The following is a 71,170-nucleotide window of genomic DNA, read 5'->3' as shown; positions in this document are numbered from 1 at the left end:
CGTAGGGCGCCACAGCAGGATGGACTGGCCACCAAGGTCCTCCGAGGTGGGCTCCTCCCCCCACAGTCAGGTGGGGGTCTGACGGCCACCTCAGGTCATGTGCCTGTTTGCTGGATGAGTCAGGGCACTGTGACTGGTCACCCACTGAGACTGCGCCATAGAAGTGGGGTGTGGCTGATGGAAGCAAGAGAGGGGGCTCGGTGGGCAAAATAACAGATGTCCACAAAGGAAACGCCTTCACCTCCTGTTCCAGGTGCCTGGGATGCCCTTTGATCTCTGGCTTAGTCTCAACTTTCAGGTTTTATCTCAAATTTCATTTCCTCAGAAGGGCCTCCGTCTGTGACCGGACCTGAAGGGGGTCTTCTTCGAAGCACCTCTTTCCAGCACCCGTTCCTCAGATCCACTTATTATCTCCTTGGCTTTGGTCTTCACCACTCTCCAGGGCAGCCGCCCCACAAGAATGCAATATCCTGTGAACTCAGTCCCTCTGGTTCTTCTATGTAACCCGAACCCAGGACTGCGGCACAGTGCTCGAGGGATCTTGGCTCCCTAGGGGAATGGTGAGTGCCCAGAGTTGCATCCCTGTTGAGTGGGGACAACGGGGCTTCCTACCCAGGTAGGTGTGACCCCCATGGCCACGCCTCCTCTCTACCAAAGGCACAGACCATGAGCAAGCCACAGAAACTGGCAGACAAAATTCTGTCCCTCAAGGACATGCACATGAATAATCTATAAGCAAGTAATGTGGCTCAGTGTAGCCGAAAGGGTTAAATCAAAACTGGCAGGAGAAGCCAGTTAAACTTTTTTTCCCTTTTTTTTGTAGGAGGCCTGAGTTTGCAGCCTGCACAGCTATGCTTGGGGCTGGCGTAGCTGTGGGAAGAAACCGGAGAGGCTTGCCGACAAAAGACTGAAATCCTGGTATCTCTTTTGTTCTCACCCAAGTCTGTGGCCACTGACACCCCTTTTTTACACCACGGGTGGATGATAAGCCCCCTTCTCAGGAATCGAAATGCTCTTATACATTTTAATGTGACCTTAGCGAGTGCTTTTCAGAAATCACAGGCCCATCTGAGTACACTTGAGGTTGAATTGAGCTAATGGTATTCACCTCATCTTTAGATGTAAAATTGGAAGATAAAAAGACCTTGATGTGGAAAGAGGGGAGTAGGGGGTGGATGAGTTGTTGTGGGGGGCGGTGGGAGGAGGGGGAAGGAGATTAGAGATACTGCTTAAAAGTCTCGTGATTGCCCCAATAACGAAATGTCTCCTCTCTCTCAATCCCCCCCACCTTGGGCTCAGAGATGTCCGTATGCCTTTATTTTTAATGATAGAATCTTTTTATTCTTGGTCCAGGGAAATTTGAATGTTGCTGAATATGTGGTCAGGAGATACACTGACCTTTAGCCAATCTTATTTAAAAAAAAATCTGATGGAATAATTATTGCAATATTCCAGCCCTGTAAGATGAAAGAGAAAGGGGGAGAGAGGGAGGGGGAGACGGAGAAAGCGTTTTTCCTTGGTAATCAGAGGTGGGCCACCTTTATTGGGATGCTGTGTCTCCTTTTAAATGACTTGCAATCGTCTTTCTGAATTTCGAGGAGCTGGTTGGAGACCGGCACCCTTCTGATCTCATCTTAAGATCACAGTGAAAAGTCTTCTAAAACGGCAGGAAACTCAGTCCCTTTCTGTAGCTCTTGGGCTAACATGTGGCTTTCACCCAGGTGCCCAATGCATTCATGGCCTCAGGTTTGAAGAGAGGTGAGGGGAGATGGGGGGGCACAGGGTGTGGCCAGGACAGAAGCTGGGAAGGAACCCTTGCAACACAAATAAAACGCACGTCCCCCCGAGACAGGTTCATTTCCAGTTTTGACGTGCCTGCCATCTGTCAAAGACCCTGTGGATGCTCCCCGGCACCCGGGCTCGCCGCCTCCAGGATGGAGGGGCCCATCGGGCAATCCATCACCGAGCACACCTGGTCTGCCCACAGGAGACAGCAGGTAGGGAGGGGCTGGCTGAGCTGGGGGAGGGGGGTGCGGATGGCAGGGAGTGGGGCCCCAGGCTAACTCGAGAGGATCCCAGACAGGACCTCAGGCCTCCGGCACATCCATCTAAGGGGCATACATAATTTATCAACGCGGAAAGGGTGACAGATTGGGATGGTCTGGCCTTTTGACTTGGCAGCTTCTGTCTGTATTTATAGAATCGGGCGCTTGGGCCTCCAGGCCACAGCATTCTGACTTTCAAATTGGGCATGCTGACTCAGGTACAGGTGGTGAATGGGATTGTTATTGCGATTTAAAACATTTTTTTAAGATATGAGGATCCTGTTTGCGCCCACTCATACACACAGTAAGTTGCTCTGGGGGAAGAGTTCTTTTCAAGAGTATTGGCCGTTTGTGTGTCTTCATAAAGCTTGTCCTTGTAGAAGGGGAATTCTGTGGTTGGGCTCCAGTTCCCTGTTTGGAACGGCGGCGGCAGCCCGGGCCACCAGGTCGAGAGAGGCACAATCCTTACAGAGGGCTGACGATGATGAGACTCCTTAGAGCCCAAACTTCCTGACTTCAGAACCCACTCACCTGGCCTCGCCGCTGCTGCACGAGCTGAGGTGCATGTAGGAAACTCTATAGTTCTGATTTTCCTGTAGCCTGGACTTCCTTCATGCGTACATGAGGAAATGCCAGGTTGAGATGCTTTTGCCTGAAACACTTGGGGATTGAATGGGGCTGTGGAATGAACGGATCAATGAACGCGTGCTTGGATGAAGGACTGAGTGGAGTCTGGGTGGGGTCAGGGTCTTGCTGGGGAGTGGGCATCGCAAGAAATCTGGGACATGAAAGAATGACTTTCTGAACGAGTGAACGGGCAGGCGACTGAGTTTCAGATGCGGGGAAGTGAGCTGGGCAGGTGTTCAGTATCTGCGTGCTGGACGAGTGTCCCCAGGTCATGGTGAAGCCTGGGGGACAGAATGTTGAATGTGTGGATGTGCCCTTCCCCATAAGAAGCCTTCCTACTGGGGAGGGGGCGGGGTCTCAGAGGCCCAGTTGCTAGAGGGGTCCTGCGTGGCGGACCACGCCCAAAGCTGGGACTGCCTGACTTCAAATTGTCGCGATTGCCCCTCTGCCCCAGGTTGCTCCCCTGTCCCCTCTAAAGCCACTGTCCCCAGGGCTTGGCCCTGATGGAAGGAAAGGCTGGCTCCCTGCCTGGAAAGCACACCTGTAGAGCTTACCTGCCTGGCTTGGTGCTGGGAATCTCTGAGATAAATGAGAGCTCCCGCCCCTGCCCTCCAGGGCCTGTGAGCCTTCTTTCCACTTCGTGGAAAGCCCAAGGGGAGCTGGCACTGTCCCCCAACCTTGTCCTGACCAGTTCCCAGACCTGCGATCTTGGACGTGCCAAGGCTGGGGAGGGGCCCTTGGTCCACACCTTGGGCCGGGGCCACCTTGTCTGAAGAGTTTTTCCTGTGTGGATGCTCCTCTGGCCAGGGGCTTCAGAGACACTGGCCTGGCCCTGCCTGGCCTGGCCTGGCCCCCTTGTGAGGTGGGTGGGGTGCAGGGTGGGGCCGCGCTCTGCTGTGTCATCAGCAGGGGCCGGCTTCTCCCACTGCAGGAATGTGCTGATAGTTCTGATTGTAGCGTCCCCCAGACCTTCCTGGGCAGGTCGCCGTGTACGTATGTTCCCAGACTCTGAGAGAAGGACTGACCCTCAGTGCACCATGGCCACTTCTCTGTCCACTTACTCTGGGTGCCTTTGGGGCAGAAGAGGACAGCAGGGGCCACAGGGTGAATGAGCTTGGGCTTCCGAATCAGCCCACCCTGCTGAACCGTGTGACCTTGGGCAATGGACTACCCCTCTCTGAGCTTTGCTCCTCCCCCAACGAGGGCACCAACACCAAAGCCGAAGAGTCCTCGGGGGAGCGGAGATCCTCATGCGGATGGCTGGGCGTGGGGTATATATGTGTGGCTATTGGTTTTTAACTAATTAAGTAATTAATTGGCTAGTTTTATTTTAATTACAGTTTACAGTCAATGTTCTGCCTCAGTGTCAGCTGCACAACCTAGTGGTTAGACATCATCTACCGTACGGGGTGCTTCCCCCGATGTCTCTGGTACCCACCGGGCACCACACACAGTTATGACAACGGCATCGACCATATTCCCTGGGCTGCACTTCACATCCTGTGACTGTTCTGTGACCACCGACTTGCACTTCTTCACCCCTTCACCTTTTCCGCCCCGTCTCCCAACCTCCCTGTGGCTATTAATTGCAAGATTTCATGTTTAATAATAAAAAAGAAGAAAGGAAGAGGAGAAGAGGAGCAGGAGAAGGAGGAGAAAGAGAAGAAAATAATAATGATTAATCCTTCTTGAGTTCTTAACGATGCGCTAGCCCTAAGGTCTAAGCCCTTTAAAACTACCTTGTAAAATCCTGAAGTTCCTATTGTTGCCCCCACTTTCCAGTTAAAGAAATGGGCTTGTGGAGGTGATTTGCTTGGGGTCATGCAGCTGGTAAATAGTGGTGCTGGATTCCTGAGGGCTCCCCTAAGTCTGTCTCACCAGATGGTGACGTGTCCACCATGGCAAGGACGCCTTGCCTGGGACTCTACGTGAGTGCCGCTGGACCCACGGATGGAGCCAGAGGCGGGTGCGGCACCTCAGCTTGAGGAAGCGCCTCCACCTGATTACTGCTGGAAGCCTTACCAACTCATGTGGGTGGGTGGGTGGGTGCCCATCTCCAGAGCCCGCAGCCAAGAGGTCTCGACGTGACTCAGGCAGATTTGACTGTCAAATGCACGCACGCTGGGAAAACCGCCTCACACGCAGGCCCCAGGGAAAGAGGGCTCTCTCTGTATTTTGCTGTAAATATTGGGAGCGGAAATCGCCGTTGAAGATACAGAGTTGGACTAGGAGCAAAGCCCGCCCCAGCCATGTTACCGGGAAAGGGTTGGAAGGGGGTGGGGTGGTACCGAACGGATCTGGGGGGTGTGGTGAAGCGCTGCCAACCTTGGCCTTCAGCGAATGGAGAAACAGGAGGCTCTACCAGCCCCACGGGATGGAAATGACCGTCCTGGGGAAAGTCTGTCAGGTAGCAAATGTTCGTCCACCGTGGGAATAAGTACCACTGCATTGCGCACCAGGTGACAATAAATGGTGCTCAGTTATTCCCCGAGGAGCTGAAACGTCTTCCTGTATTCCTGAAACAGCTGTCTACGTGGATACTGTACATGGTGCCCATTTTACAGGTGTCAAAACTGAGGCTCTGAGAACTTTAGTGGCCAAGACTGCACATATCTATAGAAAGAATTCAGAAAGATTCATGTGAGATTTAACCATCTTTAGGGATAGGAAGGCCACATTCCCCCAAATATGTCCCTAGAACTTGAGTTTCATAAGGCACCTTAGGTAAGACGTCCCCTGGGCCAAATGATACTGAGAAACACTTTGCAGGAGGCAGCTTCTTCTGGGACTCGCAAGGCTCCCCCTGGGCACTGCTGGCAGCCGTGACAATGTCTGAGAAAGCTCCTGGGTGGATATCCAACATGTCCCTGTACCCTCTCCTTTATGCAAGGGAAGTGGCTTTGGCTGAGAAGGAGCTGGCTTTTGGGGGCTGGGGGTACGAGGGAAGTCTTTCTGACAGTGTGACCCTCCACTCTGGCACATCCTGCACTAGGCAGAGGAGACAGCCCTCCCTGTGGGTGGGACAGTTGCTCTGCATCCACAGGAGAAGAGGGACAGCAAGAGAGGAGCCAGCCTGCCTGCTGGTCCACCTTCCCTTTCTCACTCTGATTTCAGAGCTGAGCCTTCAGGGGTCTCCAAATCCCCAAAACTTCACCACGGCCCATCTCACTCCAAGCGGCCTTGGCTGCCCTTCTCGGCAGAGCGGCCTGGGGCCTGACCGCCGCAGCTCCGCCGGCCCCTCCCATCTGCACCCCACCCTGGAGGCAGGATCGCCCAGATTACCAAATGGACAGAGCAAGCTCCCACCCCGTCTGGGAGCCCTGCCAGCCAGGGCCTCAGCAAGGCTCACGCTTGGTCCCCATTAGTAAACTGTGGCTTTGTCAGGCACAAGAGGTGTCAGACACCCCTCCTCTTAGGGGTGACAGTGAGAGAGAAGCAGCCTGTGTTGAGCGCCTACTATGCGCCAGGCACACACACAAGCATTGACTCACTCTAGCCAAGGATTTTAGTCACTTTCCAAAGGGGAGCAGGCTGGGGTTGCAATGAGGGCTCACTGTCGGCCGAGCCCATGCCCTTTCTTCCACCCTGGCCCTCCCTGCCGTCAACCCCCCACTTCACCTGCAGGCAAGGCTACAGCTGCCGGGAAGGGCCCAGGGGCCAACGTTCTTCCAGGTGGCCACAGGGACCCATTAGCTCCTTGAAAGGAAAGAAATGGTTCCACTGACCTCCACATTCAGCGCACGTCCCTGGAGCAGGAAGGTGTTCTAGAGGCTTCTGTGTTTCTCAGTCACATCCAGACTGTCCCCGCAGCTGGTCACTTCCAGTCTCCTATAGACCAAGAAATCAATAAGCTTCCAGAGGCCCAGACTGTTTCCCCCTCTGTCACCACTGGGGAAATAATTATCACTGAAGACTATTTCTCACCAGTTCTTAAGAGTTCACAGGGGCTAATTATTATTATGGCAAAGTATCCATAACATGATAGTTATCATTTGAGACATTCTTAAGAATACAATTCAGTATTAATACAGTCACACTGTTGCCTAATGCTCACCACTGTACCCCAAACTTCGTCATCCCCCAGAGAAACCCCATCGGTTCCCATGACCAGTAACTCCACCTCTCCCCCACCTCCAGGTCTAAGTCTTATTTGGAAAATGGTTTCCTCCCTTTCTGTTTATTTTTAAATGAACACCACAGCACCCATCCAACCTGACTGAGCTCAGGAAGCTGCATAGATTATTCTGGTCTCTGGAACCTAATTAGGGAAAAGGGAAAACTACCGAACAAGGATTCCAAGCGAAAGGAACCTGCTTGGATGGCAGTTACCCATCCTCCCGGGGTGGGGCCAGCCCCAGGTGATGGAAACCTGGACGGAGGTTTGTTTTTGAAACGTCTGGGCCGGGCTTGGCCTCCCGGCTGTCCTGGCCAAGGCCGGGGCTGCCTGTCTCCCTTCACCACGCAGGCCGTGAACTATTTTCTTTCGCTCTCTCTTCCAGTTGCCTTGTAGGCCCCATAGGCAGGCAGCACTCCCTCCTCTGAGTTGGGTGCAGATGTGGTGTTGGGGGGCAGCTCTGTGGGGTAGGTGGTTGTGTTTCTTTTGATCCAAGGTTGCAGTTTGGCCAAAAATAAAGAAGAAAAAAGGACAGTAAACACCCGATCTCTGGACTCAGATATCAACAAAGGGGGAACGAAAGGACTTGGGGTGTTAGAGTCAGCCTTGTATTTAAACTTACAACTTTCTGTGGTGCCACCTTGGACAGGAGCTTCAGGCCTTCCTCACTTTTCAAGTTAGTGGAAGAAAACTTTATCTCATTTGACACATCTTCCTTCATTCTGCAACAGGCACATGATGTCACGGCCTTTTGTGCTCTCTGTACATCCAAAAATTCCCATTCATCCTGCAAACCCCCACTCACATCACCCCTCCTCTAGGAAGCGGACTCCGAGGAACCCAGAAATTAACCACTCTCGTCTTCGCTCTGTTTCAATACCTCACACAGTTTTCGGTGTCACTCACAACCCTCTTCTGTACTTTGTAGTTTTACTCCTCTGATAGGCTGAGCACCACAAGGGCGGGGACTCTGCTGACTTCTTCTTGTGTCCAGGGCATGAAACGTGCTTGACATATGTGAGGCCCTCTTTTCAGTCTGGCGACCCCAAAGTCTACATCCTCTCTGCTGGGGTGCATGGGAAATGCTTGGGAGCATTACTGGGCAGGGACCACAGAGCAGAGAGTGAACCTCCCCTCCTTTGCATGCACTGAACACTCCAAAAGAGGCACTTCGAGTCACACTCTCTGGGGGACCTTGTGAGGAAGGCCCAGGGTCTTTCTGTAAGCAGAAGGGACGTTGCTGTTGTTGGGGCCTGTCCTCTCCCAGAATTTGGGGACGCTGCCAAGGATCACATGAACAGGCCAGGGCAGTTCAACCCCGGAGGCCGGCTCCCGAGGTCCGGTCCTGCCACTTTCTTCCTCCTGCGTAGTACCTGGCTTGGCCCAACCTCTTGGATCTGTTTGTAAAAAAAATAATTATTTGCTTAAAACATGTGAAGTACTCCTATAATTTAAATTTTAAACGATGGATCTGCAACCTCTAATCACTTTGAAACTCAAGTGCTTTTCACCAAATGTGAAGTGTTGTAGTGTTGGAAATGATTATGTGTGGTTGAGAGTGGAAGGGATGAGAGAGAGAGAGAGAGAGAGAGAGAGAGAGAGAGAGAGAGAAGGAGAGAGAGGAGGAGAGGAGGGCAGATGGAGAAAGGGTCAGAGTGAAAGCGAGGGAACAGCTTGGAATCAGACTGGAGAGACATTCCTGTGGGCCGAGCTGCTGTCAGGGTGAAGTTCAGCCCTTTGGAAGATTTATGCTGAGAGATGATAATGATCTCATAGCCCCGTGTGATTCAAATGCGTATATGTTTTTTTCGCATTGACACAGATTTTAAATACCGCCTTACTAGATTTTCAGGTTGCAAAATCGGAGCCCTGGGCCCACGCCTGCTCTGCCTCTGGGGCCACCCAGCACTGGACACGGAGCAGGTTGGACAGATGGACAGGAGGGGAGCTGATGGCCGAAGGTTCAGAATGTGAGCTTGGTCTGCAGGGCTCGGGAGCTGAGGTTGTGCTGAGGTGCGGCTCCAGCACTGCGGATGGGGCAGGGTGTGTGCGCTCACGGGTGTGTGTGCTGGGGAGCTGCAAACACCTGGCTGCAGCTGGCGAGGCTGGGCGTGGCTGGGAAACAGGAGAACCCTTCCATGGCTGCAGGGCACCGTGGAACGTGGAAGCTCCCAGCTTCAGGGACCCCAAGCTGGGGACAGGGTCAGGCCGCTGGGGTGGGTGGGCTGTCCCCAGCTGCAACGCAGTCTCCTGGGTCCTTTTCTTCTTTCCCCGTGCAGAGTCGTGTCCAGAGAGCAAGAGAGACAACTCACAGGCCTGACTTCCAATTCCACCTCTGCTACTCCCCTGCAAGTTCACAGCGGCGAGGACTTCGGTGACGTGTGGAGTGGTTTCTTCCCACTGACTGTAACGCAGCGGCAGTTGCAGTTGCCGTAGCTTTTGCACTGAGGTCACAACAAACATTTCAGAAACCAGTCCTTTCCCTGGTTCGTGGGAGTGCCGGGGCCTCAGAGTCTAACTTCACTCCTACTTTCCCATTGTAGTTTTCGTGCATTTTATCTGTCTCTCCCCTGTCCCACGTGCTGTTATTATTGTTTTTATACAGTTACTATTTATTGCCATTTACCCACACATTTAACTTTGTCTTTTTTTTTCTTTCATTTTTCGACATTTCCAAGCTTCTTTCCGAAGGGTACCTTTCAGTACTTCCTTTCGGTGGGTCTGCCGTGCGAATTTTCTCAGCCTGAAAACAGTTCTGCCAATCTGAAAATGTCTTTATCTTACGTTTATTGTTGAAGGATACTTTTGTGCAGGAGTCCTGGGTTGGCAAATTTTGTTTCCAAAATTTCGTAGACGGCCTTCTATTGTTGTCTGGTTTTGTTGTTTCTGTTGAGAGTCAGATGTCAGTATTATTGTCCTTTTGAAGATAATTCTTCCTTTTTCTTTCTCTCTTTGATTTTAAGATTCTCTCTTTGTCTTTGGTTTTCAGTAGCTTTAGTGTAATGTGCCCAGGGACGGTTTCCTTTGTGTTTGTTCTGCTCTGAGGCTCATCGAGCTACTCGAATCCTTCTACACATCACTGATTACTTTTGAAAAATTCTCAGCCATTATCTCTTTAAATACTGCTTTTGCCTTGCTCTCCCTCCAGTTCTTCTGTGACTTCCATTTCCTATATAGTAGCCCTTTTTGCAGGATTTCATGTCTCTTACGCTTTTCCCCTGTCCTCACGTCTCTCCATGCGTCAGTCTAGATATTTCCTTCTGACACGTACTTCAGTTCAGTGATGGTGTCTCCAACTGCATCTTTTGTTATTAAGTCTATTCACTGAATTTTTAATTCTAATTTTTCTATTTTTCAGTCTAGAATTTACATTCGATTTTTCTTTATAGTTTTTGGTTCCCTGATGTAATTCCCAAACTTTTATTTTACTTCCTTGGGCAAAATAAGCTATTTTTTAAAAGCCCGAGTCTCCTGTGTCCGGGATCTGGAGTTCCGGTGGCAACGTTTTTGTAGCATGTTGTGTCTCTTTGTTTTCGGCCGTATTATTCGGTTGCCTGGTATGCCTGGTTTCCTAACTGAGTACTGGGCACATCGCAGAGATAAACTGAGGACTAGGTCTGGTGTTTGAGTTTGGCACAGGCTACGGGAATTGCCAGATCTCCTTAATCCAATTAAAAGTGGAGAAGTTTTCAACAGGGCTTAAATCCCTGTGACAGAAAACATATTTCTGCTTTGCCCTTGCTCCTAGGACAAATTTGATTGGTCTTTTTAACTGACTCTAAAAAAGATACATGTTCTTTTTAGAGTCAGTTAAAAACAAAAGCCAATCAATTTCTCCACAAAATAAAAGAAAGAAGAAAAGAGACCTGTAGGAAACCATGGATATAAACCACTTTTGGTGTTGGTAGTTTACTGAGTCCCCCTTAATAACAGTCCTTGGACTTTAACTTTTGTTCCTCTAGTTCTATAAACTTGTCAAAATTTCAGCCTCTCAGCCTCCTCTTCCAGGACCAGTGGCCCCTTCAGAAAGAAACTTGTCCACGTGCGGAGCTTGTCTCGTAGGGTTTCCTTCCTCTCCTGGATCCTGGCTCTGTCATTCTCCACTCCTTTGATAACCTTCCAATGCCTTCAGGCATTTCGTTTTTAATTTAGAAGTTTATCGAGATTTCCTAGGTTTTAGGTAAGCAAGTTGGTCCTAGTCTCCATTGCCAGAAATGTGGCAATCCGGGACAACCACCTTCGATTAGTCAGTATCTAAGAAAATTAAAGATATCTGCATTCCATGACCCAGAAATTCGACACCTAAGAGCATTTATCTTAGAGAGAAATGTTTGCAAATGCAAACAGTTTTTACGGTAGCAATGCCAACCAACAGGAGAATGGGTAAATCGCTTGTGGCATAGTCTTACAACAAATATCACAGAGGTGGAAACTGGGAACTAAAGTTACACGCACCAGGATGAGCGCACCTCACGGACGCCATTGGAGATGTGCAGGAAAGTGCGTGTGCGTGTACACCTGTAAACCTACGTTTGCACACCCCGTGCTGTGCTTCCAGACTCTTGGATTTATATCTCCCCATCTGTTCTAGAATATTCTCGGCTGTTATCGCTCCAACTATTGCTTTTTGCATTCTCGTCTGGAACTCAGATTAGACATATTTTGGAGCTTCGCATCCCATTCTCCACATATCTTCCATTTTCCTTTATATTTTCTGTGTCCTTGTCTCTTGCGATTGCACTTTGGTCATGTAATCAGACTCTTCTTAGGTTCACAAGTTTTATTTTTAGTTGTGGATCATTAATCATCCATTGTCTTTTTAAAAAAATTAATACAAACTTTCCCTTTTGGAAGTTCCATTTGGTTATTTTTTAAACCTGCTTGGCCATTTCTGAGAATCTTTTGTTGATAGTCTATCTTTGTGCTTCCAGCCTTTCTTTCTTGATACACTTGGTACATTGATACCATGTGTTGGATTACTCAATGTTGGCCCCTTTGGGTGTTTAAATCTATTACTTTTGCACAGCCACTCATGGACACTGGCTTTCTCTGTTTGTGTGACTTTTCATTGTGAAGTCCTCACTTGTCTTATAACCTGTGGGACTTGTGTGGCCGTAAATTGGGGATGCCTGTGGCTCTAAATTGGGGTTTAGAAATCTCTACTCCAGAGATTTCTACCTGGTGTTGCCCTGAGTCAGGGCCAAAAGACCTGGAGACACTTCCACTACCCCCAAGCATCCCAGATCTGCACGGGGGTACCAGACTCAGCTGGTCTGCCTTGCTCCTGCCTGTAAATTCAGAATTCTGACTGTGGTGATGTTGTTGCACTGCCAGCTTATCCTACCTTCGGACCGAGCTCACATTCTGGGGAAAATAAGTGAGGAATTTGGAGACTCCCACATGCCCTGCCAGCTCAACAACGTGGTCAAGTACATGTTACCCAGGATAGCCTGGTTTGGACTCGGCGGGGTGTCGTGGGGAAGCTCGTCCGCCATACTCCCGGGGGGAAGTCATTGTCTCATTCTGGTTGTACGTTCTTCCTTCTTTAGCTCCCGCAAATACTGCACAATAAATGCAATCATACTACCTACCTTGAAGGATTATTATGAGGCTTCGGAAGCCTAGAAAGCCTCTAGCACTTAGCAGATGTTAAATAAATGATAGCTGATAATAATGATGATGGTGATTAAGTATTTGCTGAACTTAATTGAACGCAAATTGACTGTTGTAGATGCACAGACACTGAACATCCATTACCTCGCTTACACTTGTAGCACCGCGAGGCAGGTACTATCAGCCTCATTTTACGGACTGGGAAACCGAGGCTCCGAGACTGTAACCAGCAGCATCCTTTATTAAATTACCTGGAATATACAGTAGTACCTAATGCATCTCTCTGGGGTGGGTCCCGGAGGCCGGGGGCAGGAGGCTTGAGAAACGTGGGCGCAGGGCATATGAGCATGTGCTCTGCTGCTTTCCGTGGTGGGTTTGAAGCTGGCTCGACCCAGCATGAGAGATCCAACCTCTTCGAAGTTCACCTCCCCCTGCCATACAAGAGGCCATAAGAACGTCTACCTTTTAGGGCTGCTGGAGGAATTTATGGGATCGTGCCTAGAGAGCTGCTTTTGTTCAGTGTTGGTGGGTCACCAGAAGTGGACTCAATCCCCAGGTGGAGGCCTAGTTGGTAACACTTGAACTTCAGGTGACCGGGGCTCTAAGGCTGGCAGACACCCGCTGCATCAGCGGTCCCGATACTTCAGTCCCTGAGTACGAACTCTGGTATCATCTCCTCCAAGGAGCCTTCCTGAGGCCTGGACTCTGAGCTCCTGTCCCCCGCTATGTCTCCCTCCACCGAAACATTCTCACACGGTGCTGAAGCGGTCTGTCCGTGCCCACACCTGCCCTGGACCTTGCTCGTCCTTGTGTCTTTAGAACCCAGCACACCACCCACTTTGCAGAGTTGTGATCAGAATATTGAAGCAATTTTGTAAGCTGCCCTTTTGGCTTCCCGCCGCACAATAAGCACTTGTCCGCAGTATGACATTTTTGGTGTTATCATCTTTGATGGCTGCACCACCACCGTTTAAAGCCCTCCCTCGTTGAGAGCCTTCTTTTTTGCTGCTATAAGCGATGGCCCCTGGTTTGTGTAGTGAGCCTCTGCAGATTAACAAGGACACTTGCGAACTCCAGTAGGAAACCGCATCGATAAATCTAAGAAGATGGGCTGCGATTGGCAAGCAGGCAGATACACGGTCAACCTCACTAGACAGAACTCGCAAAATAAAGCGACGGCTGACGTCTTACCCAGTAGGTTAGCAAAATGGGAAGTAACAGCACTCACCCCGAGCACAGACAATGACAGCGGAGCAGGCGCCCTTGTTCCGGCATTGTCTGTGGCCGTGGGGACTGGCCCAATCTGGCCATGGGTTTAAACATCACTGACCCCACATCTCGGAGTGCTAGTTTATAAAGAGACTTCTTAAACAAATTGGAAGAAATCATGAGTCGGTTAAAGGTTACTCTTTGGGCTACAAAGTCATCTCCCGTGTAGAGGAGGTGGCTTCTGTGTGACTCCAGCATAACATGGGGGGCGGGGAAGGGGTCCAGACTGAGGAGGAGGGAGGGTGATGAGCAGCCTCCAGGATGACGTGATTCTTGATCTTAGCCTTGAAGGGCCAGTGGTTGCTCACCCTGCGGATGGGAGAGTGGAAGGGGGAGAGGTGGGAACTCCCAGCAGAGGACACAGCTCGGTGCTGGCTGTGTGTGTGTGTGCGTGTGTGTGGGCAGATGGGTGAGTGAGTAGGGAGCAGCTACTTGTGTATGTCAAAACTAGTGGCCAGAGGGATCTGTGGGGGTTACAGATCACAAAGGACCTTTTGTGGCATGCAGAGTGTCCCCTGAAGGTGATGGGGTCACACGGAATTAGAGAGTGACGTGGCTGTGTTATAGAGCAGACCCAGGGTGGGGGTGAACAATATCCTATTACCGAATGGACCCACCCTTGTGCTCCGGGGGTCCCCCACCCCATACTAGGTTCACCTTGCCCGCCGCCATGGAAATATGTCTCTCAATGCCAGAGACTGGTGAAAAGGAAAGGGATTATTTATACAGACTTAAGAGTAATAACTTAATGTCTTGACTGAGATTCCAAAGTCCTTTAGAATACCCACAAACGCACAGTCCTTCCTTCCCCCTCTGCCCAGTCCGGGGCACCATATCTCAGAAAAAGAAATAGAAGTCCATGGTTCTTCTCTGCCCAAGCTGCGTGGTCCCAAAAAGATGCCAAAGCCACGTGGTCCCAAAAAGACCCTGCATGGCTGCTGCGTCTGGGTTTAAATCCCAGCGCCAATCTTCCCCTGCCACACCATTTCTGACTCCGCCCACAATTGGCCACAGCTGCCAGCATTCCCGTATTCTTCCAGCTTTACTGGGCTGCCATAGTAAGTCCTGGCAGGTGTGGCCCTGTGGTGTGGAGCCAATCATCTCCAAGCTCTTACGCAGGCTCTGTAACCAGGGGGAGTTGCCTCCCAGTTACATCATGGGGTGAAGTCACTCCCATGCCCCTGGCTCAGAGCATGGCCACAGCTGTTTAACATGTCTATGAGACCAGTTAAAGGTTATAGACATGTTAAACGACCATTCTAGAGGTTATCTGCGAAACCGTTGCTATGCAGAACAACTCTCAATGGCCCTGCTCCATGCGTCCCATCCCCCAGCTCAGACTTGTGGGGCTGAGCACATCCTATATATATATATGTATTTTCTAGTATTTCCTGGACACCCTGAGTTCTAGACCCCATTACAAATCCCTATATGGGACCCCCCGCTTGGCGGCACCCTGTTACAGTTGGAGTTGGGTTTTAGGAAATTCTCGCCGGCTGCTGGGTGGAGGACAGAGGCAGGGAGGCTGGGTAGGAGGATGCTGCAGGAGTCTAGGGGAGAAATGCCCACGCTGGGCGTTAGGGACTGAACACCTGTGTCTCCTCCACATCTGTAGATTGAAGCCCCAAGTGAACGTACTGGAGGCGAGGCCTGTGAAGCAGTGAGAAAGGTTAAGTAAGGTCATAAGGGTGGGGCCCCAATTCAATAGGGCTGTGCCCTTAGGAGAAGAGGAAGCCACAGCAGAGCTCTCTCTCCTGCTGTGGGAGAGCACAGTGAGAAAAGGGTCTTCTACAGGAAGAGCCCTCAGCAGGAACCTAAGGTCTTGCATCTTGACCTTGAATTCCCAGCTTCCAGAATGATGAGAAATGGATGTCTGTTGGTTAGACCACCCAGCCTGTGTTTTGCTAGAGCCTCCAGAGCTGAGTCCCCGGTCCTCCGTGAAGGCGGACCGGATGGAGTGGAGGAGGCAGATTCTAAAATTGTAGGTGCTCACCTCCACTTTTCCAAAGAAGCTGCCTCCAGGCACCTTCCCTGGAGCAGGTGCCACTTGCTGTGCCCATCCCGGGACCCAGGGGTGCCCCCATGTGCTCACTGTGTTGCAAACCCTGCTGACTGTGTGTGGGCTAACTGCACAGTGCAGGTATCTGCTCGTGGACGGAGGTCCAAGCGCTGTTTTTCGCAGGGTGGTTATGCTGGAGAAGTGAGTGGCTGGGATATTTACAAGATTTTTGTCCCTTGGTCGATTTCTTTTCTTAGAAGACAGCCGCTGTGTGGGGTAAAACACAAGAGAGACCATATCTCTGGGGCTTACGCAACATGGCGATGGGAAGGCTTTGGTGTTCGAGAGAGGAACATGCAGAATATTCAGTTTGGGTGAAAAAGAGCATACAACTGTTCTGTCCCTGAGATGCATATGTTCCCCCGGATGATTGGCAGAGCTCAGGGCGGCTCCAGCCCGTTCCCAGCCAAGAGCGTCTTTCAGTTCCAGCGCTGGCGTGTGCTCCGCAAAGTCCCAACAGGTTGGGCCGCACGTGTCCCAGGGTGTGCGGCTGAGGGCCCGGGTTCTGCTGAGTTGGGTGTGAATCCTGGAGCACCCCCAGTTGTGACCTTGGCCTTGGCTTCCTCATCTGTAGAATGGGGATAGTCACGTCTCTGGAGGGCTGCTGTGCAGGGTCTGTGAGGAGCGACAGGGACGCCAGGCGTATAGATTAGGGCCCACCCTAACGGAGTTGCTCTAACCTGATGACTTTGGTGAAGACCCCATTTCCAACTATGACCCCACTCTGCAGTACTAAGGGCCAGGACTCCAATATAAGAATTTTGAGGGACATAATTCAACCCAGACATTGGGATCCCGAGGACCAGGGGGAGGGCAGGATCCATGGGCCACACACAGGAGTCAGACCGAAGCAGCTCAGACGCCAAGAAATAGTCTCCGACTCTACTGGAAGGACCCGGAAGGCTTTGTAGGTGGCTGCAGTCAGTGAGGGTGGAGGGCCGAGGGGTCTGCGGGACACTCCAGGTTGGGGCCATGGGGGCTGCGCCCTGGGAGACCGCGTGCTGAGCTCACAGAGCTGCCGGATGGGGACAGGCAGTTTGGGCTGCTGTCTGAAGGTACCAGCTGCCTACAGGGCCAGACTCAGGGCAGGGACAAGGTTACATTGAGGCTTTAACAAATTCTACCCCCTCCCCACCTGTCATTGGTCTTTCACTCCCCTGACAAATATTCATTGATTGCTTCTTTCCTTGGCTTCTGGAGTCCCTCAGTCGTGGACACTATCACGGTCACACAGCTGAGTGACCTGGGCCCAGGTATTTCTCCTCTTCGAGGCGTGCTTTCCCAGCTGCAGAACGGGGACTAGCAATGCCTCTCTCCAGGGTGCTGGGAGAGCGAGATGCCAGAATGGACCAACACAGTCCGGGCCTGTCGTGTAGTAAGGCGGCGTACATACTAGCTGTGCTGATGGAGGACCACGGGGAGGAGGAGAGAGACAAGAAGAGGAGGAAGCACAGATAAGGAAGACTGAGGTTGTCCCGACCCAGGGGGTGACAGCCCATCCCTTTTCCTCATGAGCCCTGGGAGAGGGGCAGGGAGCATGTCAGGGGAGGCCACCGCACTGATGGGAGAATGGCCAGGGCCTGGCTGAGGCCCGGAGGAGCTGGGGCCCTTCTGGAGCTGGCGTGGCACCGTGGGTGTTTACATCTTTCTCTCCTAGCAGGCTGTCCCCTACCTGGGGCTGGCAGCCAGGGCTGCTCCCCTGGCTCTGCATCTGACTCTCCGGGGTGTGCATGCAGGTAGTTCCTGTAGGTAAACTGTCACTGGAAGACTGAGCCGTCCCTTTTGCTGCACTTGGTCGGATGGAACAGGCCTGGCTGCTCTCTGAGACGCAGGCCCCCCTGGGTGCGGGCACCAGCTCTGCCGCTGACATTTCGGAGCTGTGAGGCTTCCTGTGGCCGCCTGTGCACACTCACTTGGCACCTCCTGATGGCCCTGTGGTTAATTGCCTGGGGTCACTCTGCAGGAGGAGTGTTGAGAAGGGCGTCTGGCTCTGCATTGCACTCCTCTGGGACATGGGGCCTCGAGACCCAAACCCGGTGGTCCAGCTGTTGTCTCCAGTTTTCTGTGCACTCTGGCTGGACAGTGGTTACATCTGTCTGTCTCCAGGTGGTTTTGGGGGGAAATGAAGTGATTCTACCACCAGTGTGTGCTGTCAGTGTGTAACAGCCAGCCCCGCTGGATGCGGGGAACTCCTGAACTTGAACATTGGCCCAGTTTCCTGGAGTTCAGGTTCCTAACCCTGAGGATGGCCTTCATGGACTTGGGTAAGTCTTTTCAGCCTCTGCTTTTCCATCCTTGGACATTGAGGCTTGGCCTTTGGGACAGGCGTGGACGGTGAGCTCCAGCTCTCCTGGGCCTCAGCTGGTCTGGGGGCAGCAACAAGTGTCCCAGGGAGTCATTGTCCCACTGTGGAAGGTGAGGGACAGAGCCTTGGAGATGGGCCAGGTCCCTGAGCCTTTCTTGCCCCATCCTGGGAGAGGAGAAAGTGATACCAGGCAGCGGGCAGGTGGCCAGTGAAAGCAGATTTTGTTGTGAGTCCCCATGCTCTGCATGGCTTTTGGGTGGGGACGATGGAAGTTGGAACGCACAGGGGTTGGGGGGGCATATTCTTGGGGTCCCAAGGCTGCCAGGCCCTGGCAGAGGTGAGAGGTGGGTGGGTGCTTAGGGAGGAGGGGGAACCTATCTGGGGAAGGGGAAAGAGCACAGGCCTTGGAGGCAGAGAATCTGGGGTGCTGTTGATTGTGGGCGAGTCACCTTGCTGCTCAGAGATTCAGTTTGCTCGTCTGTATAGTAGGCGTGATCACACCCCACTCACAGAGGTGAGACGAGATAGGCAAGGTGAAGAGCATGGCACAGGGCCTGGCATAGCGTGGAGTTGGACAGGCATTTGCTCCCTCTTCCTCAGGCTCCTCTTTGCAAACAGCCAGGGAAGGAGGCTGCTTGTGAAACTGCAGCTGCTCCTCCAGCCCCGGGGAGAGGCACTGCCAGTGGCCTCCCAGGACCAGCCTGTCTCCGCCCTGGATGCCTCCCAGAGCTGGAAGGAGGTGCTGTGCATGTGGGCCGCTGCCCGCACCCTCCCAGGCCTCTGCAGACGCTGGCTCACTGGGGCCAGGACAAAGCCCCATTGTGAAGGGCGCTCACACACGTCTGAAGTGTGTGAACCTGCCGTTCCAGCCCACGGAGGGCGGGCGTCGTTCTGCCCCGCCGTTGTTCCCACAGAGCCAGGGAGGTCACCGGGGTGAGGCTGCCCAGGGTGCCTTCTGTGGGTGTGGACCATGAACTTGCTTTGCTGAGAGGCGACCGGCTGTTCTGTGTCTCTTCCGTGGCCTGGTCGCAGCTGTGGGCTTGGGGTGTCTGGAGGGCAGGGGCCCAGGTTCCGCTCAGCATCGGGTGGGAAGCCAGGCCCCAGGGGTTCTTTGAAAAAGGAGGAGGTGCCTAAATGGAGGATGCTGCCTGGTTGGCAGCAGAGGGGAAGACCACCCTCGCTGCTGCAGTCAGTAAACACTTGCTGAGAGCCCCCAAGGGCCGGTCTCTGGGGCTGTGCACGCGCGGGGACAAAGCTGTGCTCTCATGTTGCTCACCTTTCAGAGCGGACTCCTAGAAGGGCCCACGTGGTCTTTTCTGGCTTCCAACTCTGTGAAATGGTTCACGTACCCATCCAACACTTACTGAGCCCATGGAGACATCCATCCATCCAACAGACATTTATCGGACAGCATCTCCCATGTGCCACACTCTTTATTAACCAAATCGGGGCATCTCAGCTTTGATTGCCCAGGAAAAAAACCCAGGGGCAAGGGCTCATGCGATGAGTGCCTTATTAAGGAAGCACCCCCAACAAGAAACCAGCAAGAGGCAGGGGTAAGGGTGAGAAGAAGAGGCAGGGGAAGCAGCTGAGAGACGTTTGCATCAGGCAAAAGCCCAGTCTCGGCCTGATCCCACAGGGGAGCTTTGGAGCATAAATTGTACCTTTGAGTTTGTCTGACTGGAGGCCAAGGAGCTGGGCCAGGTGCTGGCTGAGGAATTCCCCATGGGGGCATAAACTCCTGGCACTTTGGTTCTCTGAATGCAGGTCGGACAGCTCAGGTAGCCCAGACCCGTCCTTTAAAGGGAATCACAGGTGTAGCCCATAAGGGACAAGAGTGATGGAACAAGGGAAGGTGCAGGGACATGTGAAGAGGATCCCAGGAACTCGGGACAATCCTGTGAGAGATGGACAGGTCAACAGCTCAGGACAATGGGAAGTAAAAAGCCCTGGCTCTGTGACCACGAACACACAGGAAGGAGCTGGGGCAGCGCTGTGAGGTGGCCACAGGGGGTTCTGGGTCAGACAGTCCTGACAGACCCTTCCCTCTCAGAACCCAGGGAAGAGAGATCAGGGAGGGCTTCTTGGAAGAGGTGACACCTATGGGTATAGGAGGACCAGTACACACACACACACACACACACACACACACCTAGAAGTTCATGCAAGGGTTGGGATTTGAACCTAAGCCTGCTGCTTCTAAGACCTGTGTTTGTTTTTTTCTAGACTAATATTTTTCCATCTAAAGTCACGGCTTCATAGGATCAGAAGATCTCTGGAAGCTGAAGAGGCAGAGGCCCAGAGAAGGGCCTTGGTTTGCCACTGTCACACAGCAGAGGCTGGCACCTGAGCAGGGTTCAGAGTCCTGGCCTCAGAGCCCAGCCCAGACTTGCCAAGGTTCAGTCCCTGCCATCTGTTGCGTAAGGGGATTTGGGTTCTGTGAGTCCGCAGCACGGGGCAGGCCGTGTCCTCAGGGAAGGGCCTTGTGGTCATCACTCGGAAGACAAGAATGTAAGGACACCTAGGCAGTGATGAGACAGCACCTCGTCTGTCTCCTGCAGGGAAGCCGTGGGGACTCGCCCAGGTGAGGACAGGTAATCTTGGTAGAGGAGAAATTGCAAAATACGTTTTGTCAATTCTGACTAGTGAATTAATTGGTTTAACACTTGCAGTCTGGGCCGATTGTCCGTCCCACAGGGAGACTGGAGTGCCAGGTGAGAATATCCCTCAAGGCTCTGTAATCCACCCCCCTCCCCCACCCCCACTCTCAGGGGTGGGGTGGGACCATCACTTGAAAGTAACTTCAGCTAGAAAAGAAGTTTTTGCTCCTCAGCCTTGCCTGGGGTGCATTTCTTATCTGTGAGTAATAGGTTTTCACAATCCACCTTTTATGTTCATTTCAATAATGCGCCCAGGCTAAGCCAAGGCTCTCTTAAAGGAGAAGGCTCCTTTCATTCCCGACCTACTTCCTGAGGGGGGCAACAGAGCTAAGCCTGGGCCAGCCCTGGAAGGCTCACCCTCCAATCCATCCCCTACCAGTGAAAAATCAGACCAAGAATACTCTTTCATCTAGACCAGGAAACCAAGCAGAATGAAACCCCAAGTCCCAACGATTTCAAAACAAATACAGCTTTAGGGGGTTTGAAGGGGCAAGACGAAAGCCCCGGACAACAAAATATGCTGTATGTTCTGTATGTCTTTGGTTACAGCTGTTGACCTCCGCTACTGGGGCAGGAGGTGACAGTGCTGGCCAGTGGGGCTGGCAGGTGGGGGAGTCTTTTTCCTGCCACAATAGGTTGAGATACTCTGTCTCCGGCTTAGTATGACCCATGTGACACGTGTCTCTCTAGGTATCTTGTCAGATGGGTGGAACATTTCCTGCCTCTCCGCACTTGCTGATGGAAAGTATCCCTTAAGCCCAGTGATTTCAACCACTAGTAAAGCACTCTACAGGAACTTTATATACATTGTTGCAATTCATTAATGAGCTGTGGTTAGGTTTTTACTACTCCATTTCTAGGTTTACAGGAAACAAGTCTCAGAGAGGGGAAGGACTGGCTCAAGGTCGCACAGATGGGAGATGATGGAGCCAGGACAGGAACGCATTCTAAAGCCCCTCTGCGTTCAGTGCCACGCCAGCCACCACGACGCGGGGGGTCTCAGGACAATTCTACACAGGGAGAGCAAACCTCCATCTCGTCCACCCTCCTCTCCCTTGTCCTTCCACGATAGAGTCTGGGCAGATTTTCACCGCAAGTGTAGACCTTTAATGTTTTTTGCTTCTTGAAAACATCCGTAGCTGTCAGTCGGGGGCCTTACGACATGAGAGTGCCTGCGGTGTGTGGACATGACCTTCCAGGCCTCTCCCCGGGAGGGAGGCACACAGGCTTCCCAGACTCGAACGGGACATTTTTAGCGTCTTGCACTCTTGGTAAGTGACAGTTTTGCAAATTGTGGGTAAAGAACTTAAATGTCTAATTAAATCCCGGAGATGCGCCGGGGCTGGAACCCGGTGATTGATGTTCTCGGAGGTGCGGGTCCCTGGCGGGGGCGCCTGACAGGGACCGCAGAGCCCGCCCGGCAGCTGATGTCTTGTTGTGATCTGCGTTGTCATTTTTTCATTACTGATTAAAATTAAAAATCTGCTCGGCAAATCCATTGTAAAATCTCCCTTCATGAGCATCGACGGGTACAAATTATTTTGTCAATCGTCTGGCAATCAAAACGGGGCTGGGGCTGGTTTCTAGCCCACACTGCCTTTTTATCCTCCTCGCGCTCACGCCAGTGACTTTTCACAACAAAGTTTCAAAAAGCGTAGGTAGCAGTCTTGGCAGCGCTTTAAAAAAAATGGAAAGATTCGTCTCTTTTTTAATGAAATATTCTGTTTCTGTGCAACCCTCCCCCCGCCGAGAGTGGAGGGGAAGGCTGGCGGTGGGGAGCCGGTCTGGGCTGTGTAATTGTCTAATGCTGTGTAACGACAGGTAGATAATAGCAATAAAAGCCTTTATTAGGATAAAAATCTGTTTTGAGAATGGAAGCATAAATTGTCTAAAACTGCGAGGCAGAAAAGGAATCTTGCTAACCTGCAAACCGAGGGGGAAATATTTACAGTGATGGCACTGAGGTGGTTTCGGACGTGGTACCGACGGCCGTGGGAGGGTGAGGGAGGGAGGACAGGGAGAGGAGGCAGGCGGTGCTGTACAGGAACACCGGGCACGGGAAGCTGGAGTCTAAGAGGCTTAGCCCAGGGCTGTGTGACTCTGGGCAGGTCACCGCCCCTCTGCGGGTCCCTTTTCTTCTTTTGCAAGATAAAGTGATGCGATCACTCAGCTCCTTCCTGCTAAGCTCCTCAACCCACGGCTCTGCCGCCAAGTGCATTCATTTGAAGTCTGTAAGTCAGCTAGGCATTTAAAGACGCCCAGGCAGAACCGGACGCAGGGCAGAGAGCGTGCTTGGGTTTGGGGCTGCAGGCACTGGGTTTGATCGGCTTGGCTGTTTAAGTCTTGAGAATTGACTCAAGACTGAGCCTCAGTGCCCTGTCTCAGGGACTACACGAACTGACATCCCATTGCCTTGGGATGTCAGCAGCGTCCAGGTCTGATGCTTAGAAGCCTCTCATCCAACTCACAAGGGGTCTGTGTCCTGAGCAGAGGTGTCCCCCCCCCACCCCCGCTGGGTTCACAGGCACAGGGACGAGTGGAGCTGGGCACTTCTAGTGCCTTCTAGAGCCCTAACTTAGAAATCATTAAAAGCATTTCATTCTCTTGGGGGTTGTTTGTTTATAATTTCTGCACTTCATTTCCCCCTTCCTTTCTTCTAAAAACCTAAAGGTTTCCCTTCTTCCAGGAGAGTCAAAGGCAGAATGTATTTTTGAAGGGATCGAGATTGTAGGGTCATCTTTAAGGAAAAACAACATGCTTTCTGTCTTTTTATAGACTCGCCTGCTTGTTAAATAGCTTGGGCCAATCACAGCGTGGAACAAGAGTTTGTGAACGTTTGAAATCAGGAGGTTCAGAATTCCAGATCGCCGTCCTTTTATAACTGAATTGGAATATTTATATCTCCTCACACATAGTTGGCATGTGAGCTTCATACAGAGAATAGGGATATTATAAAATTCAAATACAGCCACATTTTCCTCTCTCCATAAAGCAGCAGGAACAGGGCTGTTGGGAATAAAGGCCACGGATATTTGAATGCTTAAAAAAAAACCCCTTTAATGATCGGGCAATTTTCTATTTTGGAAAATGGCTCATTCCGTTTTATAGGATGATTTCCCCAAACCTATATTTTGTGGATATTTTGCTAATGTGCCAACCCACAGCTGGAAAGATGGGCGTGCGTTTTCCACACCCCCAGAATGTGAGCTCATGCCTGACGTGGCTGATCCAGAAGCCCCAGGGAGCTAAGCTCTTTCCCGCGCTCTTCTCCGTGAGGCTGAAGCAGACGGGGCATTTGGAGGGGTGCTATCTGAGATACTACTGTCCCTTTGCATGGCTATCCACTTGTCTTGTGGACCCATCATTGTTGAGCCATAACTTGCTGCGGGTGCCTGAGTCCCAGCCTGTAGCTCACATGGCCAGTCCAGGGTGGTCAGGGGCATGCGACACTAGCCTGGAGCCTGGGACCTGGGTTACACCCTGGCTTTACTGCGTATTTACTGTGTGCCCTAGAGCATGGCGCCTCTGTGAGCCTCACTTTTCTCATCTGTAGAATGGGATGTAAACTGGCTGCAGAGGCAGGAGTGGGCAGGTGAAGGTGGGGGAGGACAGTGAGGAAGTGCTCGGGCACAGCTGGCTGTGAGACCCTTCTGGTGGCAGGAGCACGACCCAGGAGGCTTTCCAGCGGGGACCTCCCGGCCCCTCACAGAGCTGGGCCCAGGCCTTGGAAAAGAGAGGACTCCGGGCCTCTTTGTCATCCACCCCAGGCCAGGAGCACGCGGTGTCCTGAAATGCTCTCTGCCTCTCTCGAGCTGATACATACTTGTCGTGGGCGATGTTCCCACTATCAGACATTTGGTGGAATTATAAAAATCCATTCCCACCCTGCTTAATACATTTTCATATTTCTTCCTTGACAGGCCTGGGCGCGTTGGATTTGGGGCCCTATCATCCCGGAGCCCACGCTTCTGGCGTGCTTGGGGACAGAAGGTGCTTGGGGACTGGCCAGGCAAGAGGCCCTTGCCTCTGAAAGAAAAAGAGAGAAGGCAAGGTCAAGGGCAGGCACAGAGGCAGGAGCAGCCCCAGTGGTGTGCCCAGTGCTTCCTTCTGCAGCCCCCCAAATTGGCGAGGGGCTTGAACACACGCAGCCCTTGGGTTTAAGCCTTGTTTCTAACCGAGTGCCCACGGCTAATCTCTCGCAACCCCAGTGTTTATGAAACGGGTGTAATAAAAGTGACCACCCATACAGTTAAGCGACTGAACGGGTGAGGCAAGAAGACAGGTTTGTAAGTGTCAAGGGAATGGTGAGAACTAGGCAAGAGCTGCCCTACGGAGGTCAGCAAACATGGGCTGAGTTCTCATGCTATCGTAGGAGCCACATCGGTGCGTCTCCCTTAAAAAGGCCACAATAACCGTGTGTGTGTGTGTACGTGCGTGTGTGTGGGGGGGCGTGTGCTATTATCATCTTTATTTTGTAGATAAGGAAACCAAGACTCAGGGAGAGAAACCAGGGGAGTTGGCTAAATGGCTAGTGTGGTCTCCTTGCCACAGCCACCTGAGTCTAGGCCCACAGCCTGCTGGGACTGGTCTAGGGTGGGCAGTACCAGGACCAGAGGGATGGGCTTCCTGGAGCTCGGCTTGCGTGCGCCAGCGGCAGCAGCCTGTCCTGATGCTCCGAGGGCCCTCCCTCCCTCCCTCCCTCTACAAAGGCAGACACGCTGGTTCCTGAGGACTGAAAGCCTCAAGCATGTGCGGCCCTCAAACCTCAAAGAGGATTTGGCTGCTGTGGCTTTTCTGGCCACAGAAGCTGTTGGATTATTTTTCAAGTTGAGTGGCTAGTTGACGGCACTGGCTACAACCTGCTATTAGAAGCTCCTCACTGCGGTCTGTGTGGCGGGCTGGGGCCAGAAACCCCAGGAGCGGCGGGCCCCCGGGATCCTCATTTCTTCCCTCTCAGTTGGCACGTGGCTGGGGTGGGGAACACACTGGGGATTTCTGTGTGAGTCTCTGTCCCTGGCAGGACTGTGCTGTCCTTTCAAAGCGCATCTGAAGCGTATGGGACTGACCACATTTGAAACGGGCTGGGAGGCTGGTGTCCTCCTCTGGGGGGCGGTGCCCAGAATGCCTCACCCCTACTCCAATGGCCTTTTCAGTTCTTCCGTGTTTGCAAACACTGCTTTGGGGTCAGCTCGTGGAGAACTTTTTACAGGTGTAGATGCACGGGCAGGGTGGGTCTCAAAGTCATCAATGTGACCTCCATCTGGCCAAATCCAAGGGGGAGTCCTGTGTCCTCTTTTGCTCCTTGGGCTCAGCCGACCAGTCCCTCCTTCCCTCAGACCCCTTCTTTGTAAGGTTGCCGGGACACCGCGCTCTGCCGGCTTCTTCCCGCCTCACTGGCTGCTGTCCCCACCCTCCTTTATCCATCTTCCGAAGGTCAGGTGTCCCGAGCTCTCTTCTCTCACCTCCATGCTCTGTCCCCAAATTAACATGCTTCTCCTCATTGCCATTGCTGCCACGACAGTTCCTCATCTTTTGCTGGGCTGAGAAACTCTTTTATCTGGTTTCCTTGCGGTCCTACTTATCTTGCCATCATCCAGTCTCCATCTAGGAGAGCCAGAACACAAGTTATTCCTGTAGTTCCACTGCTTACAACCCGTCCACGGCTCCCTGTTTGAACCTGGAATGGAGGTCAGCACAACCCTTAACACCAACACGACCTTCAAGTCACCCCTCGAGCTGGCCTCTGCGTTCTCCCACAGCCCCGTCTCCTCCACTCCCTGTCTGCTCACCTGCTCTAGCTTGGCCTTCTCACTGCGCCCCAGGGCCTTTGCACCAGCTGATCCTTCCTTCTGGGACACTTTGCTCCCAGCTGTCTTTCTGTGGCTGCCTTCTTCCCATCCTTCAGCCCTGGTTCAAGTGCCAACCCCTCAAAGAGAGACCTTCACTGATTAGCCATGCCGAAGGAGCACTCCCCCCACCCGCCCACCGGTTACTCTCTGTTCCATTACCCTGCTTGCTCTTCCAGCCTTTGTCATCTGATGAGACCTCGTTTATGTCCTTACTCATTTACGGTCTCTCCCCAAGAAGAACGTGGTGAGCTCTACCGCTGTGGGGCCAGGTCGGCGGCCGCGTTCACTGCTGACTTTGCAGTAACGGGGCTAATGCCTGACGCTCGGCAGGTACTTGACAATCACTCCTGGGAGGGATGGCTGGTCTGCTTTGCACTTCACAAATATTATCTCTCAGATCTTTCAACAACCCTCTAGGTGGAACTTCCTGTGCCCATGATGGAGGTGGGAAAAGCGAGGGTTGCTGAGATTTGGAGGCTCCCCAAGTCCTACGGCTCTGAAGGAGCCGAGCCAGGTGTGAGGTCTGCAGGGCTGGGTCCCAGGTCCATGCTCCTTCCCGGTATCAAGTCACCGCTTGTGAGTGGGTTTAGGATTTGAGTGCAGAAGTCAAGACGCAGACCGTTGTTGAGTCAGGAAGTCTCCCTTGTTTGAGAACAAAACCTTTTCTTTACGCCACGAAGGACATCCAAGTCCCCCCGTGCCAGCCCTGGATGGCACGCTTCCTTGAGAATGCCCACACAACAGTTGGCTCTGTGTAGGGGCTTTTTTTTTTTTTTAATCAACTCTGGTTTGGAGTCTTTCGAACCATAAAAAGACCAGTGTGAAACCACAAAACTTCTAGGTTTCTTGCACTCTTAAAACTTAAGGGAAAAAGTGGGGGGCAGTATTATTTGAACCACATTTTGCAAACGCTAGCTTCTCTTGCATTCTGAAGCAGCTGGTGCCAAGCTGCCACTCGCCGCATATTTTTATGGGCTGAGTTACAGACACTGGCAAACAGCTGCCTGCGGTGGAATTACTGACGGGGCCCAGGTCTCGGGGCAGAGCGGGCCTCGCGGCAATGCCCCCCAAATGCAGAGTGTTCCACGTGGGCTTGAGAGTTAATCTGTCCTCTGGCCACACTTGCTCACTGGCACCGCAAAGGATTCCCTTGTTGTTTCATTCACTTAGGACTTGGAAGTTTGGGGAGTTGGCACTAGCGGCATGTTGGCCCACAAGTCAGACTGGAGTGAGAGCAGCATGCATCTCGACGTCTGCCTTGCCCGGAAGTAGTGTGGAGTCAGGCAGAGGGATTTCCGGTCTGATGGATGGGAGTTTGAATCCTGACGGCACGGACAGACACTCAGTCTGTGTGACCTTGGGCCAGTGACTTGCTCTGGCCCATCCTCAGTTTCCTCCTCGGGGTAACGGGGCTCCGACACGTGCCGAGGGGGCTGGGAATGGTGCTGAAATGAGGCAGTGCGTGGGAGAGAATTGCACGATGGTTAAAAGCGTGGATACAAGAGTCTGTGAGGCCTGGGTTCTAATCCCATCTTCAGCTCCTACCAGCAGCGTGATCTTAGGCCAGCTTAGACTCAATGTGTCTTAGACTCAGTTTCCCTAGCTTTTTGGGCCATGCAGCGGTTTAAATGAGATGATACGTATAAAAGTGTTGGCAGAGAGCCTGATCACAGTCCTCAATAACTATGTACTGTTTCCATTTTGTTCCTAATGACCAGCCTTCTGGATAGCGGATGAGCATTTTCTAAACGACAATCCTTATTATTATAAATGTGTTCCCTGGCTACTTGGTTAACTTACATGTTTTCGAGGTTGATAATTATGATGAGGTTTTGTGTGTATGCATTTCACTTAAACTTAGAGAAATTGGAAAAAAGAAAATTCTTTGTTCAGAACACGTTTCAAATGAAGAGTCATCAGCCAAGAATATTCGAGATCCTTTTGTTATGTTTCAAAAAGATGATTATTTTGTAGGCTCTGGGGCACTTAAACCCTGTCCAGAAATTCCTTTGGTAAATAATAATAACAGAAAATATCCTTTGGAAATAATAGAGGGGATTTAGCAAATACCTTTATTTCAGGGATCTCAAAGCCTTCCACATAATTTTAGGGCTTTAGCGATTTTCTTAAAAGGGTTTGACTTTCTTTCCTTCCTCAGCCGGAGGCATGTTCACAGGAAGTGGAGGCCTTTGGAGCTGGACTCGATCCTGCGGGTGATTTGATTCAGCCTGGCTGCTATACCAATAGGAGAAACTGAGGCCCAGGGAGGGGCTGATGCAGCTGGAGTGAGAGCCAGGACTCCACTGCAGGTCCCTGGTCACCTGCTCAGGGCTCCTCCTGGCTCCGCAGGCTTCTTCACTCTTGCGGGCTCCATACTCTCAAGAAGGCATCTGAGGGTGGACGCTCGATTCCCGTCTGACAGGTGTGTGCTCACTTCACCTTGGAACTTCCACCTGTGAAGTTTGACAGAGAGGGGCAGGGGAACGAGGGTGTGGCCTTCTTTCTCTCTGGGGCTCCTGCCCTGGAGTATCAGGCCGGCAGGGACCATCCTGTTCTGTGTCGAGTTGGCTGTCCCAAGGGCAGCTGTGACTGACCTCCCTGCCTTGCCTTGAAGAGGCGAGGGCTCATAGTCACTTGGATGGGATTTTTGTTCAAATGAAGAGCCCATGTGCCATGTTCTCCATCTCTTGGGTGTTTCTGTCATTTTCTGCACACAGGTCCGATTTGCTTCCCCAACTCAGGAAATGTCAGTTTACATCATTTTGTAAATTTTTGTGTTTTAGTGGACTCCTTCCCCACTGAGTCTTTGTTCATTCATTCATTCAACAAGCCTCTTCTGAGCCCAGCCAGGTGCTAGGCATTGGATGTCCATGCAAGTAGTCAAAATGAAAATGGATCCTGCCATCGTGGACCTTACTAAGAACGACCAGAACAACAAGTCAGTGCCACCACCACCAAATGTGTATCTGTCAGGGCGAGACAGGTTAGGTTGTATAACAAATAGCCCCACATGCGGTGGCATAAATACGACAAAAAGTGAATTTTGGCTCTCGCTCTGCATCTATCGCTGGTCAGCAGGAGGCCTCTGCTTGTCACAGACACTCAGAAATGCAGGCTGACGCGGAATCGCATGGGCCTGGGCCTTCATATTCACTGAGGCAGCAAAAGCAAATATGGGGAACCATAGATGATTCTCAGAGCTCCCGTGCAGAAGTGACACATGTTACTTTCGCTCACATTTTATGGGCCACAGCGAGTCACGTGGCCACACCTCACTCCAAGGGAGGTGAGGACCTGCAGTCTCACATGCCTGGAAAGAGCTGGTAGGTCTGCGAATCTCAGTTTCCCCACCTGTAAAAACAAGACGCAGGCCCAGCTGACCCTCCCTCTCTAGCCGTGACAGTGAAGGTCTGGGGGCTGTGCATGCCAGCGTCACGCAGTCCTGCCGCTGGTGGTCACCCGCGTCCGCCTTCGGAGAGTTGGTGGAGAAGCGGGTGCAGCCAGTGCTAATTTTGGTGTCTGATTTCCAGAGAGAGGCCTTGTTTGGGGGCCTTCCTCCCCTTCTGCTCTTAAATTCTGGCATAAGTGTCTTCAAGGTCATGGTTATTACATCAATGGTTTTCTGATTTCTGTTTTGAGGGAAATCCACTTTTGCAGAGTGGTGGTGCAAAGGGGGTTTCCTAAGGGCAGGGAAGCCGTAACTTTGGCAGGAGAATCGTGACACCTTCGCAGTGAGTGATTATGGAAGGGTGCGCTCGAAACCATGTTCGCAGCACATTGCCCTGCTGTTTCCAGTTGGGTTTGCTGGGTAGTTTCAAATCTTGCCCTGGCTTTTCCACTGCTGCTGGAAATCCTTCACCCATGGCCCGCCACCCCTCTGGGGGCGGCTGCATTGCTAAGGCTGGGGAAAGCATGGTGGTCATTTTGAAATATGAACTTGGACACGGGTCCCTGAGCACATCTCAGGCCACTAGCTGGGGGTGTGCCAGGAACCTCCTTGAAAGATTTATGACTGAACTTAATCCCCAGTGACAGAAGTCTAACTTGGTCAACTTAGAGTCACCCCTCGCCCTGGGGTTGAGCCTGCATTCTAAGATTGGGGCTTGTAGCGGGGAGCGTATGGGGTCCACCTGTGATCCTCACCTTTCCAGGTTGGCATTGCTGGGACCCCCTGGAGCTGTGAGGTCCTTGGCAGGCCTCTTGCCTTCTCCGGGAGGTCTTCTCCCAGCTGCTTTCAGGTCGCAGGGAAGCTGGGGAGCGTGGTTCCCAACCACTGAGAACCGACTGTGGTGGCTCAGGCCCTAGTGTGGCTGTGGTCACAGTCACAGCGCCACTCCAGGGCAGCCCTGTGGGGCAGGGCAGTGCCCCCAGGCTTGCCAACTCCCCAGCTTTCCTAGAAGCAAGCCATAACTCCACTCTGCTCTCGGCTTGGCCAGACTTCTCTGCATACCAGCCAAATCTCGGGTGTCTTCTGCATCAGAAATGCCAGCAACACACTTTCTGATTTCACCTTCAGCTCAGAGCAGTTTTCTCCCGTGATCGAACTTCATTCTCTGACCATGGGGACCTCGGGCACGGTGAAGGCCACGCAGCCCCGGTCTGGGCTGGCATCCTGGCTCAGGCCTGGGAACAGAGGCTGGGGCCCTGTGGGTGACTTCCTCCCACATCCTGGGGGGCTGGCTCTGATGGGGCCTGGTGGGACCTCCTCTCTCAGACTGGTGGCACCCTTCCCCCTCCGTCTGATGATGCTCCTGCTCTTTAAGGCTGAGTGACATCACCCTTCTCTGTGGCTTTCCCTTGTACTCGATACTTCGGGGTTCCCAGTCTGACGGCATTTGTTATGGGTGAGGTTCACGCTGAGGCAGGTGGAGGCCTGTTTTCTAGGATCAGGTGGGGCTGGGTCATAAGAAGGCGTCTGTGAATACAGACTTACAGGGTCTGCGCCAGGGATCTGACCTCCTGCGGTTGTGGGAGCTGGTTCAGTGGCCCCTGGACACCTGTGGCTTCACCTCTGATGTGGGGCTTCCAGTCCATGCAGCAGGGGGCTGGGAAGGGAAGCAGGGCAGTCGCAGTCAGCCGGCGTCCTGAGCGGTGTGGGAATGTGGGAAGGATGGGGACCTGGGTCAGTCCTCGCCGCCTCTGCCCCTGCTGATGTTCTCCGGGCGTCCTCCCGAGACACTGAGGTCCTTCGTCAGGAAACCAAACACCATCGGGCCAGGAGCGGGGGCTAAGGGCGCGTGCAGGGAAGGGGGAGCTGAGGCGGGCCAGCAGACGGACAGACGTCATCGCTGTGGGGGCATGACAGGAGTGCCTGTCCTGCGCTGCCTGGCACAAAAACAGATGTGGCTGCTGCTTCGCCTCTGCCCTCCGAGTGGTACATGAAGCTGCCTTTTGTGCCCCTCCTCACTGGCAGCATCAGGGAGTGAGTTCTGGGGCGCGTGGCCCAGCGAGCTGGCGCATCAGAGAGCCCCCCCTTCTCCGTGAGTGCTGAACCGCTGGCTCAGAGGCAGGGCTTTTGTCTGGTTTAGTACTTTTTATTTGACAATTTTTTCTTGGACATTGACTATGTGTTAGGACCAGTGCCAGGTGCTGGCAACACCGAGGTGACTCAGACCCAGTCCCAGGCCTGAGGACCTCCCAGGTTGGTGGGAGGGACAGGCCCAGAACCAGACAACACGAGCACTGAGGTCATCAGTTTGAAGGGGCTCTGGGCCCACCGAGGGTTCCGGAGCAGGGGAGGAGTCAGCCAGGCAGAGGGGGAGAGGGGACTGCTCCAGAGATGGTATGTGCCAAGTCCTCGAGGTGTGACGAAGCACACGCCTTGCAGAACCCCGAGTCACTCAGCCTGGCTGAAGCATGGAGGGCGAGAGGCCTTGGATGAGGGAGACAGGAGGCAGGAAAGGTGGGGATGGGCTGGCGTGTGTAGGGTGCTGTGTTCTTGGCTAAGGAACTCGGTGGAGAGGCATGCAGGTGTGTGCTGTTGGGGAGCCACATGGTCAGACCTGGGCTTCAGACAGCTCCCCTGACTTGGCGGGGAGGGGAGGCTGCAGGAGGACAGGCCCCATGTGGATCCCTGTGATGGTCAAGATGAGGGAGGACAGAGGCCTCAACAAACCCATGAGGTGTGATGGACTTAATGACGTCACCTTCCTTCACACCACGGTGGTGGCCGCTGCAGCCTTGGGGGAAGCGGGAAGGTTTGGAGAAAGAGTTCACTTTAGCTTTCACACTCTATGCTCGTAAACCAGGGGCCTTCCTGCTCTCCCTGCGGTGGTGTGGGCAGGAACAAGGGCCCCACCCTTCACTGGGCCCGCCTGCCAGAGAGGAGGGCGCAGCTCGGGGCCTGCGGGCGGGGCCTCAGGGACGCAGCAGAAGTCCACCCCTTTCAAGTCCAGCCCACGCTGGCGTGCGCGCCTCTGCCCTTGACCATGCATGGCCACGTTCCACCAGCTTCTGTCCTGGCTCAAGAACACCAGCCGCGGGTGGGGGCTGCAGACACGCAGTCCTTCTAACCCTGGCCTTTCACAGGGTACGGCGCCGCCATCATAGAGACTCCTTAAGTTTCAAACAAATTCCTCTCAAGTGCTCTGGGAAGGGTGTTAGCATGGAGCTTCTGATTCCCACCGCTGCTAAATGCGTATTAATAATGAGCTGAGCTGTGGAAACGGCGGCTCCAGCCAACGGCGCTGGACGGATAGTGGATAAATTCAAGTTCACAGTTTTTAACTGGTAATATCAGCTGGCTTTGTTCCTGCTTTTCTTTCCCAGTGCTTTTGTCTACACTGTGTTTCTTTCTTTCTCCCTGCTCTCTCTCTTGGTGGCTGAGCCTCAGGTGATGTGCTGGGTGCTGGTCCCTGCCTGTTTTCCACCTCACAAGCCCAGCTGAGTGCTTGCTGGAGCTGACATCCTGCGTGTAGGACCTCTGGGATGCAGGTGGGGCTGGGAGGGGAGTGACAGGTGGCGCCGAGCTCCCGCTGTCCAAGTCTGCAGCAAGGCCTGGTTTTGCCGAGGGTCCTCTGGGCTGGCCAACTGCCCCCTTCACCACTGAGCCTAAACTCCCTCACTCTCCAAAGGGACCTGTCGTATCACCTGTTGGGCAGAATCGGGACCTGGTTAATGATGCAAAGAGCAACTCGCACAGGCTCGGACACTCAGCCAGGGGTCTGTACATGCAGGCTCCTTCCTGTCGCCTGTCCTCCTCCGGATCAGGGCTTGGGAGCTGGTGCAGGGGACAAGCCCTGGACAGAGAGTGGGGGGCGGGCAGTGGGGGTGTACAGCTCCAGCCCTGTAACTCACTTGGCCCAGTGCTTATCTGTAAAATGGGCTGGGTTAGGGCCACATTCTGCCAGTCCCTTTGGGGTCTCCATTTGAGGGTCCTGTCTGGGCAGCAGTAGATGGAGGGAGAGGTGGAGGAGGAGGAGCAGGAGGATGATGATGATGTGGAGGGTGATGAGGAGTAGGAGGAAGAGAGGAAGAGATGCAGGAGGACAAGGAGACGGAGGCCAGCAGAGCAATAATGGGCATTCTGGGTGGTATGGGCATTATTGAGCATCATCCTTCTCCTGGTCCTTACCCAGCCCCCACCCCTTCTGCCCCAAAAGCCTTCCCAAGGTGGGCAGGGCAGCTGGTGCCAACCCTGCAGTGTCTGGGGCCAGAGGTCAAGTCATGCCAGGCCTTTATGGAGGGCAAAGGCCCTCCAGACCACCCATGAACACTAGGAGAGTTGCAGGGGTCGGGAAAGTGGGCGGAGGTGTGCAGTTACCACATCCACCTATGGAGGCAGCGTCCGCATGGGCGGCAGGCCAGATGCAGAAGGACCAGCGATCGGTGGGTGCACAGACCGTGCTGGACCCCTGTGAGATCTCCTTTCCAGTCCAGAACTTCACTAGTGGAGGACGAACACATGTGACTGTCACCTCTGAAATGGGCTGCTAAGGGCAGCTGTGTCTTCTCCTCATGCTCTGTCCACTCATACCTCAGGGACAGTCACTGACCCTAGTGGACACCCTGAAGTGCAATGTGGGTGATTGATGGGCCCACTTGATAGAACAAGCCTGGGTCCCCAGATAAATGCCTGGAGCCAGGTCTGCCCCCACTAGCCTCCCCCTCCCTGCAGTGGGCCTGGATGTGAGTCAGGGGTAAGCCTTCGCTGTGATAAGCCACTGAGGTTTTGAGGCTGGTCTAATTGCTCACATATTTTAACTAGAGGCTACTGTATAGGGAGAGGGGACACCAGAGGCTGAGGCTGGCAGGACTCACTCTGAGAACCTGTTTCTGTACAAAATAGAACTCTCGGTTGTAAGAGACCAACACCTCATTCAAAGTGGCTTAGGGGAAAAACGGACTTTATTAAAGTCTGGGGATATCAGCCTCAGGCATGGCTGGATCTAGGTGCTCAGACACAGCAGCAAGCTCTCTCTCTCTCTCTCCCTCCAGCTTTTTTTCTGTGTTGGCTTCAGGTGGCAAAGATGGCTATAACCTTAGCAGCCCATTTACCCTTGAGGAAAGAGGTGATATTCTTCTCAATTATTCCAGGAAAAGGCCTGGAGTCCACTTTGATTGACTCACTTGGGTCACATGTCCATCTCTGATACATCCTGTGGTTGGTGGTATGGAGTTCTAATGCCCTGATTGGCCAGGTCTGAGTCATGTGCCTAGTCTTGGAGCTGGGGGTGGGGCCAGCCTCAGTTAACCCCCAGCTCCTACCCACTGCATATAGCTAAGAGGAAGGACAGCTGGTTGGATGAAAACACAGCCACATCCCTGGGCCAATTTCTGTGCACTCCCAGCATGTTCTGCATCTGGGGAAGGTGACCCTTCCTTGACTGAGTGTTCTGTCCCACAGAGAGAGCACCTGTGGTGTCAGGGCTGGGTCCAGTCCTTGTGTGTCCCCGGGCCAGCCACTGCCCCACCATCCCTGCAGGTCTCTGGAGGATCATGTGAGCTCCAAGCTGGGCTCATGGAGCACCGTGTCCGCACGAGAAAGGGGCTGTCACCTGCGGGGACGCTGGTTCCCTCGGCATCACGCCACCCTGGGGGCCTGTCAGCCTGCGGCGACTGTCAGGGAGCCTAGGGAACTGTTTCTTTTTCTTCCACCAGTTGTTTTTTGTTGTGGTGAAATCCAGGTAGCACAACATTTTCCATCTTACCTGTGTTTACGTGCACAGCTCGGCGGCATTGGGCACAGTCCCATTGCTGTGCCACGTCCACCACCGTCCACCCCAGAGATGTCTCGTCCTCCCAGGCTGACACTCTGTCCCCGTTAAACATCCCTGACCACCACCCTCCACCTCCGTTCAGATGACTTTGCCTGATACAGCGCCTTCTATGCCCGTAATGACACACCGCCTTTCTGGGACTGGCTTGTCTCACTTCGCATGATGTCCTTAAATTCCATCTGTTGGTAGCATGGTCACAGTTGCCTTCTTCTTCTTTGAAGGTGGGTAATATCCCACGGAGTGGCAGGACCCGTTTGCGTGTCCCTTCATCTGTTGGCGGACACTTGGGCGGCTTCCACCTTTTGGCGTTTGCGAGTAATGCTGCTGTGAACCGGACGGTTCAGGTATCTATCCATGTGGGTCCCCACCTTCGGTTCTTTCGGGGATGCACCTAGAGGTGGAATTGCTGGGTTTTATGGTAATTTAAGATTTTTCGAGGAACCACTATACGGTGGGAATACTGACTATTTTAAAGCCCCTGGACCCATTAGCAAGGATTTATGTCAGAAGACAAAAGATAAGGGACAAAAGGAAAAGCCCCACCTTTGGGGGCTGACGTGGCAGCCCTGTCAGGAGAGAGAATTTATCTTGACTAGCAAGCCAAGCAAGCGTAGTCCAGGTGCTGGGCAGGAGGCGGAGGGGCCGGCTGGAAAACAGGAGTCTCGCCAGCTAGCAGCCCAGGCCGTGGGTTTTATGTTGATGGCAGATTGTCACTGTGGTGGGATTCGGGAATGCTACCTATGTCATGAGGTGGCAATGTATAATGCACTCACTCAGGGACGTGTGAAGGGCAGGATTCTTCCTGGGAAAGCCAGGGAGATCCTACTAGTACCTTCCCGGGGAGGGGGGAAGCAGTGAGGTGTCTGAGGGCAGTCAGCAGCTGGCACATAATTAGTGGCCGTGGGGCTGTTCCAATGCCTCCTGTACCAGGATGCCTCCGGACTCCCAGCTGAGGTGCGGCCCGGCCTGAGAGCAGATCCGGGATAGCCAGGAAGCCCCGAGATGTCTGGCCTGCTCTGCAGACTCCCTCGTATTCCTGGTCACGGGGGCCTTAAATGTCAAGGCCAGGGCCCCAGAAGAATGGGCCAAACTCCTCCAAGGGTTAAGCCACTTTTAAAAAGTCGGCAGGAAAAGGAAACTGTGGCGCGTTCTGACCACGGGCTGCCTGCCGCCCAGTTTCCCAAGCCCTGGGCGGGATTGGCGGCCGCACGTCCCCTCTGGAATGTCTGGGCTGCAGCCGGGGCTTGCTCTAAATGAGAAACAGGCCGGCAGCCTGTGGCCAGCTCCTCGTGCGGTCTGGGCAGGGCCGCTTGGCTCGGCCTCAGTGGAGGACACACTGGCTGGGCCTGGCAGACCTCCCACCCGCATGGGAGGCTCGGGGGACCGGCCAGCCAAGCCAGGCCAGCTCCTGCATGGAGGGAGGCCGGCAGGCCACCGCACTGGAGGCAGATGGAGACCGTTCAGCTCTTGGCCCGCCAGCACCCCTTCTGCAGTCTTGGGAACAATGAGGTTCGTGGAGCCTAGGTTTTCTCACGTTGGAAACGGGAGCAATGCCACCTCCCAGGGTCTCATGGCAAGAAGTTGCGGAGCCTCTGTGTTGCCTCGTGGATTTGCCTGCCTGGAAGGATCTAAGAGCCTGGCCCAATGTTTTGGTGTGAGAGCCACAGCGACTGAGGTTCGGAGAAGTTCAGGAGTCACCCAGGGTCCCACAGCAAGGTGGGCACATACAACAGAGCCTTCTATAAACAAACACTTCTCCCCATCAGCACTTCTCTGCGGGAGGCCAGCTGGGACCATGCTTCCCGGCTCTTCCCCAGCCCGTCCCTCCTCGTCTTCCCAGCCCAGGCATTGAGCACAGTAATCTGCACGTGTGCCCAGAGCTCCTGCTTCATGCACTTTATCTAATCCTGTGGGGTGACGAGTCAAAGATGTCCCCAGGGGCTTCCAGATGAGAGTTACCCCTGCAATTTGGGGTGACTGGGATCAAACCCCACTACGCACTCTTTCCTGCCTTCCTGAGTGGTAAACAGTGTCAATCAATGGTCACTGGCACTAATTCAGCACCACCAGAATCTCCAGTTTGGGTGCAGTGAAGGAGATGACCTATGGGACTGGGTGCCTCTCTGGCCAGACAGCTCCTTGCCGGCCTGCTCTGTTCTATGCCGTCTGCTTCATTCTGCTCCGCTCTGTCCTGTGCCAGCATGCTCCGCCCTGCTCCAGCCGGACCTCTTTGGGGTTTCACAGTGAAGGAAAGGTGCAGAAGAGACATTTTTTCCTCCCAGGGACCCTCCGGGCTGTGTTTCTAACTCCGCTTTGTGGAGTAAGGGACCAGAGAGGTTCAGTAACCCACTGAAGGTCACTCAGTGGGCAGAAGGAGAGCTGGCGTTCACCCAGAGCTGACTAGGAACTGCGGGAGGGGCTGCTTCTGCTCCACCACAGCTACAAGAGGGTGGAGAAAATGCTTCAAGGCCTAAACATCTGACCCTTTCCCTCTGCTATGGGAGAGAACGGTGGGTTTGGTCATTTATGAGTGTGTGGCCTTGGGCAAGTAACTTGGTCTCTTTGAGTCTTGGTTTCTCCACTTGAAGTCATGGGTGATGATACAGAAATGTGAATGAATGGGCAAGGGGAGGTGGGAAGGGTGTCGCCGTGCAGGGGATGCTAGGGGTCTGGTCTGGACTGGGGTGCACGGCCACCAGAGGGGTGGGGTTTGCAAGGGAGAAGGCCCTGGGGACCTTTTAAAAAATATATTTTACTGATTATGCTATAACAGTTGTCCCATTTCCCTCCCTTTATTTTCCCCCACCCTGCACACCCCCTCCCACCCGTACTCCCTCCCTCCCTTAGTTCATGTCCATGGGTTGTACATATAAGTTCTTTGGCTTCTCCATTTCTCATGCTATTCTTAACCTCCCCCTGACTATTTTCTACCTACCATTTATGCTTCTTATTCCCTGTACCTTCTTCCCCATTACTCCCCTTCCCCTCCCCACGGATAACCCTCCATGTGATCTCCATTTCTGTGATTCTGTTCCTGTTCTAGTTGTTTGCTTAGTTCGTTTTTGTTTTTTTAGGTTTGGTTGTTGATAGTTGTGAGTTTGTTGTCATTTTACTGTTTGTATTTTTGATCATCTTTTTCTTAGATGAGTCCCTTTGACATTTCCTGGAATCAGGACCTGGTGATGATGAACTCCTAGCCCTGTGGTGCTTGGTAGCGCTTTGCCTGAGGACAGTTAGTTCGACGTGCGGGCAACGATTCTGGGCAGAGGGAAGGAGGGGCCCAGGTCAGAGGTGGCGCTGCAGTCTGGGGCGTCCCAAGGCCAACTCCACCACAGAGCATTCTCCCGGGTGCACGGGGGTGTCTGTGTGTGTAAGGATGTGTGCACTCGTGAATGTGCACGCGCGTGTGCACGTGTGGGGGGTGCAGGGCACTTCCTTGTTTCCCGAGTGCTTGGAGAGCAGCACTTGGTGAGCTTGTTCAGCCAGGCTTTGGGCTCGGGGAGGGGACATGGCCAAGTCTCCAGGGGCTGCTTTCCCCAGTGGGTGACGAGCTGATGTCCCCACTCTGGGAACAAGGACATCAGAAAGCATTAAGGGGCCTGACAGGCTGCTGTCCCAGCGGCCAGTGCTCCTCAGTGTCCAGGGAAAGATCAACAGGCCTTTAAAGTGGTCAATACCAGTGTATGGGACAGCAGTGTCCTCTCCTCCACTTCAGTGAGTGAAATCGTGCCCTCTCCTTGGCATTGGCCTTCCTGCACCGCTTAAACACCCATTAACCAGGGCAGACCCCGAAGACGAAACCCCCTCTTTCATCCGCCAGAAGTTCATTTTCCCAGCTTTCCCAGAGGGGAGTGGTGTTGTGAAACCCCTCATTTGGAGGGAGGGGTTCTTATTAGATCTAATGAGGCGGTTTGCCTCAAAGCTCATTAGGACGGCCGACTGGAGAGAGGAGGTCAGCGAGCGTGACAGGGCGGCTTTAGCGCACCGGACGCGCCATGAGGACCTCTGGGCCACACAACGGGTTCTTTCCACCAAAGCTTCAGCGCGCATCTGATCTCAGGATATTGGATTTTTCTTTGAGAAAAGAAATAAATGACTTACCTGGGGAATAAGCCCAGAGTTCCCTCCATGCACCGGGCTGGAATAAGCTTGCGATTCTCATTTAAACCTCGACAGCCTGGGTGTCATAACGTATTTTATGTGCCAGGTGAGTAGGTTGCCTCCCCAGGAAAGAAAGAAACATGGCAAGGAAGAAAGATTAGTGATCGTATCCGAGGAGAAAGAGAACGGATTCAAATACTTTATGCAAGTGGGCACAGCTTCCTGATGCAGTGCCGAGCAATGGGTTCACTCTGAAAAGCAGTTGTTTTGGTTTCTTCTTGGACTTGATCTCGGAGCCTGGCAGGTGTGTCCCGTTCGTAGTTGTGCCGCTGTGTTTCTTTCCCACATCCCGTAAGCCTGACAAAATCAGACTTTGTCAGACCCTGGCGGTTTTGCTGCTTTCCTGTGTGGCTGGTGCAGAGCGGACAAGAGCCCCAGGTTCTCTGCCTCCTGCGAGTGTTCGCTGGGCCACTGCTCGGCTCTGGCCCGACGGCCACGTCAGAGAATCTGGTTCCTGCCTCGGTAGGTCTGTGGAGTGAAAAGCAAGCACGACCCACAGGGATCCTTTTGGTGTGACTTTGCCGGGCTGGCAGGAGGGAAGGAGGTGATTTTCTGATTCTGAAACCCATGGGAAAATTCCGGGGCTTGGCAAATTCAAAGTAAGAGCCAAGGTGAGTTCGAGGCGGCGAATGTAGCCTATGCCGAATGCTCAGATGTTACAGGGCGGGTATATTGTTCTCCGACTTTATCCTGGACACAGAACTTTAGAGCTGGAAGGCCTTTGGGCATATTTAATCAATCCCCTTTTGCTGTTGATGAGAAAATCGGGGCCAGGGCAGATGGCGGGAGCTGCCCGCCGTCACTGAGCGAGCTGCGGTTGAGAAAGCCTCGCCCTGTCACCAGTGGCTGCAGATTGCGCTTCCAAAGCTGGACGCAGCGTGTCTCCCCTCCCGCCAGCCCCTCCGCAGCGTGAACCTCCTCCTTCCAGAGGTGCCCGTCCCTTGTGCCCTGGAATCCGGGACGCTGCTGTGACTGCTTTGGCCGACAGACTACGGCAGGAGTGACGCTGGGCCACTTCCAGGCGAAGCCCTTCTTGCTTTAGTGGCTTTTGCTTCTTGCTTCTTGGAACGTTTACGCTCAGTTCGCTTTCTCTCTGAACCCAGAAGCCTTGCTGTGAGCAGTGGGCGTCCCGTGGAGAAGCCGTGAGGAGGCAGTTCAGGTGGCAGCCGGAGCGGGGCTCCCAGCCGGCGACCGGTGGACTCTCGGACAGCTGAGCGTGTCGTCTTACATGTGCAGCCCAGCCGAACTGTCCAAGGACCACAGTCCCAGCTGGACACAAGACAGGCCCCCGCACTGAGGTCACGCAATCCTCCCACCAGTGACAGTTAGTAATAAATTACTGGTTTAAGCCGCAAAGTTTTAGGGTTACTTGTTATACAACAGCGTTTAACCAGAACACCACTCCTAATACGAATATGCAAACTCATGCTTGACTATCACACAACAGTTTCACCAAAAACTCTCCCATTTATTCTAAAATTCAGTGTTTTTCTAATGGAAGGTCAAGATTTCCTAGCGCATTATAAGGTCAGTTTAGTGGGCTGCAATCCATTAAATCAAGTAGAATAGAATTTATCCTTGTGCATTACACACAGTGAGGGTAAGCCTTCTGTGAAAATTTTGGTTTAGTTGTGTGTGTGTGTTCTAGATTGTGGGTCACGGGCAAACATGTTAGAGAAATGTGAGTGTTATTTGACCTTCACTACTAGCAAGCAGGGAAGCTTTCATTTTCTCCTTTTCATCCACAAGGAAACCAAAACTAGAAGGTCAGCCATGTGGCAGCTGTGGGCTCGCCCTCATCTTCTGTCACTGTCTGCGGGCCACACAGCCTCCTTGCCATTCTTAGACCGTTTCAGAGCTCTCTGCGATACCCACTTTCTTGTCCTGTGTGCATGTACAGGCAACGTCACAGCAGGCGACACACGCTTCGCCTCCCCTGTGCTTGGCCCTCGCTGTGCCGAGGACTCCACGCAGTTGACGCATGGGAGGTGCTGTAGTCGCTCCCGTTTTAGAGGTAAGAAAACGGGGCCTCAGAGAGGCTGCACAGTTTAGTCAGCGTAAGAGCCAGAAGTCAAGCCTCTGTCACCTGGCCCCAGGTCGACACCTTTAATTGTCAGACTGTGGCTCCTCTCCTGGTCGGGAACACTCATGCTGGGGACAGCCTTGCACTGTCCCCCTTGAACTGAGGGCAGCCCGCCGTTCGCTCCCATGGGCTGGGGGGAGTGCTCTCATGTGCTCCTTCCTTAGGCTGGACCCCAGCTGCTGGAGCATCCTGTGGGGACACTCAGAGGTGCCACCTGTCTCGGGGCCTGGAGGAAGGCCAGGCCTTTCTCAGAGTCTGGGAGGAAGAGGGTTATCTTGTGAACCACTTTTCTTCTCGTTCTCGAGACCGAGTCAACTCCGTGGTTAGGTGGCTGATGTTGCAGAAGAGTGGAGATAAGAAAATCTGTGAGATTTGGGAGGCTGCTTCCCGCCCCCCCCCCCCCCCCCCATCTCCGCTTCACTTTCACTCCTTGCTTCCTGGTTGACTAGCAGCCATTCGAAAAGCCGATGGGCGGCCCCTGGTCCTCGGTTCCCTGCCCAGAAGAGTGGAAGCCTGGACTGAACGAACCCAGGGGTTCTCAGCTGAGAGCCATCTTTGCCCCCAGGAGACCCGAGCAGTGCTCAGGCATTCTTGGTGGCCACAACTTGGGGTGGGGACGTTACTGGCATCTAATAGGCAGAACAGGAAATGTTGCTGAACTTCCTACTGCCGGCAGGACAGCACCCACAACAAAGAAGCATCGGCCCCAAATGCCAGTACTGCCGGGCTTGAGAAGCCTGGATTGATCTCTTAATGTCAAAATCCCAGAGTGACGATCGAGGGCCGGAAGGTGGGGGAAGCCAGAGATGAAAACAACAACAGAACAACCAGGTCCCTGGACTCAGGAGCTTCAGCTGAGAGGGAAAGCCAGATGCAGAAATATACTCAGAAACGAGGGCACCGGGGAGGTGAGATGTGAGTGGTGTTGGGAGGACACACAGCAGCGAGTGGCCAGCTGCCTGGCGAGCTGCCGAGGGCCTCACAGAGGGGGTGCCACTGCAGTCAGACCCAGGGGACCCTGGGGAACGGAGGACAACACAGAGAGGAGGGTGGAAGTGCACAGATGTGCTCAGGGTGGCCCGAGTGTGGGGTCCATGGAGGATGAGTGTGGGGAAGCTAGAAGGAGCCAGAGCTGGCCCTAAGCACGCACTGTCTCCCTGCCCTGGCAGGTGCTGCCACTTCTCGTCCCTCTGGCCCCCAACCAGAGGCCGCTTGTTTGGGAGGCCTTCCCTGACCTCCTAAGGCCCTCGTGGTACTCCACGGCGAGGCTTCCTAGCCTTTATGCCGGTTTGTAATTTATCATTAGGGTCTTGTCCTGTATTGAAGGTGTAAAATATCACTTCCAGTTAGGCTGTGATAAGTTAAAGCAAACCACAAAAATTGTTAAATAAAGAGTTATGGCTAATCATCCAACAAAGGCGCCGAGAGATAGTCATAAAAATACTCAGTTGATCCGAAATAAGGCAGAATAAAAGGAAAAGAGACGCAACAGATTGGAAAAATGAAAAAATAAAATAGCAAGATGAGAGATTTAAGTCTGCCTTACCGATGCTCCCATAAAGTAAAAGTGGTCAAACCTCAGGAACTGGGTGATAAAAGAAGGCGACCAGGTGGAGCAGAAACCGTGAGTCCGATGACTCCTCGCTCTGGGTCACGTCTCGTGTCCCGTCACCACTGTGTCTCCTGAGCTGGGACCCACGCTGCCCATTGGTGCCTCTGGTCGCTTCTGTGGAAGATGAAGGGTTTTCACTAGCGTGCTGGCTCCCACTGATTGCACCACAAACGTCCCTCTCATTTGTCCTTCCTCTGTGAGCAGCGGTCACACTGAAAATGACAGAGGAACTCAGGTCTCGGTTGTTGGTGTAACAAGGTCCTACTGGGTGTCGTGCCGAGTTAGACAGCAGGGATGCAGGGGTGAGATGCAGGGGTTAAATGAAGCCCTGGGTCTGGTGATGGGCATGTGCTGACATGAGACAGAAGAAGGAAGGCAGACGAGGCCACAGAGGCAGAGATCGGAGTGATGCGGCCACAGCCCCCTGAAGCTGGGAGCGGCGGGGAACGGTTCTCCATCCCTCTCCTCGAGCCCTCAGAAGGACCACAGCGCCCTTGACACCCCGATTTTGGACTTCTGGCTGCCAGGACTGCCAGAGAAAACGTTTCTGTGGCTTTTGTGGCCATTTGTCACAGCAGCCGGAGGAAACGCAGGCGGTGCTCGTCAGTGGCTGAGGCTGGCCATGTGGGACAGGGAGCAAGTGATGTTTACCAGCAAGCCTGGCTTAGAGCCTGGAGCTCAGTCCCGGGGAAGGAGGGGCCGTCTGAGAAAGGTGGCAGGGAGGTGAGTGCCAGTCTGAGGCTGTGGGTCACAGAGGCTCACCCACCCCACGACCTCTCCCCCTTTACCACCTAAAAGCTGGATGTCCGGGGAAGTCTCCTGTCTTGTCGGACTTCTGGGGAGTAGGAGAAACCGGGGTTTGATTTTGACTCTGCCACTTCCCTCCAGCCGTGTGAGGTGGGAACGACTCCCTCACTTCCCCGAGCCTCAGTTTCCTCATCTGCGGGGTGGGCCCGACCACCCTTCCCCGGCAGAGAGGGCACCAGTGTGTCACGGCCCCTATGCTTTGCAGGAAGCACTTAATACTTGGGGGCTAAAACACACCGAGTTCCCTCTCGGAACCTCAGTGTCCTTCTCTGTGAAATGGGGCCAGTGCGTCCTTGGCGAGGTTTGGAGGGCGAGAATCACCTGCGTGTGTTGTGGCAGCACCGGAGTAGGGGGCGGGCGTGGTGACAGCCGCTCCCCTGTGCATAGACACCTGGATTCAGGTGCTGCTCGGTGCCGGGGGCGTCTGCAGCCCCTGCCCCAGTGGTCGGAGGCCTCTTCAAAATATTTTGCTTAATCAAAATACCAAAGTTAAAGTTGCCAGTTCCTCCAGAGAGGGACAATCTGGTGAACTCACTGCCCTCCTGCCTCTGTTCTGCATCCGGGGGAGGAGCCCACAGGGAGTCAGCGGGGGTCCAGTTGATGGCTCCGTGTGGATTGGCCCCGTATGGCTGGGGCCGGGTGTGTGAGCTGCAGGCATGAGGGTGAATGGGGCCCTCCAGCACCAGGGTTTGCTTGTTACATGGGATGGTTTTTACATGGTTGCCAATATCTCCTCCTTGTCAGGTCAAGACGAGACACCCAGGTCTGCCCACTGAACTTGGCCCAGTGGGGTGTTGTCACCCACGGTCAGCCAGCTCACCGTCTTCACTGGGCATAGATCTGGGGGTCCCTTTGAGGGGAAAGCCCTCGCTGTCCACGAATGTTTCAGAAATCACCAAGATACAGACAAGAGGTAGGGACGTGTGCTTTGCAGACCCCCGCCACCCATCGTTGGAAAAGGCTGAGCACTCGCCGAAACCCCCTGCAGGGGGGTCTCTGGCCCTCAGTGCTTCATTCTGGGGGAACTCGGTCTGTGTATAGTGTGGTTGACATGTGTGGTCTCCCACGGTCCTCAGCGGTGCCTTGGGCCTGGTGACTGCCAGCTCACCACATGCAGGGCACTGGGCATGGGTTCCTGCCCAGGAGATAGACCATGAAAAGACACACCCTCCTTGTCCCCTGCCCTGGCACACAGCTGGTGCTTAATAAATACGCAGAATCGAATTAAGGAGGAACCTGCCCATCAGACGGAGGCAGGCTGTCTGACTGACAGAGGGCCCACAGCCCCTCAGTCCCCTGTGTTTTCCCGAGAAAAGCATCAGGGCAGAGTGAGAGGGGGACCGGCTGATCCTTGCTCCCCTTCTCTGGACACAAGGAGAAAAGGGGCGGATGTCCATGATGTGGGGCCGGCCTGCCTGCAGCCGACGGGTGGCCCGGGCTCTGAGAGGGTACCTGAGGAAGAGAGAAGAGCTGGGCTGATGAGAGCGAGGCTGTGCTCACTCAGGGGGTTGTGAACCTCCCTGCAGCGGCCACCTGCCAGGCCCGTGCCTGACGCATCCCATCTGTCCAGCCGCAAAGTCTTCCCCAAAGGCCACAGAGTCAGGGGACAGAGCCATGGGGGCGCCATGGGGGCAGCCCTCACGCCCCAGCTGTCGGGTGCACTTCTGGGTGGATGGCCTCTCCAGTGTGCGCCCTCTGATGCCAGCGTCTCCGCGACCCCGCTGGCGGCTGTTTGAAATCAGCATAAACCAATTGCGCGGGGTCGGCTTTATTCTGCCCCCACCCCCCGGCCACACGGGCACTAAACACAGAGGCCCCTGACGCTGCGGCCATCTGATGTATCATTAAGTACACCTCCTCACGCTCGGCACATAAACCCTGATGAAGTTTCACCTTTTAATGAAATAAATGACTCAATTAAGAAGATGAAAAACAGCAATGTGGTGGCAGGCCCGCTTGGTGGCCAGGAAAGGAGCCTGGAGAAGAATTATCTCAGCGGGGCGTTAATATGGGCAGAGGCCCTGTGCTCCGTGGGCGCCCCGACTGCCAGGCTGCCAGCCTGCGGTGGGCGCAGCCTGCTGACTGCTGCTGCCCAGGGGGCCGCCCCCCGTCTGGGCCAGACCTGCGGGGGCTGTGTAGTCTGGAGCTCCCTGGGCTGAGCCCTGCCCTGTGGAATCAGGCAGGCTCTGAGTGTGTGAGTGGGAGTGTGTGTGTGTGTGTGATGTGTGTGTGTGCTTGCATGGGCCCACGTGTGCACCCCTGCCTCAGCCTGTCCCGACACCAATAAGTCACTGTCATCCTTGTCTTTAATGATGAGACCCTCCCCCACCCCGGGCCAGCCTCTGCGCTAAGTCTTTATGTGTTTATGTCGGAAGAACTGAGGGCTGACTTGAGCCTGAGAATAACAGCCTCCCTCTCGGCCCCCATTCCATCCTCCGCCCATGGGGAGGTTGGACAGGGTGTCAGAGGGAGGCTGGGGCTGTGGGAGGTCCAGGAACCAGGCTGAGAAAGTAAAATCGCACTGTTGTTTTCTCTAAGCGCTAACTGCATGGAGCCCCTCCGTTTGCGGGGGGCAGGAGGACACGGGCACTGTGTTTTCAGTGCCTGTGACTTCGTTACCAATGGGATTCCCAGGCAGGTTCGTTTTCCATTGCGGTTGGTGCAGAAATGCCATTTTCACTGCTACGTGGAAATGATGGTGGTTATTAGCCCCTGTGGTCGGGCTGGTTATTTAATGCGCTAATAAGGGAGCACGTGCGTTTCCAGATCGCAAATCTGTTTTTAATATTTGATAACTTTCAAAATAATTGGTTCCCTTTGTCTTCATACGTATGCATTGTGTTTCGTGCAGGCAAAATTACTTCCTGAGAAAGGGCCCCGGCACCACCCACCTGTCGGAGGGTTGTGCGTGGCACGAAAATGGTTAAGGCCACCTGGACTAGGGACTTCCAAGGTCCCCAAACTCTGACATCCTATGTGTCGTGCAGCCAGCGCAGCCACCAACATGACAACGTCACTGTGTGAGAGAGCGCCTAGCCTGGGCCAGAGCCACGCTTATTTTTCTGTTGGGGTACAGCGGTGTATTTAAGACCTCAGGTCTTGCAGCCGGCAGGTCAGCGAGTTTTGATGAATGTGTCCATTCCTGCAAACACCCTCTAGCTGAGATATAGAGCATTGCCCACCCCACCATGTCCCCTCCGGGGGTTCTTCATTGATCTATCCCCCCACTCCCCAAAGACAACCACTATTCTGTATTCTTCCACCAATGATCAGATTTTCTTCTTCCCATAGATGAATCATACCGTGTGTGCGTTTTTGTATCCAGATGCTTTCACGAAGCCCAGGCCTGTGAGATCATCCCCATTGCTGCGTGGGTCAGGGGGCCATCACTCGATATGGCGGAGCGGTATCCCACCACGTGAATTAATTCATTGAGTTATTCCCCAGTTTCTTTATTTAGTCACATGGATGAATGTTTATACATTCAATATATGTTGCATATCGAATATACAAATCTCTTGGGTGGATATTAAGGAGCGGAATTGCTAGGTCATGTGATCAGTACATACTCCTCTTAATAAAAAGTGCCAAACTATTCTCCAACATAGTTGTACCTCTTGCGTTCCCCCCAGGAGTGTGGGAAAGTATCAGAGGTTTAACAGCCCTGCCAACACTTGGCATTGTTAGTCTTTTTTGTTTTAGTCGTTTTGGAGGGGGCTGGGCAGTCTTGCACGGAGATTTGAAGGATTCCTTGGCATGTTTAACCAGGTCCTCAGGCAGCTGCTCCTGAGGTGTTTGCTCCTCCTGTGTCCACTTTGTGCATGAGGACACTGCAGTGTGGAGCCGAACGTCACTTGCATGGTGATGTGGCCGCAGTCGGAAGATAGGCTGCCAAGCATGGGGAGGGTGGACCACATCCTCCGGGTATGCCCAGGCCTGAGATGACCTGGGAATGTGACTCCTTGTCCTGGAGCCCCTACTGCCGTGTGGGGCCATCTCCAGGCCCCAGGAGCGTCTGGTTCAGAGGACGCTCCATCCATTGCTTTTGCTCTCTGAGTGGTTCAGTTGCCTCTCGACGCTCAAGGCGGACACTGAGCAAGGAGGGCAGGAGGTGAGGATCTAATACACGTTCACCGATGACCATGACCCAGGCAATGTGCTGGGTGCTGCCACAGCTTTCAGGAAGTGTCCCATAAGGCAGATAGTGTTGTTCCCATTTTACAGGTGAGCAAACAGAGGGGCACCTTCAAGCTAGTGTATGAATAGGAAGTGAAACCAAACACTGTACGTTCTGAGTTAGGAGGTGACACGGATGGTGAAGGTCATCCTTAGATCTTGGTGTGACACCCTGAGCTGGTGCCCTTGGCAAGGCTTCGGGGGGGGGGGGGGAGGGAGATCTGAGCAGGAGACCTGCACCTGGGGGTGGAGGCTGTGGCTCACTAGGAGCATGTTGTACTGGGCTGGGGACGGAGCAGACGACAGAGGATGGAGGGTGGGTCCAGGTGGCATGGGAAAGGGCATTTTGCTAGGATCCCAGAGCTGGAGTTGCTGGAGGGTAAAGGCAGACATCAGACTTTAAACATGAGTTGTGAACTTGTCCCTCTCCCATGCTGGAAGGACATGAGCTGTGAGTAATAAGGGAAAATCCCCGTTTGGGCCTCTGTGAATGGGACGCAGCTCTGAGATGGAGCACCGTTTTTGAAAAAAAAATTGAATTTATTTTTATGTTAATTTATTTCTTTTTTAAAGTATATTTTATTGATGATGCTATTATAGGTGTCTCAATTTCTTTTTTTTTTTCTTTTTCTTTTGGTTTTATTGTTGTTCACGGCCTCTTAAGTGCGGAGACACTCATCCTGTTGCTTCGCTTTTTGTTTTTAGGAGGCTGGCGCTGTGACGGCTATTTCCCGCCCCCTCCCGTGAACTACACATCGTAAATGGATTTCCCGACCGCGAGTCCTGCACATCTTTTTCAAAATAATCCTTCTGTGAGAGTTTACCGCATATTATTTATACCCGATTTCCCTTCATTTGACCTCTCGGTGATATGATTGCTTTTCTTATTTAGTATCACTGCAATAAACATCCTTGTAGAGAAATCTTTTCCAATTTCGCCAATTCCTCAAGACTCCTTTTTTGTGAGTGGCCTGTACCTTTCTGGCCTGTCGATCTAAATAAATACAATGACCTCCAGAAAGGTGGGGGGCCAGACTGGGCTTTCAATGGCTGTTTTTGGGAGCCCTATTGCACTACTCCCCGGCCGATGCTGTAAATAATCTTTAAAAAAACAACTTTGCTAAGTTGGTGAGAAAACAGAACAATTTGCTTCACTTTGCACTTATTGGACTGATGAAGAAGCTGGACTGTTCTTCAGAACGTTGGACTTGGTGTGTTTTCTCTTTTGGGGGAGCCGCTCGTTCCTGTTGTGTGTCCGTGGTCTTCCCCAGATGTTGCCTGAGTGGCTCCCACAGACACTCCCGCCCTGCCGGGCTGCTGTGTCCTGCAGGGCACACCCTCCCCTCCGGCGGACCTGCATCATCCCGGCCCCCACCATGCCCCACCTGGCCCGGCTGGGTCAGCCCGCACCCTGCGACGCCTGCCCTCCTGGGCCTCTGCTTCCACGTGGCCCTGGTGCCTCTGCTCCTGTGTGGGGCTCCCACTCTGCCTGAAACACCCCCAGGTCTGGTCAGCCCTGGGGACCCACCTGGGTCCTGTGCCTCTTGTCTGGGCCCATCCCGAGGGCCTTGCTGCAGCCCCTGAGCACTGACCGTGGACACTGTGGGAAAACCCCATGCGACACCGTGGTCCTCAGGGATGGCCCAGCTGTGACTCACGGGCACAGACAGGTGCTTTGATGTCCCTTGTTCCAGCCTCCTAATCCGTGGCTGGTGCCTACCTCCACCTGTGTCTTGGCTGTGTTTCTAGTGCCCAGGGGCGCACGACTGCCAGCTGCCTGTGACAGGGCAGGTCACTCTCCTCCTCGGGAGCCAGGCTCTGATGTGGCAGGTGCTCAGGTCTCCATTTGCATCCTCCTACAAGTAGCGACCAAGACACAAAGCCAGAGGCAGATCGTTGTTGCGGAGCCCGGGAACCAGCAGCAGCGAGGGCTGGTGAGTCACGTAGTGAGGGGCATTACTGAGCTGGTCCCCTCTGTGGGTGGCTGGGGCTCATCCCCCAGGGGGACAGGCCTCAGTAGGATCCTCAAGTGATGGGAGGCTGGGCTTCTGTTCCCATGGCCGATTGTCGGCTTTGGGGCTGTCACATCCCAGGCTCAAGGCTGCACCTGCACCTGGCAAGTCAGTCTTCTGTGGCTCTGAGGCTGAGGAGCAGAGAGCCCGCGGTGTGTCTGTGTGGTGGTGAGTGGGCAACGTGCTTGGCCGTGGCCACCAGCGTTGCACCCACACAGGGGGCTGTGGGGTCCAGGTGGGTCAGTGTCTGCTCTGTCCATGTGACCCCCCGCTGGGTGAGGGGATGTCTGTTTGTGCCAGACACACGATGGAGCCTTCTGTCCACTCTTTCTTCCACCGGCCACCAAGGTAGGCCTGAGCCCCCAAGGGAGGAGGCATCATAGCCACGGCTGAGTGGTGGCCGTGTTTCTCACTGCAAGTGTCCTGGGCTCCCCGGCAGCCTTGATGGATGTCCACCCAGGGACACTCAGGCCCCCACAGCCTTCACACACGGCATTTCTCGGAGTGGAGCCCCAGGACCGGGAGAGAAGGAGCCGGCGGCCCGGGAGGTCTGTGGAACCCCACCTTGTAGGGTCACAGTGGAAACTCCCACAGTAAAGGCCCTGAGAAGTCCTGCAGCAGACCTCTGCTCCCCTTTGTTCAGAGCAGTGCTTTCCCTCTGGACTGACAGGGAGCGCCAGCCCAGGGGCCCCTGAGGGGCCCGCCTGCTGCAGCCGTGGCCTTGGCGTGGACCCAGGAGCAGAGGGGGATGGTTTTCTGTGACTGTAGCGGTGGTTTGCATCGGCAGTGTGGGTGGACGCGCCCCATCTTCCACGCTTGCCCGGCTCCCCGAAGCCTGTCTGGGGTAAATGGCCTCTTCTAGGAGCCTCGGGCTTTCTCAGCCTCTTTGCAAAGGACTCAGGCCTCCCTACTCCTCTCCCTCCAGCTGGAGCCTGGCTACACTGCCGCTGCCTCGTCTTTATTTCCGACTTGCTGGACCTTTTGGGAGAGACCCATGGCTTCACACAGGAAGCCTCATGCCCAGTGCCCCTCCCCCCCCCCCCCCCCCGAAACTCTCCCCCTGACCCTGCCTGGGTGGCCACCTTTCTCCCTTTCTCCTCCCGCTCTCTCATTTCAGCGAGTGGTAAAGCCCTGCAGATCAAACGGCCTTGCATTTCTGAGGAGGGAGCCAAATGCCACAGAGCTGGCAGCGTGGGGTTCAGCTGGCTGTGCCCTGCAACCTCAGGCTGAGAAGGGGGCGGGAGTGGGGAAGGTGGCTGGGAGGGACCCTCTCGGCCTGCTCCAGCCGAGCTGGAGCTGGCCGCAGCAACTCCATTTCCTGCTTATGTTTCCCCCTGAGCCTTAGCTGTTGGGCTTCAGGTGCACTGTAACACCCGCCCTGCTTTCTTCGGACCCCGTGTGGGGGCACTCTCCCTCTCTATGTCAGCCCAGCACTCCTGGGCCCCAACCTTCGGTTCTTAAGTTCTGGATACACAGGGGCCAACACCTCCCTCCCGACGGCAAACACCGCCTTTCAGTGTGCTCATGTGGCTTCCTGGGGTGCTGGGGACATTTGTGTCCTGGCGCTCAGTGACATTTTACATTGGGCAGGTCCCCCTTTTCTGCCAAAAAAAAGGGGTCAGGTGACCAAATTTGGTGGCGATGGGAGCGAAGAATCATCAAGAAGTGTCTAGATGCTCCAAGCATCCTTGGGCTCCTCCTGGCCTTGGCCTCCGCCTCCCCCTTCAGCTCCGCCAGCAGCCCTGGCCGGTTGCTGGCCTCTCTGACCTCAGCGCTTCATCCAGGCCATACGCTAAGGCCACGGGCCTCATGGGTCACTGGGAGAAGGAGACGAGGCTCTGCACAGGCCACTTGGCTGGGGTGGGAACACATGCTCTGTCCTTGTCCCCGACACCTGTGTGAGAACTGCCGCTCGCACACTAGGGAGGTTTGGAAGCCGGGCCCAGCGTAAGGATGTGTGAGGTCTGAGATCACGTGTGAGGAGCACTTTATAAACTATAAAGCACATGCACGCGTTAGCTGTTAAAGTCATCCCAAACACCCTCAGGCTCCTCCCGAACCCCTGGGATGCGGTACTGAATTGGTCCTTGGAAATGCAGGGCATTGGTTGCCCGGCCCACAGAAGGAATCCACGGCTTAGGAGTTGTACAGCATCTCTATGGAGGGTCTGACAAAACAGAGGGCGTTTGGAGCCAGACAGTCATCGTCGGAAGCCTGGTGCTGCCACTGCACATCCGTGTGACTTCGGACAAGTCAGGTGGCCTCTCCAGGTGTGGTTTGCTCCTCTGTGAGCTGGGAACGCTGCCTGCTGACTCCCAGGGTCACGGGCTCTGATGGGGTTGAGGGTGTGAACGGTGCTCTGGTAGGCGTCAGGGCTCAAAGGAAACTGGTGCACCTGGAAATGCACCAGGCCGGGTGCAGGATGGACTTGGTTCAGACCTGGGCACCCCCTTGTACTGGCCTGGGGACCTTGGGCAGGCCATCTGGCCCCCCCGATTCAGGTTTCCTGGCTGAACACAGTTCCCCGAACTCAGTGTATTTCTCCATGATTGACGACACCAATGGGCTGTCCCTGTCCTGCCAGTGACTTGGTGGAAGGTGAGGCGGGGCTTCTGGGGGCAGTTGGGGCCCAAGAATTGACCTGTGGGCTTCACCAGCGGCAAGAAGCCACTGGCTTTCTCGAGAAGCCTGAGCCCCCGTGACCTGCAGGGAAGATCGGGGGCGAGAGAGCCCAGCTCAGAGGTTTGTTGGGGGGATGGGAAGAGATGACTGCAGGGAACACACCTCTTCTCTTTTCAGGGGGTTGTTATTTGGGAAGCACACAATTGGGCCACGGAAGTGTCACTCTTCTTCTCTTTCTGCTCTGAAAACGAGCAGAGGTGGCTAATGAGTTTATTTTGTCCCTAAGCCCTCGGAAATGAATGTAATGGCCAAATTTCCACCGTATCCTGCACCGATGTCAATGAGGGAGCCTGGGGCCACTTCCCTGAAGTTGACCCTCGTCTCCGGTGTCTCACCCTGGGCCCACTGGCATGTTTTGGGCCACATGTGCAAGGAAACCCGTCCAGCGGGTCTGACCGGATGAGGGGCTCTGCGGTTGTAGTTAAGAAAACAGCGGTGAGGGACACATACCATATGATCTCACCTTTAACTGGAACATAATCAATAGAAGAAAAAAGCAAACAAAATATAACCAGAGACATTGAAGTTAAGAACAATCTAACAATAGCCAGGGGGGAGTGGGGTGGGGACAATGGGAAGAAGGGATTACAGGAACTACTATAAAGGACACATGGACAAAATCAAGGGGGAGGGTGGAGGTGGGTTCAGCTGGGGTGGGGTGGAGGGATGGGGAGAAAAGGCATACAACTGTAATTGAATAACAATAAAAATTAAAAAAAAAAGAAATACAAATTTCTTCTCATACAAAAAAAAAAAAGAAAAAGAAAACGTCCGGACGTGTGCGAGTTTCAGGTGTTGGCTCTGATTCACCGGGAATCTCCGGGTCCTGAGAGCTTCTCCTGGGCTGGTAGCAAGATGGCGGCAGCAGCGACTCATGGTTCCATCATCCCAGCAGCCCCCGGGAGAGACCCTCACGTCACATCTCACTGGCCAGAATTGGGTCATCTGTCCGTACCTGGACGCCTCACGGACAGAAGGAATGAAGTTGTCCCCACCACTTAGACCAGCTGGGATCTCCCCTGGAGCTGGGGTCACCTGCCCTTGAATGGCCTGGTGGGCAGGTGGTCTTCCCGGATAAAATCGGGGCTTCCGGCAGGACGGGAACAGCAGGGCTGCAGATGCCACGAGGCCACACTCGCTCCCCACGTCTCGTGCTACCGGCTCAGTCATCCTTCCTGCCCCTTTTCTGGATGCCGGAAGGTCAAGACCCGGGCCCATCTTTTCTTGGAGACTTCCTCCCTGCTCAGCACACCAGTTGCAACCCTGGGAGTGAGCTGATGAAAATTTCCTTTCGTTTTAGGGATTTAAAATGAAAAGCCCAATGCTGCAAGCAGAGCATGAATATGTAGACATTGCCATCCGCCATTGTCTTTCCTCGATTCCTTGGTGGTTTTTTTTTTTTTTTTTTTTTTTTTTTTCAACGTTAACAGCGACAGCATGCTCGCAAACCTGCTCTATCCACAGCGAGCAAACAATGCGATTTCGCAACAATAACGGGCAGCTCCCGGCGGAGCCCAGGCGGACGGCTCCCTTTCGGGAGGCAGCCGTCTCACGTTCTTGGTGAAACTGGCCTTCTCTCCCCACGCTGGTCTCTTCTCCCACATTCCATATCCTGGGGGTTTGGCTCACGAGCCCAGCCCCGATGAGGACAGAGTCCCTCTTTCTAAGACACAGAGACACAAACAACTGATAGGAAAACAAAATCTGCCTACACGCAGATTTTTTTTTTTATCTGTGAAATTTGCCTTCAAAATTCCAAAGTTCGTTTCCAATCCATCCCCGACATCCAGAGGAACTTTCTACGGGTCATTAATGATGGCATGTCGACAGAGAGCCGGGGCCTGACTCGCTGCATGAGAAATAGATGTGGAACCAAAGAGAGGAAGGAGGGAGAATGAAGGCATCCTCGCCCCTCCCTTGCAGAAGTCACACTTTACTATTCCTCCCTCATTTTCATCAATCACCAGAGCAATACCCCCTAGATCAATGCATTAACTTGTTTGTTTTTTACAATGAAAGGAAACTTCATAGCCTCATCATTCATTCCAGAGTGTGGGGGGAAAAAACAAAAGCCAGCCACCGAAATTTGCATGGTGCTCAATTATACATTAGTGAACATCACTTGGCAATCTGTTCATATCAATTTAATTGGATTTTAATACTGCCTCTGATCTTGTTTTCTAATTAACAGCAGTGCTTGGAAATAAAGCAGAACCATGCACCCAGCAACACCTTTGATCTCGACCATATGGAGCTCCACCACGCTCTGGAAAAAAATCCCCCTTGCCTCCACGGCAGGCCGAGAGAAGCGGGGGCCCCCAGATGGCCGGATACCGTGGACTCCCACACCCCACGGACTGTCTCATCCTCCCACCGGCCCCCATGGCAAAGGCAGCGGACACACTTCTCCAGCTGGAGGCAAATTCCTGTCCCCAGCCTGGGGTGAGGGTGATGGTTTTCGCAGCTCGATTTTGGGGGACAAATATTTGAGTAAACAGATCTGACCCCGTGAGGTCTGCGTTGGAGTGGAGTCTCACCATCAGGCAGAGCGACAGTGGCATGGGTGACTCAGGGGCGTCACCTCCCCTGTCAGAATGTACCCCTAGACCTGCATGGGAAGATCATGAAGCTGGTCTTCCAGATGATTCTCTGGTTGTGGGCTGTCTCCCTCCTTTGTCTCTTTTTCTCCTCTCCTTTTCCTTGTTTCAGAAACCCCTGGGCCTCTCATCTCACTAATTTCCCTGTTGTGGGGGGGACTATGTGGAAAGCCTGATCAATCCCCGAGACAACCTGAAAAAAAAGACCAGGACCAGTGAAGTCCAAGGGGGTGTCAAGGTCAGCTGGATGGTTCGGGAGAAGTGGTGGGGTATGGCCAGGGGCCAAGGGCCTGTGTCCAGGTCCTCCACTCAGCAGCATGGGGCCCTGGCAGGTGGGACAGGTGGGACAGGTGGATGTAGAGGGAAGAAGCAAACAGTCCCGTCCAGTGACAGTCACGTGACTGTAGGGAAGCCTCCTTGACCTCTGTGAGTTGTCTTGCTCCTGAACCATTTGCAGTTTTGAAACCCAAAAAACTCCAAAAGGCATTTCATTTACAGGTTTATAGCGACTCATTTGGCAGCAAAACATGACTCGAACTGACGAGAGACGATTTGTGATTTTACTTATCTGGCTCAGCACGGATATTCACTCATCAGTGAAACAGGGATGTCTGGGATGAGGCGGGGCTGCCCCGACTCTACCGGAGACTACAAGTCCACCCTTCTACAACCCAGAACACTCTGGGTTCTGACCCGCATTGGGCCCTGAGGGCTTGGGATAAGGGACTTTGAACCAGTGCCTTCCTTGGGGATGTGCATTAACGCACCCACAGCAGGGGACATTGGCCATGTCTGGAGACATTTTTGATGGCCTCCACTTGTGTGGGTGTTGCTATTGGGATCTTCCAGGAAGAGGTCAGGGAGGCTGCTAAACACCCTGCAGCGTGATGGCCCCTGCGACAGAGACGGACCTGGCCGGAGAGGCAGTGGTGCCGAGCGTGAGGCCTCTGTCTCACATCGCCACTCGGGCCTCTCCTTCTACTGCTGCCAACCACAGAAGGCCTGCTCCAGGGCCTTCTGGAAAATCCGCGAGACAGGAGATGTGAATGTGCCTTATGAATGTCATCACGCTGTAGAAACAGGAAGGTGTTGGGTTACTCAAAGAGTCAAAAGCTTTTTCTGTAGCCTCCGTCTTCCCGGTAAACACTTACCTGTCTCTGCCTTGGGAGCTAAGCGCGCACAAGACTCTCGGAGAGAAAGCGCCATAGTCTCTCCCTTGTAAGGAGCTTGCATCCTCATTCCTATCCCCGATAGGTAACCATGTATCGCCTGGTCTGTAATTTAGGCTGGTTTTGAGAGCAATATTTCCTTTGGCTTGTTTTAACCTTTAGATGTCCCATTGTCTGAAGAACGCCCACCAACGCACACATACCACTTGTTACCAAATAGGGAAACTGCAAAGCAGGGTAAGGTTCTTACAAAGAAACTTAACTAGCAGGTCCCGCTTGGCTCCTCCGTCTCCTGAATTCCTCTGCTTCTGGCGGGGACCATTCACCCCTACTCTCGGGGTAGCCCGAATGCTGGAGTCCAGGACCAGCGTGGCCTTGCTGGTGGGGGCTGGACGAAAGGCGAGCTCCTCTCTCGGCATCGCGTCTCCAGGGGGTGAATCCACCCCAGCCCTCTGGTTTGTGGCCCATGGGTTTCGGCCCCATCCCAGGTCCTGGTTTCCTAACTGGGTCCCAGGTTTGGGAACTGGGTTTCTCTGCAGGAGGTGCTTCGTGGTGACCCAGGTCATTCTAGTCCCATCAGGTTGGTCCCTGCCCTGCCCTGCTGGGACCTATCCCCAGGGACTGGATCCTGACTCTGAAAACTCAATGACGACAATCTGTCCTGTGCCTGTGCACCTGTCCCTGGGCACCCTTTCCCCGACGCTCTGCAGTGGGGCAGAGTGCTTTCTGGAACAGGTCATCTGGGGGTTCAGGAATCCATTCCAACTGTCACTGCTGGCGCTCTGAGTGACCACACTCCTCACCAGAGTGCCCCACATTTACGCTGGTGCCTGGCCATCTCCATGCCACCTGTGCTCCAGCAGAAGCCATGCAAGCCCCTTGGACGTCACCCAGGGTTTGGTCAGCTCAGATGTTAGTTATGCTCATGACTAGCTCACATGTGCCTCCTTAACCATGACCCTGAGTATCAGTCAGTATAGCAACACTGGTTGCTGGAACGGCCAACCCCCAAACCAGTTCTCAGGAACTTCATTCTCATCACGGCTATCACATGATGAGAATCCGAGGTCCCTCAGGGACAGCTCTTCTCCAGCGGGGACTCAAGGACCCTGGTTCCTTCCACTGTGTGGCTCTAGTGCCTCAGGCTCTTGTGTTGCCTGCCAAGTAGAACAGAGGGCAGGAGACAATGGAAGGTAATATGGGACCTTTTGGGGACAAGGCACAAAACTCACTTATATAACTTCTGCCCATTCGTTGGTGGGAGTTTGAATGCATGACCAAAACCTGAGCTCAGCTGGGCTAGGAGCTACACTCTTTCCCTGAGTCCTGGACGTGGGCAGGGGCTGACGAACCTCTAGCCAGTCTCGGCCACAGCCCCCCTTTCTGGCCGTCAGGTAGCCGAGTCTCACCCTCCCCAGGGGAACAATGGCAGCAACCAGCCAGTCTCTCTATCCAGTCTAAAGTCCAGGTTTCTGGACAATATGGACTCCTGTCCACCCAGTCCTGAGGGATTGGTGAACTATGAACTAAAAAGACAAGCGACATGTCCCCGGCACACCCAACACACGAGGTGGGACAGGCGTTGCGTGATTGTGATAAAGTCTTCTATGGGAAAATGGACGAATCGCATCCCTGATTTGTAGCAAGTCTGAACTCTTCCCCCGGTGCGCGTTGTAAAGCCTCCCTGCACCTGGGGTCCGAGGCCAGGTCTTGATCTTGATCTTCAGGAGCAAATTCCGGCCCCTGCGTTCTCTGTAGCTACTGGCTCCATCTCTCAGGGTCTCCCCCTTGTCCATTCCTCTGTGGGGCCACGTTCCTTTTCCTAGAAGAGGTTTTCGGGGAACCAGCCCTCCTTGGGGGAGTCTGCAGCTGTTGAAGCCCATCTGCCTTCTGCTCCGGGAAATGTGTGTGTATGTTTGTGTTTTTAATGCTAAGTAGTTATTGATGATATACCATGAACTCTTTCAAAAGCATTTTTTATGCCCTGGCTGGTGGATTGAGCTCAGACCTGCAAACCATAAAGGTTGCCGGTTCGATTCCCAGTCAGGGCTCATGCCTGGGTTGCAGGCCAGGCCCCCAGTGAAGGCAACCACACATTGATGTTTCTCTGCCTGTCTTTCTCTTTCCCTTCCCTTCTCTCTAAAAATGAATAAATAAAATCTTTTTAAAAAAGGATTTTTTAAAATTGAGATATGATGTAAGTAGGGTAAAATTCACCTTTTGGTAAACAAACATTATACAGTTTTTGGTAAACACATATAATCATATAACTACCACCACTAGATTTAGAATAGTCCCATTACCCCCCAGATTTCCCTCATTCTTCTTTGTGGTTGACCCCTCCCCCACCCCTAGCTCCTGACAACCATGATGGGCTTTGGAATCCCGGAGTATGTAGCTTTTGAGTTGAACTTCATTCACTTAGCATAAGGCGTTTGCGATGCATCCAGGTTGTCGTGTGTATCAAGAGTTCATTCATTTTAATTACCTAGTAGCATTCCACTGTATGGCTGTCACAGTGAGGAATTACACTTTCTCCCCCTGTGGGGCTGGCGCCATGGACACAGCTGCCATAAACACTCACACACAGGTTTTCGTGTGAACCCGAGGCTTCATTTCTCTTGGGTAAATACCCAAGAATAAAAGCACTGGGTCCTACAGTAAGCATGTGTTCAGGTTTACAAGAATCGTCCACAGCGGCTGTGCTGTTTTGCACCCCGCCAGCAATGCCTAGGGTACCTGTTGCTTTCCGTCCTTCCCCACACGCGGTGTTACTTTGTCTTCCTGATTTCAGCCACTCTAATAGGTGTACAGTTTGCATTTCTCTAATAACTAACGATACCAGTCGTCTTTTCAAGTGTTTATTTGCCATCCGTGCAGCTTCAATATGCTCTTTTCAGATCTTTTGTCCACTTTGTTACTGAGTTTTTTCCTTATTTTGAGTCATGAGAGTTTTTAATGTCATGAGCTCATTTTTTTATTAGGCATGTGATGTACAAAAATTTTCTCCCAGTCCTTGGCTTGTCTTTTAAGTTCCTCATCAGTGTCTTTTGAAGAGCAGAAGTTTCCATTTTGATGAAGTCTAGTTTATCAAGTTTTGCTTCTGAAAGTGTCCTTTTGGTTCTGTACTGAAGAAGTGGTTGGCTAACCCAAAGTCGCAAAGATTTTTGCTTATGTTTTCTCCTAGAACAAAATGTGTTTTAAGTTTCGAATAGTGACAGGCTTTTACATTCACTTTTGGTTTCTTTGGCAATGCACATCCTTCAAGAATTTAGTGAACTGTGGATTTGCTGGCTTTGCCCCATTGTGAGCACCTGTAACTACAGCCAGAGCTCTCCCTCACCTGCACAGAAAGGACACACCCTTAATCTGATCTTTGATTTAAATCACTTGATCCTGCTCAGGATTACTGGGCCTTCACTCTTCCCCTGTGTTAAAATTCCACTTCTATTTGGGACTAGAAGCAGTTGGCTTTTCCAACCTGGTACGACCCCAAATTTCTGGACTTTCTATTCCCCTTCTATTTTGTTTGCCAGTGGGTCCATTCTTCCCTGAGTGTATTTCTTTATGGTATTTTCCCAGAGGTACCCAACCGGATCTGACATACACAGATTCGTGCTCTGTTTCCAGACTTCCTCCAAGTCTCGACTCAGACTTCTTCCCCAGAGCTATAAGTTCATAGGCACAGGCTCTGCACTCCGAATTATCAGAGGCGGCAGTGTTGGCAAATGCTCGCCTCTGCATAACTTAGATGTTCATCTCTCCATCCTCCTGTGTCTGTCTCTTCACTTCCCACCTCTGGAATGATACGCTGATGCCATATATTTTAGAATTAAAAAACATTTGCACCCCTTTTCTATCTCGTATTTCTATATCAGTCAGTATAAGTAACATCAGCTGCTACAACAAGGAACCTGGCATTTCAGTTTATAAATGTTTATTTTTTACTCATGTTAGCATCCACTGAGGTGGGTGGCTATCCTGTAAGTCTTGACTCAGGAAACTGGGTTCCATCTATTGTGTGGCTCCATTATTTCAGAGGCCTTTGCCTTCAGCCATGAGGATGGGGGGGAAAAAGAGACAGAGAGAGCAAAGAAGAACATGTGGAGAGGTTTAGAGATAGACTTTAAGATGCCCATTGTGTTTACCCACATGTTATTGGCCAGAACCTAGTCACATGGCCCTAACCTAACTGTAAGGGATGCTGGGAAATGTAGTCTTCTTGTGAGTCCATGAAGAGGAAGCAGGAGTGGTAAGATCTGGTTGCATGGAACCATTTCTTTGGCAGGGAGCTGGGAGCTCTTCCTTGAGTCAGATCTTTCCTTGTTCTTTGAAGAACTGTGTGTTGAGGAAAACCTCAGCATTTCATTTGATCCCATCCATTTAGTGCTTCCTTTAAACAGACGATGGTTTGAACCTCAGTGTGCTGGGTGCAGTGTGGTCACGGGGCGGTGGGAGGTGGGAGGTGGGAGGGGCAGCACTATCTCTAGTGCTGGAAATGATATATTCCCACGGTGATAGAAAGGCCCATTTTATCTCCTCCCTACAGAAAGGCAGCCTTGCCCAAGGTCACAGAGCTGGTAACTTGATCGACTGTGATTCAATCTTATACTCATTCTAAGTGGCTAACCTACATTTGCACCAGGAGGAAGTCTATATGCTCCAGGTTCTATTCTGGTGGGGAATTCAGACCCCAAATCAAATAACTACAATCCAGGGAGACAAGTGGACAAGGTATCATCACAGCACTGACCGCTATAGCTGGGAGTCGGGGAGGCATTGGGTACTCTTCCAGGTGGAAGGGCATCTGAGCTGGGGTTCTGTAGGGTAGTCAGGAGCTCACCAGATGGAGAAGAGTTTTGCTACATAGATCTCCTTGTGGCCTCTGCTCCAGGCCAGAACTTACATGGAAGCCAACCCCACCTCAAGTTTCACTTGGGGGTTTCTGGTGTTAATTTGCGATGGCTGTAGAGGGGCTTCTGGGGGAGGATCTAAAGGAAATCCCCGTTGTGAGCTGGCTGGGCTGTCTCCAGGAGGTGAAGATGTTCTGATAAAGTGTTTTGAGCAGCCCTGCCAGCAGATAAGGGCAGAAGGAGCTTCCTGCCACCGGCTGATTGCCCTGCCGCTGGGGCTGGGCTGGCGCTGCAGAACCTGCTGACTTGGTCAGTGGGGTGCTGAGGCTGCACTTCTTGCTCCCCTCTGCGGGACTGTGTCTCCACTTACCTGGTCCATGTAGGACTGCTTTGAGACAGTCAGGGGGCAGGGTGTGAACTGGGTTTCCATCCTGGCTCTATTATTAGTTAGCTATGAGGCTGTGGGAAGGTCTGTCCGGGCTTCCTTTCCCTCTTATAAATGGGGTTATCAGTCCTTACGTCAAAGCACTGTTGTTAGGAATCAGTAGTCGATGAACCAGCGGTAAAGACTAGATGGAGCTACACTTCTTACCATCATCATCATCCTTATCCATTATCCTGGTCTGATTGTGGCTTCTGCTTAGAGAGACATCTATTCCAGGTCTTTCTTGAGCTCTGTAGCCATGTGTCGGGCTCTGGGGATATGGCCACAGCCAGACTTCTCTCCTGGAGCCTCTGGGCTAGGAAGGGAGACTGAGTTTAACCAGTAATCAAACCTGTCTGCTGCCGATGGGGGTGGGCCCTGTGGGAGCACAGCAGGGGTTGGTGAGAGGAGAGGCCTGAGGGCTGACCCAGCCCAGGGCCCTGGAGGTTCTGCCAGGAAGCATGGGGCTGCCTGTCACTGGATCGGGGTCCTGCCAACTCTGGAGACATAGTGTGGCTTGGACCAGCACAGGAAGGGAGGCCATCATGCTCTTGGAACCCGCCTTCGTCTTATTTGTCATCTCCACAGTCCTTTCCATTTAGTCTTCCAGGTGGACAAGGGCACAGTCATCCCTTTCCTGTCAGTTTGTCAGGATGCTGACGGCTTTTTGCTATGTTTCCTTCCTTCCTCCCTTCCTTCCTTTTTTCCTTCCTTCCTTCCCTCCTCCCTCCCTCCCTTCCTTCCTCCCTCCCTCACTTCCTTCCTTCCTTCCTTCCTTCCTTCCTTCCTTCCTTCCTTCCTTCCTCCCTCGCTCCCTCCCTCCCTCTCTCCCTCCCTCGGTTCCTTCCCTTGCTCCCTTTTCACGCTGCTCCACAAATAAAACTTGATGCCCCCGTGTTAGCAGGTGACCTGTAAGCTTGCTGGGCACGGTACTTGGCTCCGACGTCACACCGCCCCACGTGCGCCATGGACGCTCACTTGCTACCTAGAGTGTTCTCACCACCTCAAGTGGCAATGGAAGCTTCTCTCTGTGTCTCTGGGTCTCTGTCTCTCTGTCTGTCTCTCCGTCTTCACGGAGGAGCCACGGTAGTACTCTCAAGAGACTGGGTTTTGCTCACTTAGAAACAGCATCCCCAGGCCCAGCTCTGGGCACCCCCTAGAAAGAACATTCTAGTATGGCCTGAGAAACTTCAGAAATGAAGAAGCCATAAAATCGGGGGTGTTGTTCACGTGGATCGGGGACAATCATAGAAACTGTCAGAACGTTAATTGGTGTGCCGTGTTACTGAAAAGAAGGGGGGGGGAGGGGAGAGCTTGAAATGACGGGGACACACCAGTAACACAGATGATGCCTAACCGGGAACATTGCACATACGTACCGCAGCAGCAAATTGGAAAAGTTCACGACAGATTTCCCAGCAACATAAATTGGCTGTTAGCCTCTTTACAGACTGCTCAGAGAAGCTGGTGTCTTGGTTTAGGCTAAGTCAAAAATTTTAACCCATTTAGAGCATGCCAATGGGGGGGTGTTGCCAAAACCACCCTCCCTCCCCCCAGCTGGAGGATGAAATCTATACAGTGGGCTGAGAGGCCACCTCTGACTCCTTGGCTCCTCAGCTCCAGAGTCCCTCCTGTCTCCCTCGAGAATCACTCATCTCTGCTCCAGAGCACGTACTGCGAGCTTTGTGCTGATTTATTTGGCGTGATGCCTGTCTCCCCAGCCAAGTGGTAGACTCCAGTGTTTCTTCCACGACACTCGAGGACCAGGGTGGTTCTTCCATCTCAGAACCTCCAAGACCTCCTTCTGTTGTCCTGGATTGCCCCCTGGTTCTTTCTCTGGGGCTTCCCCTGGGACAAATACTTGCCCCCAACACAAACACAGCTCTGGTGTGACATCCGGGCCCACATCCACATTTTGCCACCTGGTTATTATCAGGGTGACCTTGGGCAAGTCTGAGCATCTCTCGGCATTTGAGGTTCCCGATGTGCACAGTGGAGGCAAGAATTGGAAAGACTGGGTGTCACAGGCTGCAGGGTGACCCAGATCTCCGGACCTCAGGCCGGCCCTCTGTGCCGTACGACCGGATGGCCTTAGGTTGTCGTTCTCCACGGGGAAGGTGAGCATGGAGTGCTGTCATTGAGGACAAGCAGAAGATACTAGGACTATTGTTTATATTTAATTCATTTCTTTTTTATTTCACTTTAACTGGGCAGAGGCAATGGAATGCAGGCAATGGAATGGAATCCTGTGGAATTCCAGGATCCAGTTGGGAACATCAGCCAGTACCACCTGGAATCCTGCGGTAGCTTTGATATGGGACCATTTTTTTTCCCATTGACACTAAATAGCCCCAATTTCTTTTCCTTTCCAGATTTCTGTCTCTTTCTTATAGTCGTTCCGTCTCTTCTCCAACCTGCAGCATGAAGACGAGAGCCTGATGGGAGTGTTCCAAGATCTGGAGTGTAAGTTCCATCTTGGCCGCTAACTTACCGGGTGACCGGAGGGAGACTGCATCTGCTCCCCGGGTTCTGGGTTCCTTGCTTGTACAGTAACACGAGTGGACGGGTCCATCATTGCCTCTAAGCCCTCTGAAGCTCAACGATGCTGTCAGCCTTCTCGCCGGCCCACATTTCTTTCAGAATCTCTCCCCGACCCTAAAATGGGCTGCATTTTGGGAGAAAACCCAAACATACATCACATGTTGCTTCAGGTCTTATTCTCAATCAAAACAGTAAATAAGCCAGGAGATTAAGACAGGGGCAAAGCAAGACTTGAGAGGAGAATTGAAGGGCCATCCTCTCCTGGGCCAACCACGTGACCACGCCTGCCTACATTCTTGGGCCAGCTTTGCACACAGGGGCCTTGCCTGTGGACAGGACTGGAAGTCTGACTTTGGATGGGGGTGGGGGAGGGGCGCCATTCTTTGGGAGATGACCAGGCCACGTGAAAACCCTGGGTGTGAGCCTGGGGCTACCGTGTGTCCCAGTCCCAGGTTCTGCTCGGGCAGAGGGTGGGGCTATAAATCCAAGACCAGGGCCAGTGCAAGGCTCTCTTTCTCACCTGGGATGTGGAGTGACTGGCAGACACTCGAGAAGCTCACTCATCAGGAAGTGCCCGTGGGTGTGAGCCCCAGGAAGTGGTCCTGGAAAGCACGGGGCTGTGGGTCCAGACAGCTTGTGCACACCCTAATTTTTGACCACTTTATTGAGATATAATTGACAAGCAATAAACCACACAGGTTTAGAGCGTCCAATTTGATAAGTTCTGACATGTGTATATACCCATAAAGTTCTCACCACAATCCATAGCAAATCGCCTCCAAACATTCCATTCTGTGGGGGTACTTTTTAATTTCTTAGCAACGTCTTTTAAAGAGAAGTTTTAATTTTGATGAGGACAATTATAATTTTCTTCTTTTAAGAACTGTGCTTTCTGTGTTGTATCTAAGAAATCTTTGTCTAACCCAAAGTTACCAAGGTTTTTTTACATGCATTCATCTAGAAGTTTTAGTTTTGTTTTACATTTTGACCTATTTTTTTTGGTGTGAAGTATGTATTGAACTTTATTTTTTTGCATGTAATTATTGTAATTAATTGTTATTTATTATTTGTTAATTATTAATTTGTACTATTAATAATTGTCCTAGCACCACTGTTAAAAGGACTACTTTTCTTCCTACTGAATCATCCTTACACGTTTGTTAGAAGTTGATAAGCCATATATACGAGTTTACTTCTGGTGTCTGACCGTTTGTCTGTCTCAGCACTAACACCACACTATCTTGGCTCCAGTAGCTTCACAGTAAGTCTAGACGTTAGTGTTTGTCTTCCAACTCTGTTCTTTTTAGAAGTTCTTTTGTCCATTCTAGATGCTCTGTGCGTCCATAAAAATTGGAGTCATTTTATTTCATTTTCTAGAAAAAATTTGCTGGGACTTTGGCTGAGATTACATGGAATCTATAGATCAATTGAAGAGACTTGATATCTTAGTAGTAGTGTGTCCTCTGGCTTGGGCATACAATAAATCTCTTCATTTATTTATATATATCTTTTAAATTTTTCTTAGCAATATTTTGTAGTTGTCTGTGCTCAGGCTTTGTACATCTTTTGTTAGATTTATCCCTGAGTGTTTCTTATTTTTTAATGCTATTGTAAATAATTTTTTAATTTCAATTTGATTGTGGTTAGTATATAGAAATATAATTTTTTTGGTATATTGATCTTGTATCCAGCAACCTTGCTACACTCACTTGTTAGTTCTGGTTATTGTTTTCATATATTACAAAAGACTTTCTAAGTATACTATGTCTGTAAATAAAAACAGTTTTACAACCTTTTCACCTGGATTTCTTGTATTTTTTTTTCCTGCCTTATTGCATGCCTTAGAACTTATGATATAGTGGTGACTACAGGTGGTGAGAGCAAATTTCTGTGACTTGCTCCTGATCTTAGGATGAAAGAATTTAGTCTTTCACCATTGAATGTGGTGTTAGCATATGTTTTTGGAAGATGACCCTTATCAGATTGAAGACGTTTCCTTTTATGCCTAGTTTGCTGAGGGTGTTTTTTTTTTCTTTTAAACAAATTAGAGATGGATGTTTGACTTGGCCAAATGTTTTATATATCTATTAAGATGATTATATAGTTTTTCATTTTTTGTCTGTTAATTTTATAAATTACATTGATTTTCAAAAATTAAACCAACATACCTTTCCTGGAGAAAACTCACTTGGTCATGCTGTTCTTTATATATGTTATTGAATTCGGTTTGCTAAAATTTAAAAGATAATTTTTGCATTTATTTTCCCTAAGGATATTGTACTATAGTTTTCTTGTAATATTGTAACAGGGTGCAGCCAAGAGGGGGCCCCAAATAGGGATTTGTAATGGGGTCCAGAAGAGCTTGGAGATAATTGGCTCCACACCACAAGGCCACACCTGCCTGGAATGCTGGCAGCTGTGGCCAGTTGTGGGAGGAGCTGAAAATGGGGCTGCAGAGGAAAATTTAAACCCAGGCACCGCAGCCATTTGGTGTCTCTTTTTGGGACCACACATCTTTTCGGGGACCACACAGCTTTGGCAGAGAGGACCACATGGCTTTGGGGTGCCCCCTTTTGCCATGCAGCTTAGAAAGCAGGAGAGACTTTGCCTGGAAGAAAAGGGGTGAAAGGACTCTTGCTGGTGGGCCATAAGAAGGTGCCACATGGCTTTGGATTAACTGGAGAATGTGGTGGCAACACAGCTGATGGTGCCGGGAGCCTGAATCACGGACTTCTACTTCTTTCCTGAGGTATGGTACCCCAGACTGGACAGAGGGAGAAGGAAGGACTGTGTGCATTTGTGGATATTCTAAAGAACTTTAGTCTGTATTATTTCAAATAAATAATAGTTACTTTCCTTTTTATCAATCTTTGGCATTGAGAGACATCTTTCCTCTGGTGGCAGGCAAAGCTAACCTAGTATGGGGAAGGAACTCCCAGAGAAAAAAGGGGGGTCTTTTATATCATTCAGTACCCCCCCCCCCGGTCTGTTCTGTAACAATATCTTCATCTCATTTTGCTGTCAAGGTTGTGCTGGTGTTACAGATTGCACTGAGAAATACTCCTTCTTCTTCCAGTTTCTGGAAGATTTTGTTATTATCTTTTTCTGAAATGTTTCAGTAGAATTCACCAGTGAAGCCATCTGTGCCTGGTGCTTTCTATCAGGAATATTTTTAACTAAAATTTCAATGTCTTTAATAGTTAAAGTGCTATTTGGATTATTTACTTCTTTTTGAGGAATCATTGGTAGTTTGTCCATTTTATCTAAACTGTTGGCTTTGTTGGCATAACATGTTTAGTATTACTTTTTGATTATAGTTTTGATATCTGTAGAATTTGTAGTGATGCCACCTCTTTTATTCCTGATATTGGTAACTTGTTTTTCTCTCCCTTCCCCACCCCTGCCTCCAAAGCAGTCTGGCTAGATTTTCATCAATTTTAGTGATCTTGTCTAAGACCCAGCTTTTTGACTTTATTTTTTTCTGTTGATTTCTATTAGTTTTCTATTTCTTTGATTATTCTTGTTTTCTTCTTGTCTGTTTAATTTTGGGTTTACTTGTTATTCTTCATCTAGTATTTTAAAGTGGAAAGTGAAATCATTGATTTGGGACCTTTCTTCCTTTGAACATGGGCATTTAAAGCTACAAGTTTCACTCAACGTGCTGCTTTAGCAGCATCCTATACATTGGGATTGTTTTCATTTTCATTCAGCTCTCACCATTTTCAAAATTTCCATTGATTTCTCCTTTGACCCATGAGTTGTTAGAAGTGTGTTAGTTTCCACATTTTTGAAAATTTTCTAGGTGTCTTCATGTTATTGGCACTCAGTTTAATTCTGCTGTGGCCTGTGTCCACACTTGGTAGGAGTTGAGTAACAGAGACTTCTCTCATGGCCCAGAATATGTTCTAGCTTGGTGAGTGCTTCGCATGCACTGGACAAGAACGTGTTTTCCACTAGCGTTGGGTGAAGTGCTCTGTAAATGTCAATTAGGTCAAGTTGGTTGGCAGCATTCAAGTATTATTAATGATTTTCTCTCCACCTGTTCTGCCAATTACTGAAAAGGGGATATTGAAATCTGCAACTAAAATTGTAAATTTCTCTATTTCTCCATGCAATTCTAAGAGTTTTGCTTCATCTATTTTGAAGTTCTGTTACTATATATATACATAAACATTTAGGATTACAATGTCCTTTTGATGATTAACCCTTTTTCATTGGGAAATGACCTTCATTATTGCTTTCTTACTCTTTGCTCTGAAGTCTGTTTTCTCTGATATCAGTATATTCACACCCACTTTTTTTTTTTTTTTTGGTTAGTGTCAATTTGGTATATTTTCTCCAATCATTTTACTTTTAACCCATTAATGTCTTTATATGTAAAGTAGGTTTCTTATAGGCAGCAGAGATTTGAACTTTGTTTTGTTGACGAGCTCTGCTTTTCGCTGTGTTCAGATCATTACAGTCCTGTGCCCCTCAGCAACGGGCTATGTTCTGAGAAATGTGTCGTGGGAGGATTTTGTTGTCATATGAACCACCGAGCGCACACACACAAACCTCACGGCACAGCCCACTCTGCCTCTGGGTCGTACTGTGGAGCCTGCGGCACATGGTACTGTACCGCATACTGTAGGCAACTGTAACACCATGGTCAGCATTTGTGTGTCTAAGCATACCGCAACACAGAAAAGGTACTGTAAAAACACACTGTAAAAATAAAAAATGATACACCTGCATAGGGTGCTCACACGAGTGGAGCTCATAGGACTGGGTGAGTCAGTGAATGGGTGGCGAGTGGATGCGGAGGCCTAGGACACTACTGTACGTTACGGTAGACTTTACACACTCTGTACATGGAGGCTAGTCTAAATTTATAAAGCAACACGAGGTCAAATTAAACACACAAAAACGGATGCGATGAAGAGAGGTGGCAAGCACGAGATGGGTGAGCGAGCCTGCTGCTGGAGTAACGCGGCACACTGTTTACAGCAAACACTTCAAGTCAGTCCCTATTTTACCTAAAATAACGACAGAAATGTAGTATAATAAGTACACACACCAGTAACATGCTCGTTTATTCTCGTTTATTCTGAGCGCTGGGTACTGTTCGTAACTGGATGTGCTGTGCTTTCACACGCAGGGCAGCACGGTAGGCTGGCTGACATCCACATTGCCACAAACTCCCTACGGGGCAAAATCATCCTGGATGGGCACCCACTGCCCAGGGCAGGTGAGGTGCCCCCTGGACCTTGGCCCGAAGCCCTCAGTGTGGGGATGGGTTTTGTGCCGGTGGAAAAGATTTGTATCCTCCTCATTTACATAATTCATCTTCCTGGTGATGGAGCTAGCATATTTAAATGAGGAGGCTATTCTCTGCTGGGACTGTAGTTTGACTTGAGTGTCTGCCATCCTGGAGCCTGCTGTGGTGGCCACCCCTGTGCAGTTCTCTTGGGACACCTGCTACATGTTTCTACAGAGCGTACCAGGCGTGGGCTCTCTCCTTTAGCTTCCGTGTGACCCCGCCTTGGAATGGCCAAAGGCTCAGTTCCCGCTGATCCTGCGCCGAGCCACTGAGCTTCAGCCCTTTCCTGAGACTGGGCCGCGGTGGGTAGGGGACAGCATATGGCCCATGGGTGCATGCGGGAAAGCAGGAGATGCTCCTGAGGTAGGGGGTGGCATTGGAGGATGGGGGAGGCAGGCCAGGGGTTCTGATGTCTGCCTTGCCTGTGCCTGTCCCCCAAAGGCACCCCAGAAACCAGAGTCTCCTCTTCTATCAACCCCATGCCCTGGGGTCTCTGCCAGTGCCCTCCAAAATTGTGGTACCACAACAGTTTCAAGGCACATCCTCGTGTGCCTGGAGACAGGCTCCCCGCCTGCTGCTCCCTGGGGAAAGGCCAGCTCAGCAGACTCTCCTCTGCCCGTTCGATGAAGGGGAAGATGGAGGGTTGGAGACAAGAGGTGACTTCCAAGCTTACACTGGGAACCTTTCTTTGCTTGGTAATGAGCTCTCCATCCCTGGAAATGTTCAGCACGGAGGACTTGTGGGCACAAGGTGAGGGGCCTTCTGGGCCATGCTGCTGAAAGCTGGCTGGGCGGCATCCTCACTCCCAAGACCACACTCATCTTCTGCCCTTTGAGGCCTCCCAGCTGGCGCCCAGGTCTTTCCACTCCTCGTCGCCTGCAGAGCCTGGTCTTCACTCTCTCTCTGCAGTGAACTCACTCCATATGTCCTAACAAGAAATACTGTGATCTAACTTCTTGTGGCTTCAGGAGATACAAATCTGTGGTAACACTTCA

This window comes from Desmodus rotundus, chromosome 7 (assembly GCF_022682495.2).
Source record: "Desmodus rotundus isolate HL8 chromosome 7, HLdesRot8A.1, whole genome shotgun sequence".
NCBI lineage: Eukaryota > Metazoa > Chordata > Mammalia > Chiroptera > Phyllostomidae > Desmodus > Desmodus rotundus.
This window is presented reverse-complemented; position numbering follows the sequence as displayed.